A 63,124-nucleotide genomic window follows, 5' to 3' on the forward strand; every position below is an offset into this window, starting at 1 on the left:
AGTATCTATCCACCAAGCGCCAGCACGTGCCCGTTCAGATCACAAGCATGCGATCCTTGGAAGTCTGCATTTAGGAATGGGTACTTGCGCAGAGACGTGTGGTAGCGAGGCTGCGTGTGCGTGTCCTGAGTTTTTTGGCAGGCACTCCCTGAAATTTGACGCGATCGGAATGGACGCGCCTACACATGGGCATGTTCCACAAGAAAACGAAGGGGCAGTTTTTTGTTCTTGACACGTACCTTCTTCCTGCCTCTTTGCAAGTTCTTCCAAACTCATCCGCATGCCGTCCACAGTGGTCTCCAGAGCTTCGCTCCTCTTTTCCAGTCCTCGAAGCTCTTCCTGAACAAAGGATACATATATATATATATATAAATGTACACGTGTAGGTACAAGACTAGGCGTGGGCCCTCTGCATTTGCTGCTCTTGTCTCTTTGTCGCAAACCGAGGCCAGGGCCGTTTGGCAGCACCTGCGTGAGCTTGCAGATATCTTTTTGTCACATCTGTTCACTGTCCCATCCCCCTACACACGTCCATACACACCTTTCTACATTATATATATATACATACATACACGTAGATATAGATACAGCAACATGCCCATCTTTATAAACGCATATTTGTGCATACAGGTATGAAAATAAAGGGGTAGGAAAGGGTCATGACTGGCACTTATCTCACAGCTCTTGTCCACGGTTCTTTTCCTAACCTGGAGGCCATCGACGTCGGCAAGCAACTGCGGTTCGCTCTGGCTTTCCGCTCCCTGTCGGAGACTTCCTTCTTCGCGCAGCTTCAGGAGGACTTGTTCGATGTCGTGTCGCTGCTGGCTCTGGAGCTCCTGCTGGATTTGCTGCGCGAAGTGAGCAATTTGCTTCTTTAGCTGCATCTGCATGCGCTCGCGGTAGTCACTCAGAGCGTCCCGCTCTTCCTCCACCTCTCGGCGCAGTTTCTGAATTTCCTTCTCCAGCAGCCACGCCGAGGTCGAGCTCGCACGCCCGTCAGGCCCCCGCGAAGCTTCCTTCTGCGAGCAGAAACGCGCGCGCAGCGGGGAGTGTAGCCCAGATGATTCGGGTTCGACCTGCACGTCTGGGGACTTGTGGTTCACGTTCCCTGAGCATCCAAGCCACCGCTCTGCCTGGAGATTTCTCCCCAGAAAAGAAAACAGCCCAGGGAGACCCTTGGCGTTGAACGGAGAACCAGAAACGACCAGCAAAAATCTACGGAGGCTTGAGACGGCCTGGACGGTCGCCTGGCCCGCGATACACGGTCTGCTACACCCCTTGCATACACATAAATATACCCAATATATATCTATATATATTTATGAGTGAGAATTTGCCTTCCTAGGAACTGCCAAGGAATTTACAGCATCGGTCTCGTTCAGGAAGTAACCAGACTGCCAAGACGATGGCGTCTCCATCCCGGCTCTCGTCTCCAGGGCCGACGCTGTTTGGTCCTCTTCGACTTGCGAAGGTCCAGATGTGGAGCTCCGCCTGCAGACGCGCCGCCGTAGGGCGACCTTTTCCCCGGGACGACAAACCACGTCCTTCCTTTCCACGCGACTCACACTCAGGTACACGTCGGACTCTGTCAAATGCGCCGTCCAGGCGAATTGCCGATAGATGCCTAGGAAGGCGAGGAGAAAAGAGAGGAAGAGGAGAACTTGGAAGGCGCGACGCCGGAGGGGGGTCCAGAGCAGCGAGACCACGTCGGCCGCATCGACGGCGCCGACTCGACGCGCGCGAATCTTCAGAGGACCAAATGGGCTCTTCGGAGCCTCCCCGGGCGACCGGAGGCGGCAGCGGGAGTCCGCCGGCGAAGCAGGGAAACGCGAGAAGGAAGAAGACGACTTCCCTGCACCAGAAGGGAGCCAAGAGAGATGCACGCGAGGAAATGACACAAAAACAACGAGCCGGAGAAAAAGACAAATTACGAGCCTCCCCGAGAAGAGAGACAAGACTGACACCAACAGGAAAGAAAGAAACCGAACACGCTACAGTGCAAAACGGAGACACACAAGGTCTCTTCCAAACAGGATCGAAACACACTACTCGCACAACTCGAAACAAACGGACTTGGCACACAGCTGCATACTCACATGCATGCACTCATTGAAGGATTTGTCTCTTTTTGATAACTCTGACACACGTACAAATCCTGTATGTATAGATGTATATGCTTGAGGGTGTCAGGACGTCTGCACATCGTCGTGTGCATGACACTAATGTGAGTCTGAATGGCTCTTTCTGTCTGACTCTGCCTGTGTGGATTTTTTTTCCTCTCCTGGAGTCCAGATTTCTTTGGCGTCTTCTCTCTTTGTCGCCCATTTTCTCTCTTTTCCTCACCAGCGGACACCGCGAGTCCGTTGCCGCTCTCCGAGACTTCGCGTTCGGCGTCCCGAAAGAGGCGCCTGGTTCCTGTGCCGCCGCTGCCTCCGTCTTCTTGCCAGAATGCATGCAGCTGGCCCTCGAGGACGCTCTTCCCGAGCTTCTTCGTCAAGGCATGCGGCGCGGCGAGTGAAGACAGCAAGGAAGCGCCAATCTGGTGCAGGCCCTCGCTGTCGTACGCGGGCGGCTGAGGCGAGGGAGGCAGGGGCCCGTCCAGGCCGTCGCAGCCGAGGAAGGGTAGAGAGCGCCGTGCGTGCATCACTGGAAAGAAACCAAGACACGGACGCCCGCACATGAGCCCCCAAAAAGGGATGCACAGACACACGGGACGCACCTCGCTCTGCGCGTCTCTCGGTGTCGACACACACAGATCCGAGAAAGCGCCACACAGACGTTACGTCGCCGTAGACAGATGAGAAGAACAGCGACTGCGGAAGTGCTGCGGAAACGGAGAAGCGCAGCGGATAGAAGGCACGTGCGAGAACGAAAGGGAGAAAGCCGAAAGGCGCTTCCCGCGCGCAGCAGCGAGAGGCGACAGTTCGCGGCGAGAGGATTTGTGCTTGTGACTCGCGGGGGGAAGGTGAGCGGAGACAGAAAATTGTGTGCGCAAGTGTGCAGGCGACCGCCCTCTCTCACGAGAGAAGGAACCGTGAAGGCAAAGGGGACAACTCCGAAACGAAAAGAAAAGAAAGGAGATCAGGAGGGATCTCTAAAACGTAGAGAAAAGCCAAAGACAGCGTGAAAAAACAAACAGGACAAGGCGAAGAAACCTGACAGAGAGACGGCAGAACTCACCCGAGAGGAAAACGAGACCAGAGCGGACACGTAGCTAGCGAAAAGCGGAAGATTTTGAAGCCACATGCACGGCATGCAAACCCGGACTCGTGGAAAGAGCCAACGTTCGAAAAGGGCCTTACAGAGACTTCCCCACAAGGAAACACGTCGCGGCGCGGGAGGGGCGGGATTTGCAGGATCGCCTTCACTCGGCAGACGCTGTCTCTCGAATCGAAGACTCGAGGACGGTCGGGGGCTCCTCCGAGCCTGCGGGAGAGAGCGAAGTGGGGAAGGGTCGTCTTCCTCGTATTCGTCTTCGTCCTCTGCAGAAAACGGGGGTTCACACAAGAACCGTCTCGGTTGACGTCGGAAATCGGCTGCCTTCCCGGCGTTATCTTCCCCGATTGCCGTCTGTGTCTCTCGAGCAAGCAAAGAGGCTTTGAAACGCACGTGCGCCGAGCCCACACCTGCTGTACTTCTACTGCATAGACGTATTCACTGGGCAGGATGCACACTTCCAGAGAAAGCTCTCCATGAGCACACACATCTGTGACACAACAGGCAGGGGAGCTCGGGACGGGTGAAGAGGAAAGATCAAATGGATGAAGGAGGCAGCAGGGCGCTGCAAAGGCGTACTCTCGAAAGGCACTAAGCCCCGTCTTTTGGCGATAGAAGACACAGAACAGAGCGGCATGCCCACACCAGCCATCGGCAGCGTGTATCTCGGAGCGAACAAGCATGTTCATGTCCCGCGAAACTGGGATAAGCACCGCCTACAGCTCCCCCTAACAGTCGGCGCACGTATTTCGTTGTGTTTGCAAAAACTGAACCCCGTTTCCTTCGAAGAAGCCTGCTCACCTTCCTCGTCCTCATCCTCCTCGTATTCTTCCTGGCTGTCTGCCTCTTCGTCTTCCTCCCTGGTTTCAGCGTCGTCAAATGTGGAGTGAGCTGCAGAATTGGAAGACAGCGTTTGGGCACGCACCCCGTGGGCGCTCGGGCGTCCAGCATCGGTTGAGGTGTCTGTAGACCTGCCATACTGGCTAGACACTCGCCGTGAGCCGGTTCCTGTCTGTGCCTCTGTCCCTCGCTTTCGGTCGTCTTTGTTTGAACCCGTGAGATCCTGCGAAGAAAGCGGCGTCGTCCCTCTCTCTCTGTAAAGCGGGGATTCCCGCTCGAGGAGAACCGGGCGCGTGAGCCTGCGGTGTTCATACACGCGATGAACTGAGAAGGATAGGCCGGCCTGGGCAGATTCCCCCCCTGCGCGTAGTCGCGGATCTTCCCTCTCAAGGTCTTCCGTCATCGCGCTAACGTCGAACAGAAAAGCGGAGGACACAGAAGGCACGGGAAGAAGCTCCCCGCGGCCGCGCATATGAGCGGCACTGCGACGGCGGTGCCGAGGCGGCGGGAAGAAGCGCCGGGGAACGAAAAAAGAAAACGACAGGCCGAAGGAGAGACAGGGAGGCGCCGGGGAACGAAAAGAGAAAACGATAGGCCGAAGGAGAGACAGGGAGGCGCCGGGGAACGAAAAAAGAAAACGACAGGCCGAAGGAGAGACACCTTTCGATGCGACGTGCCTCTGTGAAGTCTCGCTGAGACGGAAAACGGTCCTGTGGCGACCGACTGCTGATGGGTGATTGCCTGGACGGCCTGGCAGTGTCTTCTGGCGCCGCGACCGAGTGTCTAGACAGCCGAAATCGGAGAAAAGGAGGCAGAGAGGCAAATGTCATGTGCGGGAAACGAATTCAACCAAAAGGGTGCATTTCTCCGCAACTCTACCAAGAGCGCAATTTGAAGACAGCCGCTGTCAGGCTACCCCGTCCCCCGACGGTTTGAAACCGGACAAAAAACTGCCCACCCTACATGCATGTAACCTCATACACATGCAAATGGAGTCGACGCCGCCCCCTCTACGTAGATGAGCACACACAGACACATAAATCTACATGGATACAAGTAATATGTGGATACGCATACCATCATGGGTGTAGGCATGATTGGGCACTCGTGGTGTGTGTGTCAAAACTTTTGGGGGGTGAGAGTGGCGCCCACGACACACAGACTGGGCGACATCGGTGAACTGCTTGAGCGCCTCTTGACTCCTTTCTTGATTTTCGACGGGTTGCTTTGTGCGCAAGAGTTTGCTTTCTCCTCTTGTTTCACCCCTCCTGGAAAAACCGCGAAATCTACCCAGCGCCCACCGCCCCCCTGCGCAGTGCCGCCCGACGAAAAAGCCGCATGCAGTCGCGAGCGCGGCGCGACCGCTACCGACAGTGAAGGTAGAGAGCTCAAGATTCAACAAAAACTTTCAAGTCCTCTAACGCGACAGACTGCGAAGCAAAAAAAAGGAAGAACATGGTGTTTACGCCATTTCTGGACGACGAAGAGAGAAAACAGTTCGTTTTTCACCGGACTTGTCGAGGCACTCGTTATTTCAAGGAACCTCGTAAAAGAACCGGGGGGTTTACGAAACCTACGCCCTGCTAGCGAATCCAAACAGGTGAACAAAGACACGACCATTCGATGATGCACAGCACTCTGTCTTTCGTACGTTCTCTAGCCCCACTATATATATACACATACTATAGAGGTTCATACAATAAATATGTGATATCGTCCAATAACTGCATACGATCTAGATCGTGTGTACAATGTTACGCACATATGAAAAAAAAATGTATCAATAGAGTATGAGTGTATACAAACAGTGCGTATATAAAATACGTATTTGTATCCATATATGCGTGTTTGTGGATGGAAACGTGATGCAGGACGAGAGCATCACTGGCATCGCCTCACAGGGGCGATATATGTGCGGCCAGCACTGGGGAGTTTTGAATGCCAGCAAAAAGTCTGATTCTCCCTCCTGGGATGCGCTGTGTTGAAAAGCATATTTAACTGTGCATGATACGTAATTTTGAGGAATCCTGCGAATCTGAGACAGCAGTGTATAGATGCCCAGAAGCGCTCCCTTCCGCTGGCGACTCCAGGACGACACAAAAGCTTCGGGCACCATGTGAACCGACAGCTTTTGCTAGCGATAGATTTCTCTAAAAAGCCTACCGGATCTCGGCACGCATAGCGCATATGCGAGAAAAAACCCAACGTTGACTCCTGCAGAAAAAAATCAATGAAGTGTGTGCAACGCAAACCTTCGTGGTGCGGTGGTGGAGGTCGACTTAAAGAGGCTTCTCTTCTCTTCGGTAAGGTTAGGGCCGCCACTCAGTCCAGTACCTATTGAGAATTCATTTGTGATGGCCGCGGACTGTATATCTATAGATCGCCCTTCCTGTGGAATACGTACCTATAGATCTATCTACATATATATATATATATATATATGCATGTGCGAACAATCATCGATGACCTTTTCGATTCTAGAGTTTCTTATACTCTTGGATCGGTGAGCGTTTCTTAGTTGCGTCCATATGCATGCGGCCACCGCGTTTTGCCGGCTTTCCCGACACCGCCCCATGGGCCCGCGAGCCACACCGCTTGAAAAGAAAACGAGACAGACTCGGTCGGCCTCCGATCTCCCCAAACCCCCTTCATCGCCATGTACCCATCTATATACATGTTTGTTTTGCCATAACCCTTGCACGGATTACCTCGACAATTTCGCGAACTGTCTCCATACAGATATATATATGTATTAACGCATATATGTGCATATCGTCTATGTATACACTGCGTACAGAGCAGTGTACAGACGTGGTGCATTCCCCGAGGCACCAGCACCCTTCAAAGGCTCCGACCGACTCCACACGCGCTCCTCTGAGATCGCCTCCTTTGAAGGCAAGCGGAGCTGATAAAACGTCGGTGGGAACCCCCCTCCCCCCTTTCCCGGAACAAAAAGCAGAAGAGAGAAAGGTCCCAACAATGCCATTAGAAACCCAGTCGTAGGGGCACCGGAATAGCAGACACGCGCGCATCCTCGTCTCCATATACACATACATGCCAAGACATATACATCTGTGGGTTTGTGTGCAAACGCCTTTGCGTACGTATATAGATATATATATATATATATGTATGCGTATACTCACATATGCAAACACTTGGATGTGCGTATACATGGCGGCCGCTTCTCAAAGCCTTTTTCCTTTTTTGCTCGTCAAAACAGCACGGGAATGAACCGTGAAGATATGCAAAAAAGACAACAAGCAACGGGCAGTGTTGACATAAAAAGAATTGTTACAGGAAGAGAGAGTACTCTGCGCTACGGGCAAAACCGAGGACCCGCACATCCGCCCCAGCCATGTTCTCTCCCTCGACACTTCCCCACCTGGCACCCATATGCATATCCACATATACTTACCACATATAAAAATATAAAATGATGCGTATAGAAAAATACATAAAAATAAGTATATACGCCATATGCATACAGTTGCGCCCGCATGTGAAAACCGATCCACAATACTTGCGTGACTTTGTCCTGATGCTTCCACAGGTGCCTAGCAGACATGCATTTGAGACTGAAACGGAAGTGCAGAGTTAGATCCGTTTAAACACATTTTAAACGCTTTTTCGCGATGAAACCGACAGTGTCGAGAGCCCCCTTCCCGCGCTCTCGGCTGGCGCCTCTCCTGGGCGAATCCGACCACCGTCCCTCAGCTCACACAAAAGAGGGCCTCTCACGGAAATGAACGCCCATTTACAAAAACAACTTTTTCGCATTTCCCAAGAATATAAAGAATCCACACAGGCACATATATATACACATGTGTACATATATATATATATATATATATATTCACCTACGCCCATGTGCATGTGTAGTCCTGGACTGTGTCTCGATGCGTCAATGTGCGTTTGGAACGGCTGAAAAAGCACTTTCGGGGTTTTCCGCGGTCACCGCACAGTTGTAGGAATAATGGCGGTCTCTGACCACGTCCCCCGCGTTTCTGTGGAAGCGCGTCCCGGGGCATGTGCCTTGCGCGAGGGCGCACCCCCTGCGTGTCGGCGCTCTCCTTCGGCGGTTTGCTGTGTTTCTAACGCACAAACGGCCTTCGGCACCGCTTGCTTCTTTCTTTGCACGAACGAAGAGGCGGATCTGTTGGATACGGTATGCGCAGCCGGCGCACCGGACACCGCGGCTTCCACCTCGAACTGCTGAGCGTCCTCGTTTGGCGCGCGCCTCGCAGCGAATGCCGGCCGTGGGGGGGAACCCTCACCCTCCTTTCTCGCAGACGTCTCGCATTTCCTCAAGAGAGGAAAACACCCGGAGGAAGAGGAGCCGCCCTCTCCCGCTCCGCCACTCGGTTTAAATGTACAGACACCCGGAGCGAGGGGTTCTCGCGAAGCGCCGCTCACTCCAGGGAACGAAGCCCCCGGCGCTGCCTCCTCTTCTGGCCGTGCCTGGCCTCGTTTCTTAACAAGTGACGGAGAGCCGTTGGTGAGTTGGAGCCAACGAAACGACCGCGCGAGTTCCTCCAGCTCGTCGCCTTCTGGGTCAGCGAGAGGCGCTTTCGTCCAGGCGCCATCAGAGCAAAACGGGCACGTCCGGTCCTCTCTCTGCTCGCCGCATTTACACAGAAGCTCGAACGACGAAGAGCGACTGACTTTGTCGACGAACAAATGGAACCGAGGGTCGGCGTACAGACCAGTGGGCGTGGACAGCCGCTCCTCGATCGGCATCTCTGGCTTCCCCATTTCTCCTCGGCCTGCGTAACGCGGGCGCCCGGAAACACCGTCCCAAAAGACTCGCAGCCTCCCGACACCAAAAAAATGCCGATTCCTGCGTGTTGCACGCTCTGAACAAAATCCACGCGCCGACTGCGTCAACCCGAGAACATGCACATAGAGCACATAGAACACATCGAGCACATAGAGATACGGATCTGAATCTCGAGCTGTGCAGGCGCAGATCGACTGGCCGATACGCCCCTTTTATGCAGAGGAAAGCGTGTGCGCGCAAAAAACAGAAATGCAGGGACACGCGGCAGGAACGGAAAGCCAGGCTCGATGGGTTTTCTGCTGCAGATCGGCGGAAACCAGAAGGTTTCGGGCACACCCGCCGCTTGCGCGGTCTTTGGAGTCCTTGGTAAGCCAAAGAGGCAAAGCAAAAGAAATTTCTCGCGACAAAAAGAGGAAAACAAACCCCGCTTTGCTGTTCTGCGTAGAGTCAGCTGTGTTCTACAGCTCAGCGTAAGATGCCACACTGAAGCGAGGAACCGTGTTTGAGTTTCCAACAAAGGCGAGAGAGATGCAGTCGCACACACCTAGTCGAGAAGCAATAATGTGTCCAGACACAAAACTGGGGAGCGTGAAACCTGGCGCGCACTCTCTTCCCGGCGGTCTCTCAGCCAACGAGCATTCACGACTCTCGCCGACGCAGTGCGTTGTGACGAACCCAGACACGGTCAAAACCAAAGGAGCCTTGCTCGGCCCCAAATCAACCGTCCATTACGTGCCTCAGGGTGGACCTGCATACACCCAAACACCAACTCTTTCTTCCCACGTCTCGGTGTTCGCCGAAAACGCGCTTTCCTCCCCGTTATTTCTGCACAACGCTCTTTAGCGAAAACCCGCAAGAGAAAGCCTCGACTAGCGGCCGGTGTCAGTGGAGCGCGATAGAGCAGGAGGGAGAACAGTGAAGGAAAGGACGAATTCTTTTTTCACCGGACAAGCAAAAAGACGGCGTACCACGGGGAGACACCGCGAGGAGAAAGAGCGAGACTTTGCTTTTTGGGACCGCCTCGTTCCCAAGAATCCGCCTGCTCGTTCCCGAGAGCCGGGCACGAGAGAGAACGAAGGTGCGGTAGGCGCTCCGTTTCTTCACGCGAAAGACCAGACTGGGTCCATGTCGAAGACAAAGTCGGGGAAAACCCCATTTCTGACGGTCCAGAACTTTTCTTTGATCACGACACTGGTCAATGCCGCTTCTCCCGAGAGTCACGCGCTGGCGCATGCCGACTGTACGTTGCCCCTACCTATACCCCCTTACCGCAACGCTTGGACTCTCACCCTTTTTTGTCTGTGGAAATTTTTCTCTAAAAGTGTGCTCAGGTTTGACCCTTCAGGGTCACCCATGCCGAGAGACAAAACGTGAGACTTGTCGCTTGGCGGATATTTTGCAACGAACGCGTCCTTCGGCTCCCGCCTTGTGCATACATGTACGATATCTAGCACATCTTATATATGTAGTTTAAGCATCTAGCTCTCTCATTTTTTCAGCCGCATGGAGAGTGAGAGTGCTTGCCAGTTTTCTCTCATTTCAGATTTTAGTCTGGCCGTTGCTGTCTCTCTTCCGAGTCAGACGTTCTTGCGAATTTCTGTTCGACTTCGCTTCTTCTTGACCAAACAAGCGACGCGATGCTGAGCACGCGACAATCGCCTCTGTGAATGGCGAGAGGAGGCGGCATCTGTGCGAGTGAACTGTGCACGTTCCCCCCCGACTTTACCTTCGCTTCTCCCTAGGCATTTTCCGAATTTGTTCTCCGCTTGCAGAGCCGCGTTTTCTCCCGGCTTCTCGCTAGCTGGCAGTGCCGACCACCCCGTCGGCATTCCTTGCCTTCCCTCTTTCTTCCGTTTTCCGTCCTTCTTCTTGCTCGATCCCACCTTTCTTCCGTCGCTTTCTTTCCTTTGTTTTTCTCCCTTTGCAAGAGAGATGCCCCGTCGGTTTTCCTGGAGGCTGCACACACTGGGCGTTTTGGAGCGGCGGCGGGTACAGTGGGAACAGCAGCGTATAGTCGATAGCGGAACAGAGCACCCCCTTTGTTTCGCCTTTGCCACGGACCCGTCTCTGCCTTTTGCGGCGATTTCGTAAGAGAATGGAGGAAAACGCGTCGACAGGTTCCTCTCTCAGCCGGAGGCGGGGGCGATCGGTTACGGTAGTGGGCCGGGGAAACGGGACGAAGAGCGAGGAGACGCTGACGGTCTGTGCGTCACCTTCGGACCCAGCGCGTTCAAGAGCGAGAAGAGGTGAGGGCATTTTTCGAGAGGAAGAGGGGAAATCGAATGACTCCACATGCTTCAGACCAGTGACTGGTGTCTCGGGAGGGAGTCGACAATGGGAACCGTAGCCTTCATCTTCACGGGGAAAGGCCCAGATGACGCACTTCCCTCCGAAAGAGAGGCAGTTTTCTGTGTCCTACACATCTGCTCGAACACCGTGACTGAGATGTCGGAAAATATCAAGCTCGCAATTGCCGGCGTCTCTCGGCGGACTCCCTACGTTCATCTTCCCGCAACGGTCCATCTATCCATGCCCATATCTTTCTATATCTATCTAGATGCAAACTGCTATCATGTAGATCTATGTATTTCTATGTACATCTGTCTAGCTCTGCCTATATCTATCCACAGGTGTGCATGTATCTCTGTGTGTACATGTGACGCTGTAAGCATTTGGAAATCTCCCAGTCTGTATGTAGATATCTGTAGTGGTTGCCATTTGACCAGGTGGTAGACGGCAACCGTTCCTCTGTGGCATAGACGTCTTTTGTTCGGTTTGAAGAGAGTAGCGGAAAATGCCGTCGTCACAGGCTTCGCATGAAAGAGCCGTGCCTCTCGAGAGGAGAGCACTGACGACCTGGATCTTTCGAGAAAAGGCGATTTGCTCCTGGTTTTTGTTTGCTTGCAGAAAGTTGTTCACCGGAAAGGAAGACATGCGAACGTCAACGCACCGATGACGCGCCAAGAGAAGCGCATGTCTCGGCGACTTCGCACCGCGAAGGCTCTTCGCCGTCGCATCCCCTACCGGATTTCTTCACTTTCTTTTGCTCCTGTTCCTCTTTTTCTCCGTCGACCGGTTCGCGACTCTCGCGGGGCCTGCTGGTGTCTGCCCTCGTCGTCTGTCTTCTCCTTCTTTGCTTTGCATTTCACCACGCCGCTTTGAGGAAACGTTTAGCAGCGCAGGATACGCACCTCGAGAGACTGCTGAAGGCGGCGGGCACGCCTGACGCTCTCGAGGTGGATTTGCTCCTGAGGCGGACGCGGAAACGGTGTCACCAGGACAAGCGCCTGTCGTACGACATGTCTGAGGATGAAATCGATGTGTTTGGGGGCGAAGGAGAGACGGACGAAGAGGCAGAACGCTCTCTGGCGACGGGAAAGGGATGCTATGGACGCCGAACCGCCGAGGAGGAGTTCCGCGTCCTCGTCGATTTCCGAGACAAATTCACACACACGCAACAGCGCGTTGAAGACCAGACGAAACTCCTCATCGCCTCTCTTGAGAAGACAGCGAAACGCGTCGCCAAGGTTGCTGATGACGTGCTCGCCCACCCGTTGTTCAAACGGTAAGGGAAGCACGGCGCGCCTTGCTTCCAAGGGCTCTCCCGGGTACTCGTGTAAATCTCTGATGTGCCTATCGCGATCTCTGTCGTCTTTTCTCTCTCCTTGTAGATACACCTGCATGTCCATGTAGGGGGGTCCAAATGATTCTCCTTGTGGAACACCCTTCCTGTCAATTGCTGTATTTGTATTCATGTTATAGAGGTATAGATAGGTGTATGTTGATTTGCATCTGCCTGAAGCATCTGTGGCAGCTTCCGGTGTGGCGATGCATGCGCAGCGGGGAGGGGGCGGGGTGGATCGAAACGCGAGAGCCTCTGGGGCAACGCGAAAATGGAGCGCACCGCCACGTGAGATTCCTTTTCTCTGCAGCAGGCTGTGAGACCAGTGCACCGACCTCTGTGGACTGCGGTAAAGAAATCCATGCTGCGAGGCGCTTGTGTGCATGCCGAGGCATTTCGTCTGCATGCAAGTTTGCATGTGGACTCTCGCCCCAATACCAGGGACGCGTTGGTGCCGAGGAACTCATTCTGAGGACTTTTTTGCGTCACGGTTTTATCATTCCGTGACTGGGGCAGGCGCCGCGGCCTCGGGGTCAGTGGAGGGTTGTTTGTGCTTCGCGTGAGCGTGGCATTTCGCGCTTCCGCTGTGATTAGGGGGAATCCGACGCGATTGTTAGACCATTTTGTCCCTCACGTGGCGAGAAACGTTGCTCAGCTCTTTTCCCGAAAACCCTTCAGGGGATGAACATGGCGATGGCGAACCCTCTTCACAGCAGAATGGCTTTTCGCTTTTGCATGCACTGCATGTGCAGTTGCCACGGAAAGTGCATGCAGAGACCTGTGTGCATCGGGACCTTTAGGGGTGCCCACCTCGAAAGGTTGGGATTTGTTGAAAAAGCCTCCTCTGAGACACTGCTGCTGTCAGGACAACTCGATATTTGCATATCTCTTTGTGCCGGTGCGGTATATATGCTGGACACATTTTTATATAGACCGTTCCATATATGAATGTACCTATTTATAGGCACGCGCGCATGTGGGAAAGCTTTCCTGATGTTTCGCGGGGCCCAGGTTGGCAGTTCGATCGAGACCAGTTTCTTTGGAGCCGATTGTGTGGAAGGAAAAATATGGAGAAAACGCGTAAGGCTTGGAAAGAAAAAAAGAGTCGGCCGTGCGCATCTGTCGATGGTTCCCTGTTAAGACGCAACTGCGGAGTCGCAATTCCCCTTCCCTGAGCATAACCGGACCTTGACACGGATAACTCCTAACTTTTACTTCGTCTCACAAGAAATCACAGGTATATATTCTCCCAATACCCCGAACCTCACCATCCGTATTCGAATATATACAAGTATGTAAAAACACGTTTGCATGCATGTAGGCTTTGAGATGTAAAAATATATAAACATATAGACATTTTCGTATAGAAACACACCTATCGACGAACCACACAACGATAAACAAATGTATATATATATATATATATATATATATATGTAGGAAACGCAGGGATGAATTTGAATGCTGTAGATTGAGCTGTTGTGCATACAGTTTTTGAGCACATTAGTCGAGACATGTTGAAGCGAGGAGTTGGGCCGCTTGGTTTGCTTTGGCAATGATTTCCTGTCCGACGCCTCCGCCAGAACGCGTCGGCAGCTGAGCAACCTGCCTGAGCACTTGCAGCGTATGGCGAAGAATCACTTTCCTCCATGCGCCTGCACACTCGCACGGCTCTCTCCTGGCAAACGCGTCTTCCACCGTGCGCGCTCTCGTCTCCACCCCGGAAAAACTGCCGATATGATCGGCTGCGCCCTCGTCGATTCTGGCAGCCGGACCGCAGCCCCCTCGAGAGAGCGCGGCGTCGGCGCGTCTCGCAAACACAAATCCCCCTGGTTCGATTTTGTCGCGGTTCAAGTTCGCAAATGGGGAATCGGCATGGAGAGATGAAGCGCCGTCCGAGGAGTGCGCGTTTCGGACGGGCGTTGCGTCAGCGGGGGGACACGGCGGAGACACCTCCGCCGTGTCTCTTCTTTCAGAAGACGCAAGAGGCGCCAGATCCGGATTCGCCTCACCGGCTTGCTCGACGTCGTTCTCGCTCGGCGCAAGCGTCTCTGTCTGCCGACGGCCGAGAAACGGAGACGGTCGGTCTCTCTCCAGACGGCGCTGCGACCGGCCGCGAGCTGCGAGCAGCATGCAAGTCTCCACGCTTGCGGCCACGGCGCGGCGAGTGAGAGGGACGGGGATGTCCACGCCGCATCTGAAAAGGCAGAACACAGACAGAAAGACCCGTGGCGCGGGTCAAGTCCGTCAACACTGATTGAATTCTGTTCTAAAAGCAAACACCTCGAAAAGCGGGCACGTGGGGGCTTCCGAGAAGGAAGAAGCTGTCGCGGTTGGATAGGACAGCGACCGCGACCAGCGACGGGACACTCACAAAAAAAGGAGAGGAAAATCTCGACAGAAAGACAAACGAATGCCCATCCACCAGCACACACACACACACTATATATATATATATATATATATATATATGCGTATGGCGTATACAGCGGGTTCACGCGGATATATGTGGGAGCACAAGTATGTGCAGGTAAATATATACATCTCTGTTCCTGAGCAGAAAGGATTGTGTTTCGCTCTTACGACTAGCAACAAACACACAACGTGGTCGGGTACCAGCTACAGACTCCCGCACCGGGTGAGTTGCTGGCGCTTGTGCACCCGAGAAAGCCCTGCCAAGATGGACAGAAAACACAGCTGCCTCTGTGCCCCGCAGTACTTAGTCTGGAGATAGAGCAGTTTATGTCGAGGCTTTCGTAGAGCGGCCAGGAGCTCCTGGAGGTGCGCAGAACCTCGCGCTTTAAAAGGACACACGGCGCCTCTGGCAGCCGTCTCCGCGGCGAGGGAGTCGCGCGTCGCTCGCCGCACGGCTTCCCTTTGCCGCTCTCTGCGTTTGAGTTCCTCCCGATGCCGGCGCGTTCGCCCTCGGCCCGTTCCTTGGAGCGGCGCTACACCGCCCCGCGGACCTCTCGTCTCGCTGGCGTCTTCCAGCGCCTCGGCCGCTGCATGCGCGTCCGCGACCGCGCATGCAGTTGGTCCCCGTCGAGCGAGGAAGCTGCGCAGAGCCCTGCGGAGCCCCGGCGGCTCGCTGACGGCGTACACGACGGCTGCGAAGGTCGCCAGGGAAGTGCGCGGCGAGAGGACGCTGCGGTTTTGGAGGACCAGCAGCAGCCAGAGGGAATTGACGACTTGCAGGCACATGCACTGGGCTAGCCAAGCCGCCAGAGGGGATGAACGGAGCGGCACCGGAGCCGGAAGAGAATCCGGCATCGGCGGTGAAGGCATGCAGGCCTCTGGCACTTCTGGAGAAGAAGAGGGAAGGCCTGGACCGCGCGAGATCCGAGGAAGAGAACGCGATCGAGAGGAAGAAGAGAGCAAGGGGTTTGGGGGAAGCGTCCACGCGGCGCGGCTTCTTTCGGCAGAGGGGAGCGGCGCATGTTGAACGCAGGAACGCGGGCGGACTGAAGCGTCTGAGGTAAGGCTTGTTGCGCTCTCGATCTGAGCTGTCTCAGCAGGAGCCGGAAACCGTGAGAGGGGCTCGAGAGGACGCGCGAGCGTGTGCGCATTCGGAGATGCGAAACCTCCACGAAGCGAGACGGCAGCGGACGCATCGGAAAGAGTGTCAGCGCGAGGCCCATGGACGAAACTCGGAGAGGCAGAGGCAAGGAGCATGACGCTGACACGAAACACAAAGAGAGAACGGAAGAGAAAGACGAACAGTAGCAAAACAGAAATGATGCGCTTCGCATTGGAGTTCATGCACAGATAGATATAGGTGAATGCGTTTGCGTAGGCTCGGAAATACGTTAGAGTGTTCGAACGCGTTATCTACATTTTCATCGGGAAAGATGGCTAGAGAGAGGGACCGATGGCGTGAAGTGTGAGGGGAAGTGAATGCGGTCACGGACACACGTCTGTGCAGAAACAGGTGCATGCATTCGTCCGTACAGACGGAGAGCGAATCTATGCTCACATATATAAAACTAGCCATGTGCATACAATCGTGCACAGCCAGATGGATGTGTCTAACCCGGTGCGGACGTGCATGCAACTGTGAAGTTCGGCGCGAAGCCCGGGAAGCGCGAGCGGACAGCCAAAACGGAAGAGAATCCCCGCTTACTGCGTGAGGCGCCTGAACGTGTGCAGCGGATTTTCTTTGCACGGGCCGAAACGAACAGTGAAGAGGCGCTCTTGTCGATCCACATTCTCCCTCGAGCCCTGAAAGAACAAGGTGATGCATCGCGCCGACGCCTCAGCTTTCCTGGCCTGTCTATACACCCCAACACTTGCGTCCCACCTAGCGCTTCGATTCCTACAGCGGCTTTCTCCACGCTGACAAGGAGGCGAGCGGTCGTCGGCTAACTCGCGTTCGCGCAAGGCTGTTTCCCGCGCGCAATGCGAGTAGCCAGAGCCTGTGTATTCCTCACGGCCAAACAGAAAACCGCCGCACAGATAAACATACGCCGGCCAAGTGGAGTCGTGCATGGGCACCAACAGATGTAGACTATATTACACACATAGAGATACATACACATCTACAGTCTATCGGGACACTACTGCCATGTGCATAGATATCTACATGTGCACATCTACAACGCTGGCGTGGCGGTAATGGAGAACGGATCGAGAATGTTGATCAAGAAAAGGTAAAGGGAGATCCGAAACGCGCCCTGGAAAGAGGAAACGGAATCGGCGGAAGCTCTGCATGCACAAGGGGGTGCACGCGAACAACAGAAGGCAGGACGGTAAAACATGTTCTTCTCTCTCTAACCCACCAGATTTCGCTTTGCGTAGAGACGCAGCAGACGGTCGACTGCGTCATCTTTGCTTTGGCCTGTCTCGCGGCACTCAGGCGCGTCTGGCGTGTCTCCCTTCGGCCTCTCCTCCACCTTCCAGCGTTCTCCGCAAGGGCCCCGCAAAAGCTGCTGAGCGCGCCAGAGCCGCTCGCGCTGCTTCAACACCTCGCCAGACACCTGAGGTGTATATGTCTCATGGTGGGCTCCGCATCCGCCAGCCGATTCGTCTCCGTTCTCTGCCTGCTTTGGCGCTCCGTCCGACTGAAACGAACTCGGCGTTCTCGCCTCGCAAGCCGCCAAGGTCGGGGCCCGACACGCTGTCTCTTCTGCATCGTTCGTTAGGCCTCTACATCCTTGTTTCGCCTCTCGACCCAGGCAGTCCACGTCTCCACATGTCGGCCCTCGTGCTTCCCCGTCGTTGATTCTCCCTCGGCCTTCCTTGGCTGCGCCTTCTCGCTCCTCGCGTGCTGCGTCGCCTTTGTCTTCTCGTTTTTCCTCTCGTTGTTCTTCTCCGTCCGCGGGTTCTCCCTGTCGCTCTTCGTCTCGCTCCTCTGGTTCTTCGTCTTCTTCTCTTTCGTCGAGAGTGGCGTTCGGATCCAGCTCCCTGGCCGGGAGTCGCGTGGGGCGACCGCTCGTAGAACGTTGACTCGGCGCCTGGGCAAAGACCCGCATGAAGTGCGCATGCATCGCGCGCGCTTCCGACTGGTGGAAGTGGGCTCTCAGTTCCACTGCGGCGAGCCTGCGGGTTTGCTGGAGGACGTTATCTTTCGCTTCCTTCTCCACCAGGAGACGCGCCAGAGTGCATGTGCCAGAATCCGCAGCAAATAATTCGGCTGCCTGTGCCCGCTGATTCGCCTCCGCCGCGAGGCGCCGCACCGCGGATGGTCCGGCGAGTTCCGCTGCAGCTGGTGAGAGGCTGCCGCGCTTCGTCGCGGCATCTCCGCCGAGCTCCTGGGAAAGAGTCGCCTGTCTCTCCGCGTTCGCTCCCCCTTCGAGTGAGGAGCCGGAGGAAGCGGAAAAAGAGAGAAGACATGCGCGCAAATGCGGGTTCTCAGTCGATCCCGTTGTCGAGTTACAGGGCGTGACAGAGCGCGTCAGAGCGCGCCGCAGCGCAGCTATCTGAGTCTGACGGCTGAAGCGGTCCACGGGATGAAGACAGCGGGCGTATTGGCGCGCAACCTGGGTGGAGATACATGCATGGGGACGAAGTCAACGCAAAGCAGGGAAACCCCGAAACAGAGATGCACGGAAACAACAAAAGTGCCTATTCGTTAGGTCCCGTGTTCACGCGTGACTACGCAAATACACATATACACATCAACGCATGGAGCTATCCATATGTAGATATGCAATAGTCACAGCCTTCAGCTATATACAAGCATATAGACATCCACTTACGAATGAACTTGCACATATACGGATACACCGAGATATGTACATTAAATATATATAAATATAAATATATATATATATATATATACATATTTGTATGCATACTGATATACATGCATGTGGAGGTGCGGCAGAGACTCGCCCAAGTTCGTTCCGCGCATGCTCCCGTTGTAGAGGGAGGCGAAGAAGGAAGGCCCCGTCGAGAGCGAGAGCGAAGAGAGCAAAGAAGAGAGGAGACAGATGTCGCGAGGAGGTTTGCGTTGCTGCGGAGGCTTTCGAGCGGTCTCTTTCGCTCACCCACAGACGATAGAGCGACGTTCTGGAGAGGGCGCGATCCAGCTCCTCTTGGGCACCGGCACGAAAATCGGGGTGCGAAAAAAGAACGACCAGACCGGCCGCTCGCTGGTAGGTGAGGCACGCGTCGCGAAGACCGTCCAGAGGTGGTGCAGCGTCGAAGAACATCTGTCCGTCTAACGGGATATCTCGCCCGTTCGCCGACGCGGGGATTCCGTCCAGAAGGCGCCAGGCACTCCGCGACCGCTCCGAGGACGCGCGGAACGCAGCGAACGCCTCTGGCGCGGCCTGGAGGTTCGGTGCGTTCCGTGGGGAACCGCCCAGGGGCCTCGACGCAGCGGCAGCGACAGGCGCAAAGACACGAATGGAGTCGGAATCGGTCCCCAGACAACGCGAAAGCCTGAGACAAATTGGATTTGAAAACAAGCGACACAGTCCATACAGACCTATATACGTAGCAGAGCATAGTTAAGATGATAACGGGTGTGGAAGGAACCAATTGAACACCACGAAATAATAGAACAAAGATAATGAGGGTAATCTGGGATCCTTCTTGGCATACCGTTAAACCCAGTAGATGCATAGGTATGAACATCAACATGATACTAGCCAAGACTACAGCAAACCAGATACTTACCTATACAGGCATAAATGATTGCACATATATACATATGTAGATGCAAGCTTTCATGTGTATGTGTATTTATGTGTCTTGTGCTGTGTGCATAAACGCACATAGGAGTCCGCGGTGGGTTCGCGGTAGCGGCGAAAAGCGGAGAGCTGGAGGGGAGGTCGCCGGACCCCCCGTTCAAGGCAAAGATGCGAAAGAAAACAAGGCTGCGACTCTTGGAACTCACCATGCCTGCGTCGCGCGAATTTCGTCGGCTCTCCATTCAAGCCCTTTCGCGTTTCCAAAAAGAATATCGCTGGAAGGAAGAAGCAGAAGCGCGATACTGATGCTCCACTTGCTCACCCCCTGGGTCGAGCCTCGCCTTCCCGCTTCCCGTGACTCTCCGCTTTCGCCCCCTTCCTGATTCTCTGGACCTTTGTCTCCTATTTCTCCCCCTTCCATTCCTTGTTGGTTTCCGTCTTCGACTCTCTCTCTTTGTTCTCCTTCTTGTATTCTGTCTTCTCCTTGTATTCTCTCTTTTCCTTCTGCTATTCTCTCTTCTTTTCCTTCTTTTTGCGTTCTTGTTTCGCGCCCCGCACTGGCCTCTCCGGCACCACGAGGGGCTGCGCCGTTGCCTTGTGCATCCGGCGCCTCTTCAGCCATTCGGCGTCCACCTTGTGTCCACAGGCAAAAAAGATGAAGTGTCTCTTCCAGCTCGTCGCCGAGATTGAGTGAGAGCGCGGGGCCGGGGACGAGACGCTGGTGGCGGCATTCGCGCAGTACCCGCGAAAACCCTGAACCTTCTCCTTTCCTCAAACACTTTTGAATGCCGCGCAACGGCAGCTTCCACGCACTCGGCGGAAGGCGACTTCGCCGGATAGGAACGACGAGGACAAGGCGGCGTTGGGTGTTCACAGCCACGCCTTTCCGTTCCGGGAGGCTTCCGTTTCCTGGTGACGCGCCCGAGCTTCCACAGCCCGTCAAACACCGGTCCTCTTCGTCTGAGATGTCTGTCTCTCCCGGCTGCCTCTGCAGAAGACACGGCATGTCGCCCTCTCCTCCCTGTCTTCTCTCTCGTTCGTTCAGCTTCCCACACATCAGTTTCTCTGGTTTCTCTTCGTCCTTCTCGTCTCCCTCACGCCGACCGGCAGCCTCACGAATGCCCTCGCCTGGCCTGCGCCTGCCGTCCTCCGCGCCATGCGGATCTGCGTCGTCCTCCGCCTGTTTCGCGTCGTTCTCTTTCTTCTCCGTTTCCACCTCTCCCCGCTGGGATGCGACGAGCCCCCTGCGCTGGCGCCGCTCCCCCACGGGTTGTTGCGCGTCGAAAACTGACAACAGGCGCCGCCGCAAATCGCCGGCGGAGCACACCAAGATGTCTGAGGTTTGGCAAGACATCGACGAAGCACGTGGCCCCAGCAACACGTCGACGAAGTCTCCTTGTCGAGCGCGCCGCCTCTCTGGAGGTCCCGGAAAGCCCCCACTGTCGCCACTTCCATCGTGCATGCATGCCTTCCCTGCTGCCTCCCCCGCTGCGCTCGCGGCGCAATTGTCTCTGCCTGCCTCGCCTTCCTCTCCGCGAGCGTTCGCTTCCGGCCGAGGCGCCTCTGCGCTGTCCGCGGCAGTTCCACGTTGAGCTTGCCGCCACGCCTCCGGAAGAAGAACGCAGACGCTGCACGACTCTCGACGAGAAGGAAGAGACGCAAATGCGGAGACAAACAAACGCACCGCCTTTAGGACGGGAGAGGAAGAAAGAGGCGGCGCACAAAACCCGACAGTGTGTGAGGGAGCGCGCGTCTGGTTCGGAAGCCTCCGGGCGCCCTCTCCAGGAAGCCCCGCCAGTCGCACAGAGGGGCCAGAGCCAGGGTGACTTCCCGAATTCCCGTCGTCTTGTTCTCCGCCGTCCTTCTCTCGGAGGCGGGTGTCCGAACTTTCCCCAGAGCCGGGAGACGAAGACCTCGAGCATGAGACGCAAGGCTGTGTCTGCCGCGTTTGCGGAATCTCTGGAGGCTCCTCACACCTGCCTGCCTGTCGGCGGTCGCCTTCAGCTCCGTCGAGCGCTGCCAAAACGTCAAGAGAAAGCGGAGCAATCGTGTGCCATCCCTCGCACGCAGCAGCTGCGCTTGCCCGAAAAACACTTTCGGGATCCTCAGAAACAGGCGCGCGCGAACCCTGCGCCCTCTGTCCACGCGTCGCGTCATCTCGCCACGTTTCCTCGTCCCAACACATGCAAATGTCTCCACCGTCTCCGTCCGCTGCACTGACAGGCGACCTTTCGGACTTTCCTGCTCTCTGCGTTTCGTCCGACCTCGTCGTCCCGCTGGTTGGTTCTCCCTTCCCACGCGAGTCTGCTTCCTTCCTTCTCTCCCGCTGGCTGTCGTCTCGGCTTCTCTCGCCGGCTCTGTCTGGCCTCCGTGTGCCTCCCTCTCCCTCCCCTTCTCCCTCTCCGTTTCTCTCTTCTCGGCTGTGTGGCGTGTCGGCGTTTCCCTCCTTTCTTTCTCCGCAGGTTTGAATGTGTGCTGACCGAGCTTCTTCGCCACGCGCGCGGCGTTCGCACTGGCCAGAAAACCCGACTGAATCAGGAGAAGCAACAGTCGACGCTTCAGACGCCTCTTCTTCCTCTTTTGTCTGCTCTGTCTCCTTTTCGTCTCGCCCCTTCCAGCCCCTCTCTCCTTTCGGCCAGCCAACGCATCGCTCGCAGAAGAAAGGCGAACGGCGGGACGGCCCCCGGGACCGCGTGGCCAGAGGTGAGGAGAAGGAAGAGAGTGAAGCCCGAAAGCAAGATGCACGAGGACGGACGGACGAAGAAAAGCGCCAAGAAAAAGAATTTGCCGAGGGCGAAGGGGCGCCGGAAACGAGGCGAAGAGCAGGCGGAGATGCGAGAAAGGAATCCGGGAAAAAGAAATGCGAAAGCGACAGAACAGAGCCGCGACAAGGTGCGCGAGCTCCCCGTGGAAGAGCGAGAGACACGCGCGGGGAGAGAAATGCGATTGAAAGACGCAAAGAGGAGGGAGGCACGAAGTCGCCTCGACGCCGAGCCCCCAGGCGGCCTCCAGAGACGCAGAAAGCCTCCGTAGAAAGCGGACTGACAAGCAGCGAGAAGAGAAGAAACGCGAAAGGCCAACAATCGCACAGCGCAACCGTCATCTCCGATTTCCACACACGGCAGAGGATCCACGGTAGAAGTCAGGCGCCGATACCAACGGCAGGAAAGACTCTGAAAAGGAGGCGGGATTCTTCGGTTTCATGATGAGGCTTGAGTGGAATACGACTGAAGAACCGGTTGGTTTCGCCCGGCCCGAGAGTGGATGTAACCCTCCCGTGCAAAACAGCCAGGTGCTTGCCGGCGCCTGGACGCCGGAGACGCGAGGCAGACCCACGGATCCTCCGTCACAAAAAGTACTTATTGTGTAGCAGTCGTAGTGGAGTGGACACACTGCAGCGCGTGCGGTACGCCTCTGAAAGAGCTTCAATGACTCCGATCCCCCGTGGAGAACGCAGGCGACGAACGGCGGAAGGAGCTAGCGACGGAAGCAAAAAAGGTGGAAAGACAGAGAAAAACGAGCGGAAACGAGAGAAAGTGGAGACGATAGGGAGAAAAAAGGAAGTAGCCTTTCGTTCAGCGTCATGAGTTACGCTTCACAAGGCTGCCGCGCAATCGGGAAAGAGGAGGAGTCAGCCAGAGGAAGAGAGAGAAGTCGAGGGAGTAGAGGCGATCGGCATGCGATAGCGTCTGGACGCAAGAGGCCGTAGAACAGCCAACAAGAGGTTCGGGTTCGCACTTGAGACGCTCCGCCGCCGAGGCCGCGGGCTCTGGGGCCTCAGAAGGCTTGTTGCAGGTGAGGGGGCAAGCGGAGAGTGAAGGCTCTCTCGTCGCCTGGCACAGACTCTCCAGCGGATTTCTCGGAGCCGACGCCGAGAAAACTACAAAACAGCAGAAGAGAACAAGCAAGAAGGGCAGAGAGGTTCGTGGAGACGGGGAGGCGCGAAGCAAAGAAAAATAAGGAAAAGAGGACGGAAGACTGAACGAAACGCGAACACCGGAGAGAAGCTGGACGAAGGCGAGTCACGGGTTCACCCCGTCCGAAGAAAAAAAGCGATCGAGAGGCAACAACGGGAAAAGGCGATGGAAGGTCGGAGATACAGGAAACGGGAGAAGAAAGAGGAGAGGAGAAAAGAAGACGAGAACCAGAACAGAACGAGAGCGAAGGAGAACCGAAAACAGGGGGGCGAAGAGCAGCCATGAGAGAAGAGAGAAGACGAAGGAGCAGAAGAGGAAGGAAGGAGAAGACGGAGAAGAAAAGAGAAGAAGACGGAAGGAGAAGAAGGAAAAGAAAAGAGAAGGATAACAAGAAGGAGAAGAAAAAAGAGAGACTCAGCCGATGGCTTACATGTCTGTGTTAGCCGCTGTGGAGCCTCGAGTGTGTGCCACGGAACAGAGACAAGACAGCTGAGTGTCGGCTCCGCAGCTGGGAGCTGCCGCATATGCATCGGATATAGATTTACAAACAGAATTTGCAAAAAAAAAGTAATGTTCCTCTTGACACGCCTGTCAGCAATTCGATTGGCGAGAAGGAAGCGTGCCCGCGGGGAAGGTACGCACGACAGTGTGAGTCGCTTGGCCTTGAAAACGCCGTAGGAAAGCGGAGACGCGACACAGAGGTAAGAAGGCCGACTCTTTGCGCATGCAGTTCGCCAAGAAACGCGGAAGCGCTTTCAAAGGCGATTTCACCTGACAGTTCCCTCGTTCCTGAGAACTCTCATTCGTGTTCTTCCTCACCTTCTCTCTTTGAATTCGGGTCTCCCTTCTCTGTCCCCACCTTGTTCCCTTCCGGTTTCCCATCCTTTTTTGCGGCAAGCCCCGCTGCGGCTTCTCATAGTGACACTGGCGCGTAGTCAAACGCGAAGAACTTTTTACCCCCCCTTTTTTTCGTCAACTCGCCGTTCTTCCCTCGTCTCTCCTCCACCTTTCCCTCCTTCTCTCTCGCACAGGCTTCTCGCGTCCTCCCCTCAACCGTGCGTTCGAAAAAGCAAGTTGCCGCAAACTTCCTCCTCACTGCTTCTCTCCGTCGCTCTCCTCTCTCCGTCGCTCTCCTCTCTCCGTCGCTCCCCTCTCTCCGTCGCTCCCCTCTCTCCGTCGCTCCCCTCTCTCCGTCGCTCCCCTCTCTCCGTCGCTCCCCTCTCTCCGTCGCTCTCGCCCCTCCGTCTCTCTCCCCCCTCCGTCTCTCTCCTCTTCTCTCCTCTTCTCTCCTCTTCTCTCTCCGCTCTGTTCTTTTCTCTTCTCTCTCTGTTCGCTTTCTCTTCGCTCTCTCTTCCAGCATGCCTCGCTCTCGCTCTCCTCTCTCCTCAGACGCGCTGCTCCTGGCGCAGGCTGCCTCGTCGCTGGTCGTGCCTCTGGGCTCGGACGTGGCCTTCGCGTCTCCCGCGGCCGCGTCTGGGCCGCCTGCGTGCCAGCGGCTGCTGCATCAATCGCCGCAGTCTCTCGACGACTCGGTGGAGTACTTTGCCTTACTCCACCGTTTGGGAGACGATGCCCAGACTCTCCCGGGCCCTCCAAAGTTCGTCTACCAGAGCGCGGGCTTTCGGCCGACCTGCGACGCAAGCGCAGACAAAGGCGCGACAGACCGACGTCTGGGAGGGATGGGCGGCGTCTCTTGCTCCTCGGGGATCTCCTATGACTGGTTGCTGGCATTGGGGTGCCTGAACTGCGGTCGAACCGTCACCGTCGCGGACGACCTTCTGCCGACTCTCGAAGACCTCGACGCGTCTGCCTCTCTGACGTGTCGGGGATGCGGCCACCGCATTGTTCCGCTCCATGGCGCAAACGAGTCAGACGCGCTCGTCGACTGCATGCATGCGGGTCGCCACAGGCGCAAGGCCCCAACGCAAACGGAGACGCAGAGGGATGAGACGAAGAGGGAGGAGACGAAGGAGAAAAGCTCTGGCCAGGAGGCAAGAGACCGGGAGGAGGCGCCTGCATGCACGGCTCTCGGCGAAGACGGCATTTATCTCTTCGGCCAGAGAAAACAGCATCGGCTGGGCGACTTCTCCAAGCGATGGTGGAAGCAAAGATTCCTCGGCGAACGGTTCGGCGAGCGGCTGCTGGAGCAGCAACTCCGCCTCGTCCAGGCCTTCTCTGGGGCGAAGAAGGGCGTGATTTGCAAGGAAACCTGCGAAGCCTGCGGCCACGGCGAAGCCTTCTTCTCGACCTTCCAGGCGCGAAGCGCAGATGAAGGCATGACGGTCATGTACGAGTGCGTCAAGTGCGGCCACCGCCGAGTCTTCAACAACTGAGCTCGCCAGCGAGAGAGGCGCGACGTGCACAAATCCACCCTCTTCTCTCGTGACACAGACGCGCCCCTCTGGCACGCACAGCCCAGAGCCACAGCCTACTGATGCACATCCATCCACAGATACAGATTTCAATCGAGGAACGTCACAATATATATATATATATATATGTATATGCAGGTGTACCAATGTGTACAATATATATATATATATATATATAGTATATATGTAAGCCGCTGGGAGGGACGGTTTGTTCGAATCTGGGAGAGCTTTCAAATGAAGGAGCGGCGCTTGGTGCGTAGTCGGCGGGGTGGAAGAATGCGCGCTTTTTGGGTGAACACGTTTTGAGTCTGCGCACGCGGTGCGTCGCACTCGCCCCTCTGCAATACTCCGCTTGGTGAACGCTGTTAGAGTACCGACGTGCGTCGCCACGCCCAGAAGCAACGCTTTACGTCGATATATATTTAATACGTATGCATGTAACGGTATATATGTATAGGTCTACAATTGGTTTATGGCTGTGCTTTGCGCACATGCATATATATCCTTTTTGCGCCTCTGGAGTGAACGGCGCGTTATTCTTTTGGCGATACGTGCTGTTTGAGGTACGGCGAAAGGGAGTGGAACGTGTGTATTCCGTCCGAAGAAGAAAGCAGGCACATGGGGTTGCCTGTCGCCTCTTTCGTGGCGTTTCCAGTACAGTCCCTTGCAATACGGTGGCGGCCTCTCCGTGGTCCCTCTCCCTAGGCGTGTTCATGCCTTGCCTTCCGAGGTATTCTGTCGCTTTCGTCTCTGTCTCCCCGTCTGCTCGCTTTCGTGTTGGCCGTTTCCTCTGGATAGTCTTGGGACCATCACCTTTCCGACCGCCTCGCCGTGGCGCCTCTTTCTTCTTTCCTCTCGCGTTCAGCCGTTGTTTCGTCTGCGCCTTCTGTCGAGCTTGCCGTCAAACTCCTATGTTCATCCTGTCATCTTCTAGCACGTGTCTCTCGACATTTGCCTTTTTCGTCGCGGGTTCGCTCTCTCGCCGGCCTTCTTATCTGTGGAATTCTACCAGGGTTTTCTGTTTCTTGGTGCATCCCAGGGGAACGGAACGGCGCATTCACAAAAAGCGTTTCTTGATTTGGCTGTCTCCGTCGCTCGCCGCAACTCGATGGCCACGAGCAACTGCGTAAGACGCTGCCGAAGGCTGTCTCAACGCTAGACTGGCACCGGCAGGCATTTGGACACTGCCTCGGGACTTTCGCAGTGCACGCGCTTAGCGCTTCTGTTGTGGTTTCGTCAGACGGCTGCAGCCATCCCCAGGACCCGCCGTGGGACTCAGAAATCGCATGTGACCCGCAAGCATCAGAGACGACCAATCGGCGCGTCTGAGAACTTGCACGCGGGGCTCGTGCATGCAGGGCAAAGGGAAAGGCGCTTGGCGTCGCGATTTAAAGGAAAAGATGGGGCATGCAAGCGGAGATCCGCAGACAGGCAACGCTGCAGCCGCACGAACGGATGGTCCACCGCGGTCGGACGGCACACTCCACGCACGCCTTCCACAGACAGAGAGGAGAGAGAGACAGAAGTGCGCAGAGATTGAAAGAAAACGGCGCGATCGGGAGAGAGGGAGGGGTAGAGGAGAGATAGAGGACGCAAGAGAAAAAGATAGAGACACAACGAGGAGAGATAGAGCGAAAGACGATAGTGGAGAGGCAGCGGCGAGAGATGGAGAGGAACGGTAGTGAGAGAAGTAAAGAGCGACAGATGTACACAGAAAGAGAGATGGAGGCAATGCAAAGATTGGCACAACCAGCGAGGGCTACCGAGCGACACAGGGGCATTTTTGGGTTTGATCATCGTGGTAGACAGCGTTGTCACCTTGACGGCGTCGTAGTCGCCCACGTCCACACCTGAGAGTACATGCGTCTGCCGACGCGACACCAGCCTAGTCCAGCGCACGACAACACGCTGAAAACGATGTCAGCGCGTCCCGTGAGTGGATGGAGCCAGAACCATGTTCTTCATTGAGCTCCGACCAGCTGAACTCAAACCTCCGCGGTTGGAGGTTTTTTTTCGATGCAGTGTGTAGACCGCAAGAAGCCCACGAAAAAGCGAGGAAAAACACGGAAACGAAGGCGGAAACGCGCGAAGAGCTCAGAATTGCCCGGAGGAAATCTTTGCGAATCGCTTTTTCCGAAGCTTCAGCTGTTGCCGGCGCTCAAGCATCTGCTGGCGGAGATGGCGAGCAGTTCGCCAGTTATCGACGCGCCCTGCGCAGCGGCCAAAAAAGGAACGAGACACACGCGCCATCACATCGTCATCGCGAGGTACACCTAAAGGAGTTTCAGATCTCCGTTCTCATGCTCGACCGCTTCTTCAAGGCTCTATCTGTCCTTGAATCTCGCCATCTGACGCCATCCAGCCCCCTGTCGTCCCTCCCGTCATCTTTCTCTCCTCTCCCGATCTCGCGTTCTATCTGTCGCCTCTCCCTCTACCTCCCCTTGTGGACGCATACCTCTCCCTGCATGCTTCTCTGCCTCTACGCCTCTCTGCCGCTCTCTCATTCTCGCCATATCGCTCTAACGTCGTTTAACTCTCTCCTTATCTAGCTATTTAAATATCTATTCCTATCTATCTATCTACCTACCTCTTCCTCTCTATCTATCAATCTATCTACCTATCTATACATCAATTCCTATCTATCTATCTATCCATCTATCTATCTACTCCTATCTATCTCTCTATCTACCTATCTATTCCTATCTATCTATCTAGCTATCTATCTATCTATCTATCTATTCCTATCTCTCTATCTATCCATCTATCTATTCCTATCTCTCTATCTAGCTACCTATCTATTCCTATCTATCTATCTATCTATCTATCTATATATATATATATATATAGATGTATCTATATATATATATATATACATGCCCTCCTGTGTGCCTGCATTTCTCTGTCGACAATATGAATATGGCAAGACTCAATCTACTTGTTCTCACCAGTTGCCTCAAGGGTTTTTCGGAAATTTTCAGCTGCGCGCATTGCGCGCTTGAGGCCGTAGGTTGCGCGGAACCACCGAATGCGATGCTGGCCGTCTTCTCTCCACTGGACGGCAAAAACGTTCAACCTGAAAAGGGAAAAAGAGTGGAAGACTATTCCGGGAACCGTGAAGGCCGGAAGGCGTGAAACTGCGCATGTGCGCTCACACATCTACATTCTGTGTGCCGCTGCGCACCGTGTAGTTTGGAAAGTGTTTGGCAGATTACATTTAGCATGCGGCGTGTTTTGCTTGCCTGGGGTAGTAGTCGACGCCCGTGATGGGGGAGAGTCGAATGAACCGGTCGTCCAGTTGAATGTTGTACTTTCGGCGTCGCCAAAAGCGGTATTTGTGCGTGACGTTCCACGGGAAGTCCGAGCCGAGACTCACGCCGTCTCGCAGGCTATCGACGCGCTGAGAAAAGGTTCGCCAAGCGCCACAGACAGGCGAGCAGATGCAAACGGAGAAACAAAGGAGCGAGGCGACCTTAGCAGCCAGGCACACGGTGCGGCATGACAGGAACAGAGAGGCTCCGATGCCCGATATTGGCGAGAGAGGAGACAAAAAATAACAAACACACTCCCCGAAGAACCAAAGAGCAGGCAACGGTCAAGGAAAGAGCGAGAGGCGCTCTTCTTTGTCTTCAAAAGGAGGAGCGATTCATAGGTTAAGCATTTGAGTGACGCCTCGAGAGGCGATTGTCGAGGGGATACATGCAGCCTGCTGGGGCCTTTGCGGTCTCCACAAGAAAAACATGCAGGCTGCTCCGTGGGTTTGCCGGTGGCGTGTTTTCCCACGACCGCGGGATCAGGGTGGCGCATGCACCAGCTTGGCGTTCCTTGTGGAACACGTCATCGAGGGGAACATACCATATCCCGGTAAAACTCCTTCGGAATGAACTGCTGCAGGGGCTTGAGCACGGCGATCGTGTTCGCAGGAAGGCGGCAAGTGCTCTGGAGCTGTCGGAGACAGCCGAGGACACGCAGAGAAGGCGTGAGGAAACGATGAAGACAGCGCGCGCCGCAGGCACAGGCATATGCGGCGGGAGGACTCTCGTCCTGGCGGTTTCTTTTGCCTGTGAAAGGCGCCTTTTTGCACTTGTGCGAAACGGCGTTTTGTCGTACCATTTGTCACATTTCACGCAGAATGCCCGCAAAGAATGAGCACCAAAAGTGGGGTGAGACAGGACCGGGGAACGCCAAACTTGAAAGAGACCGAACGCGCGCAAATGGACAATCCTCTTGCAAGGAAGCATGGTTTTAAACACGGTCGTGACTGGGCGCAGCCACGGGACACTAGGGAGGAGAGAAGGAAAACGCAGCGGAATCGAGAAGGGAAGACGAAAAAGAACAGCTGGGAAGAACAAACGCGTTTTACGAAAAACGAAGAAAGACACATGCTGAGAAGAGAGGGCAGGGACGAAACTATTGCCACGCCAAACAACACACACAATATGAGTACATATCACGTTCACTTCGTTTTAAACCTACATATATTTACATAGACACTTATATCTACACAGCTATGTATGTATATATATATATATATATATATATATATATATAGGAATGCCTCTATGCGCAAATGTAGATCTGCGTATATGTCGGCACCACCATATACGCGCCTATATATATCTATGTACATCACTACTGCATGGATAGATGTGCACAGAGGCATATGCGTGTGTGGACGCGTGCCTGGTACATAGGGGTGGAAGACCTCTCTGCTCTTCGGCTTGTACGGGTTTGCTGAAAAGGCACGCATTTGGAGGAGGCTCCAAGAGCGCGTGGGGGGGTCAGCGCAGCTCTGGGAGGAGGGCGGAGTCGCGACGATTCGCCCGCGACTTGTTCTCGGTTCGTGGGGCTGTGGCCGGAGGGCCTCTGGGAGGCGAGGCGCGTCGCCTCGTGCCGAGCAAGTCTCGGCCGGGTGACAGCCGCGGAGCAGAGAGGGACACGAAGAAGCGAGCGACAGGGGCGACGGAGATAGGCATCGAGAAGACATCGAGGCCGCTACGAAAGGCGAATCCAGCGACGAGAGGGGAGGAAAGGAGGGAAAAGCGGCGGAGAAAGGGAGAGACGACGGAAGCCAAGACGAGCAAGGAGGAGAACAGAAAGACAAAGACGACGAGAGAGTCGCGAAAGCTGAAGAAGTGCGGGAAGAGTGAGAGGAGGACGGAGCACGGGAAAACGTAGTGGAGAGGCGGACAACAACAGGGGAGTTCAGAGAAGGTAAGAAACATCCGCAAGTGAGCAACGAAAAGACAGAAGGGCGACGCCCTGGGGGGGGAATGCAAGATTGGTTTACCGCGCTTGAAACTGTCGAGAAGGTACACTTGGACTCAACACGTGGAGCCGTGGCCGCAGAGGCGAGGAGCCCACGAGGGCGGAGAGGCGCCGAACGGACGAAAGACGCCATGAGGAATGAAGGAAAAGCGGAAGGAAAGAAGAGAGTCAAGCAGAGTGAAGAGGAGAGAGGAAAAGGAAGCCGAGTGAAGAGAAGGAGAGAGGAAAAGGAAGCAGAGTGAAGAGAAGGAGAGAGGAAAAGGAAGCAGAGTGAAGAGAAGGAGAGAGGAAAAGGAAGCACAGTGAAGAAAAGGAGAGAGGAAAAGGAAGCACAGTGAAGAAAAGGAGAGAGGAAAAGGAAGCAGCGAGGAGAAGCCGAGAAACAGCGCCGGAGCCACGCCAGTCCTTACATACTGTACACGGTGGAAAGACAGTTCCCCTGGCGCCAAAGCGTCTGTGCAGGACCGAAGAGAGGGGGCTTCACCCCAAAAAAAGTTTTAAGAGAGAGTGAGCAATGTGGAAACTCCTCCAGAAGTACGGCGCTCGCCGGTTGCGCCGGGAGGCCAAAACGCCGGAGGTGGAGCGAAGCCAACCGGCGGCGAACTGGTCCAGAAAAAGCGATTTGCTGACGGCAACAAATACGAGAGCGCGAAGAGGGAAGGCGAGGCGTTCTCGTTCACCGCTGTTTCCTTCCAAGGAATGTGTGCGCATGCATCCGTTCTTTTCGCGGTGCTCTATCTGGACCCCCGGTGTGCATGCCGCGAAGACCCCCGCGGGGGTTTTCTGGTGTCATCTTGAGTGGCTTCGTTCCTTTCAATGTCCTCTTTGGCTCTGGACTGCAAAGGCGCGCCAGTTTTCTCGTGTTTCTGTCGCGCCCCCACTCCACAGGAGCGCGTCTGAGAGGTCTGGAATCGCGGAACCGAATGTAGACATGTGCCGAGACAAGAGAAAGCCCCGCGTTGGCTGCCAGCCGCTTGCCTCTTTTCTCGCGCGATTTGGCGCAAGCGGGGACTTTCCTCCGGCTTCTCGTCCCTGTCCGTGTCCCCTCTGGGAGTCTCGAGTTTGGTTGCGCGTCACCTGTGTCATTTGTGTCGTCAAACGACCGAGCTCGGCGTGGCAGCTCCGCGGACGAAAACGGGAGAACTCGCAACAACACCGGGGACGCACCGGAAGACGCACGCAGGTGGAGAGCGACTGTGAGGATCCCGAAAAGAGACACAGACAGACCTACAAGACACGTGAAGGCTCTGTCAGGGAAGGTCGAGTCCAGTCCGCCCGCCAGGAGCGCGCGACTCAGAAGGGAGCCAGAGAACCTGTAGCGACACAGTGAGAAGGCTGAGGAGAGGTGACAGGAGTCCTGTGCAACGGAAGAGGGAAGGGACGACGACACAGCTGATCACCTCTCTCGACTGCTCGGCTGTCGCCTGCTGCCACGATGGCGGCGCGAGGTGGTTTCTCTCCACAGACGTTCACTCTCTCTTCACTTGTCCCCGCGCAAGCGTTTGTGCGGTGCGACGGTCGTCCAGCTGTCTCCTGTTTTGTGGAGGGGTCGGGCGTTACGCGCGCGTGTCGCTGGTATCACCAGACTGCGTCTCGCGTCGCGTCCTCTCTGTCTGATAGGCAGCGCGTTTTCTCGCAATCTCGTCGTTTTTGTTCGTCGGCCTCACGCGCTTCCCTGCGGTGCTCTTCCTCCGCTTTGCGCACGCGCACACTCAGCCGGTCTCAACCTTCTCGAGAAGCGTTTCTTGCATGCGGCTCCAGCCTCGCCTCCGCACCGCCGACTGCCAGACGCAATCTTCCGTCTTTGCGGGCTCATTCCTGTTCTCCTGAGACGCAGCCGCAGCCGTCCTCGGCGTGCTCCTCTCCCTCGTCTCCGTCCTCGGCGCGCTCCTCTCCCTCGTCTCCGTCCTCGGCGCGCTCCTCTCCCTCGTCTCCGTCCTCGGTGCGCTCCTCTCCCTCGTCTCCGTCCTCGGTGCGCTCCTCTCCCTCGTCTCCGTCCTCGGCGCGCTCCTCTCCCTCGTCTCCGTCCTCGGCGCGCTCCTCTCCCTCGTCTCCGACCTCGGCGCGCTCCTCTCCCTCGTCTCCGTCCTCGGCGCGCTCCTCTCCCTCGTCTCCGTCCTCGGCGCGTTCTCCTCCGGAGGCTGGATGTCGCTCGCTGCCTCCTGCCGCCTTGCGACCTTATCACACGTTTGCTTCTCTTCCCTTGTTGCATGCGCCGAGTTCGGCCCCGCCTCTTTGGCGATCGCCTTGGCATTTCGTCTCAGAGACCAGCAGCAAACAGGCCTCTCGCAGACCGCTCGTGCCGTCGCGCTGTGCTGTTGCCTGCGCTGGCCCTCGCAGCGTCCCCGTTGGCGAGGCATGGTGTCCATACAGCGCGGCAGCCACCCTCTTGCTGCCTTTCGCTGCACAGACGCACCTCCGCCCACATCGGACGAACGCCCGGAGCTTTGCCTCAGCTTCGCGCGCAAGAAACGCTTGGGGGGAAGAAAGTGTCAGAGATGAAGGGCGGGATGAGAGCGAATCGACACCGGACCGCGTTCGTCCGACACCCAGGCCCCGCATCCCCACGCTCTGCCTCGGGGTGTCAGTACACCGTGACGTCGTTGGCTATGCACTTATTCAAGTGAGAAGGAAAGCGAATCCCCGAGAGACACACCGTTCACGCCTCCGCTCGTGTTTGTGCACGCGCCAACGATTCTTACGTCTTCTCGTTTCCTCCACCGGACCGGATTTCCGGTAATGCCAAACATGCTGAAATGCATAGAGAACAGGCCTTCTTCGTCCTTCGCTGCTTCGGAGGATCCAGTATATATATATATATATATATATCCAGAGGGCGCCGGCATGTGTCGCGAGTGGGCGTCCATTTGATATTCGTTTTCTCCTGTCGGCTGGATAAATGTACATTTGTGTATATAAATGTATACACATGTTTGGTGTTTCGCAGTTTCGAACTCTCTATACAATTGTATAAATATGTATACAGGCGAAAGCAGCCTTCTCTTTTGTGAGCCGTGGGGCTCGGCCGTTACGTTGTCACGATTTGTCCCTCTCGATTCCGTTTGTCTCGCAGCCAAAGGCCTCCTGGTTTCCTCTCAAGGTTGGCTTCATCGACCTTGCAGGTGGAGCGCATACTCTGCCGGATCAGGCGGCGGAAGTCGCGGGAGTTCTTTTGGCGCTTCGCGATCAGCAGCACCGCCTCCTTTCACAGCGAGAGGAGCCGGAAGAGACACCGGGTTGGCAGACTTCTCGGCGAGACAGTTGCCGCGCGCCGGAGGAAGAAGGTGTGCCGTCTGTACAGTTGCAGGGGCGCTCTGTCGGCAAGCTCGAAGAGCGACAGAAGCGATGCTTTTGGATTGTCGGCCTCGAGGCGGCGCTGCGGGTGCCCCAGAGCTTCCGGGAGGCGACTCGAGCGGCATCGCTGCAACAGCTGAAAGGAGCAGTTTCCGCCGAGCTGCTCAAGATCTTCTCTGTGTCCAATGTCATCCACGTGGAGCCCAAACAGGCCCGGACAACTCTCGGTACGTCGGGGCGTGCCCCGCCGGCGTGGCTGCTTGTGAACTGTCTCTTCGTAGACCCAGAACGAGCGGAGGCAAGTACTTCCCCCCCCGTACCCACAGTGTTTTTTGTCGCGGTGAAACGCTCTCCGCCGTCCAACAGGGCGCCTCCACGTGAAATAGGAAATTCGTGTTTACGTCATCCCTGTCACCTACTCCGATTGCGCTATTTCCATATACATGTATATATCAGCGGTTTCAACAGGTGCGCGTGGCCGTTGAAGCGTGAGAGCGAATCGCCGAGCTCGACCGTGGGATTCATTTACATGTGCACGAATTTGAAAAGGCGTCAAGAGATTGTTCAGCAATGAACAAGCTCTTGACGTGCGCTCGCAATGTGAACACGTGTACGTGTACGAGACGGCCAAGGGGCCTGTAGCTTTTTCTTTCGCTGAACATGCACTTTTTCGCTGTGTGGATGTCGCGGCGTGCAGCCCGGGTCGCGGGCGTTCCTCTCGGATCGAGGCAGGAAACGCTTCAGTGGCTGTCAGAGCAGGTAACGATTTGTGTCGGAGGCGCCGGGTAGCAGCCTCGGTTTGTGCCGCTGCGTTGGCGGCACCGGGTGCACTGTCTCTCGAGGCTTCCCGAATTCGTTCCCCGGGGACCAGTGGGGGCATCAGTCTGTTCTGGCGGTCTGTTTCCGCCGGGGCGGCCCCGCCGACGTGCCGCAGAGCGCGTCACGTGGATTCCGCGACTGCGCACACACCACTCGGTACAGAATATCAAACCTAACACGAATTAACTGAGTTACGATACTGAAGCCGATCTGCTGCCTAAAAAAGCCGTGTGCTGCGTGCGCATGCCCCGTGTCGGGGTGGGCACGCAGGAGCCTGTCGATTCGGAGGCAGACTGTTTTGCCTTCCGTCCGTGTGACTGTTCCTTTCTCGCCGCCTTCGGCTGCAGGTGCCCTCGTTTCCAAGCCGCCTTCGCCGTGAAGAGGCTGCGCTGACGATGGCCGACGCGTGGCTCGTCGCCGTGCATGCTCAGGTAATTTGTTCGACGAGTTCGGCACTGTGCGGGAGGCGAGGGAAGCGGTGCGTCTGAGTCGCGCAGCAAGTGACGGCGGTACACGTCGGGTTTTCCTCTCACCGCCTCGTTTTTCGGAAGGGGACGCGAACGTCGCTAGCACTCCTCAATACAAGTTGCACTTACGAGTCTGGATTCGCTTGTCTGGTTTCTCTGTTGGTGTCTCAGCGAACGGTGGAGGCGATGCGCCTGCGAGAACGGCTCCGCGGTTTCCTTGCAGCTGAGTCAGGCAGGCACTTGTTCAAAGCCTGTGGAGCCGCGCACGCGCCGAGCCTGCCTGCTCCTCTTCCTCCCCACCTTGTGAAGCTCGTGGACACGCTTCGCGTGCCGTCAGGCCGCGTGGAGGCCCTCCGACAGGCTGTTGCTGAGGCAGCCGACGTGCGCACGCGTGAGGAAATGAATGAGATGGAAACGCCTCTCAGTCAGTGAAGCAGCGCAGCGGAACTGCGGACGGGCGGACCGCCGCTCGGTGCGAGGGCGTTGTGTAAGGAGAGCTGCTCTTTGCGAGGCACAGAGACACTGGACCTCAACACACAGACCGAAAACAATTTTCGTTTGCCGGTGGCTTCCGCTTCGCGGGTCCTTCCGACACACAGGCGCAACGAAGGCAACTGTGTTCTGCGAAGGGGGAGCGCCAAGGCGGCGCCTCGCGCCTGTTGATAGGGTGATGCGCGCGTGTCGTTCCTGTCTCGCTGCCGGAGCCGTGTCTGCCGGATCCGTTGCGGTCGCGCTTCCTCCCGCCTGTCACACACCTCTCTAGCGCCGCCACTGACGGCGGTGAACCGGAATGTACAGCGTGCATGAGGCGCGTCGCTGCCTTTTCGCAGTGGGGTGTAAAGCGACGAAGCCGAGCAGCCTCCACCGTTTGCCGCATCCACAAGTTCCCTTGTGGAGTCCGAGCGTGCGACAACCCTAGGTGCCCTAGGTGAGGAGTGTTCACGTTTTGCGTGCGTTCGATGCAACTGTTTTCGGGTCCTTTAGGTCGCGAGCTGCTTCAGGTGCTTAAAAGCCGACAAGAGAGCGAACTCACGCAAGCGATCGCGCGCCATCTAGATGTTGTGTACCAATCCGCCCGCGGACTGTTTGTTGCGCCTGGCCAGTCAGCGTTTCCTCATAACGGAAAGGAAGGATGTGCTGTCGCACAGAGTTTCTGGGAGGCGAGAGGCTCGAGAACGGCGGATGCAGAGACCGCCGCCGCGTCTGCTCACCCACACCGCGACGGCGGGGAAGCTACCGGCGGACAGGCGTCACTTTCTGCAGATCCCGTCGCCGTCCAGAAGGTTCGCCAGAGGGCTCGACGGGAACCTAGGGACGTTCGAGGCGTGGAGAGGGCAGGCGGGGCCTTGCCACACGCGCGGAGAAACGGGAGCACAGTGTCGCAGGAGGAGGCTGGAGACAACGAGCGGGTAGGATGGAACGTGGCGGAGCCGGATCTTCGGCGAGAGGAACCTGGCAGCCCGGCGAGCCTTGGCAGAGGAAGAAGCGAGAGAGAAGCCACTGTCGCAATGGTAGCTTCCCGAGTTGCTGCTGCGAATGCAGAGCTGCAGGCATCCCGAAGAAACGAACGAATCCACGACGCGGGAGGCAAGAGCCTGTGTCCGAGTCACCATAGACAAGGACCTCCTACTGGGTAGTCCCAGACCGCAGGAGGGGTTGTGAAAGGCGGAAGGGCGTGAGGCGCAAGTCGTGAGAAGAATTCATGGATCCAGTCCGACCCATCTGGGTTTGCCGCCGCGCGCCAGGCAGCACCGAAACTAAAAGGGTGAATCGCTCGTGTTGGGGGCCCCAGAAAATTCAGAGGCGCTGACTGAGTGGGACACAGTGTCAAACTCATTCCAACGCGAAACGAGTCAGATGTACAGGATCCCCACTCCTGCGAACAAAAGGAGATCGTGCCACTCACATTACAGATTTACAGATACGGCCGTCTCCTGGATGTGTGGTACTGTTGGCTCCGAGCCACGGACATTATTCGGACCTTAGTAACGCCAAGCATTCCGGCTGAAGGTGTGGCACGGGTACAGCTCTGTATGCAGTCCATTTCTCGCGTGAACTGTGTTTTTTGAGGAAGCTTCGCTGCTGAAACGGCACGTCGCATGTGAGCAAGATCGCCGGGCAGGGTACAGACACCACACTGCGCCATATGTCCATTGTGAAGAAAAGAATATGCATTGGTCAACGAGCGCGTCGACACGCGCTTTCATCCATGCCACACCGAGTTGGAGCTGCAGCTGTTGAAAGGCCTCCGCAGTCTCCTTTCATTTTCTCTAATGGCGTGGATCTTGCGGAAAGGGTCCCCTGTGGATGGACACTGTCAGTGACTACGCAGGTATCCTGCCTTTCGGGCACTATTACGCACTCTCCAGCTTCTATGTCCGTCCCGGCAATGCGAGGCCACTCGATTTTACTCCTAAAGCAACTATGATTCTCTTGGTACTGCTCTGGTTGCTGAGTCATCGATTGATCACGGAGGTCCCGGACCCCAAAAACGAGTTCCAGTAGTGATGACAGACCGATAACTGTTTGTACAAAATCTAAGTTCGTTTACGAGTTCTTCGCAGTGGATACCCCGGGTAGTTTTGGACGACTGACAGGCGCATTCTAGCCATGGCCGGCTCCGTCCTGACAGAGGATAAGCCCTGGATAGTTCCGCGTACAATGTCGATTCTCAATTTCGGCACGGGCCTCTTGTTTCTATTAGGCCACGATCTGCCGGTACCACCTGCTGCGGCACACAACTACCACTGCAGGATATGTACGGTGACTCACACGAAAGATGTCAGAAGGGGGTAGAGCGGCCGCATCAGCAACCTCAAAACTGCTGTCCACAGTGATTTGTGGATGGCTGCCGAATAGCAAGTCCGTGGAAAGCCTGTTACGGAAGAGAAGTCCCGCTGCCCTGCGCCCTCCTTTCCACGTCCGCTGTAGCGATATCTCGTCTAAGGCAGGCGCAGATTGTCCCTGAGAGGCACCGTCCTCTAGCCCGACGACTACACCGGACATGGCGATATCACCCCCGTATTTGAATTGCTGGTGATCGCAGTCGTGGACAAAACGCGTCTTACACTGTTCGCTGAAGTCTGGATCAGCCGCGCTGAAGATGCGGCTTCATCGACGGTTCAGGTGAGATTTCTGACGCGCCTGCTGAACCGAACTGTACCCGCCCGCATTCCTGGTTGCTGAATGACATAACGCCCTGTCATTGTTGTGCGCATATTTTGATAAGCGACACTGTTTCTCAGACGCCTGGTTTCTCTCTGTGTCGTGTGATCTCCTTCGAGTCGATATACGCATCCATCTATCAATCGATGAATATGCACCGTCCTACCATCATGAGACATGTAGCCACAAAGAATGTTTCATAGGACGATCGTAGCACATTGCTTTCACGAGCGCCGTCGTCGCACTCCACAAATAATATCGCCGAAATGCGGGGGTGGCTGCGTGTAAAAACACAGGTCACACGTGGTTCATAGCAGACAGTACAACACATTATTTGCCTCGATTGGATGCGGCCAGAATGCCGTCATTGTGCCAGGCCACCGTGCGATTCTTTGGAAGACTAGATCTGCACGTTCACGTTTCGTGTGAATCTCCAAAGGAGGAACGCACAAAAAAACTGAAAGAGACATGTTCCGGGCAGTGGACAGTTATGCTAGTAGCTCTTTGCTAGCCTTCTGTTCGGCATACTCAAAGAAGATGCCGTGTCCCCTCGCGTCGCCGACCACATCCATGTATATACCCTCCTCCATAGCACCAGGAAATGCTCAGCGCACGTCTTACAAGCGCGCGCATCGTATGATTCACCGTTACGGTTGAGAACTGACCTGATCCTCCTTTTGTAAGTCAACTACGCCGAAGGCAGCGGTATTACAAAAATGCTGTTATCTTTATCGAGCCTTCGTCAAACACGATTTCAGTGTTTATCGAAATGTTCTAAAAGAGAAAGCAATCAGCATCAGTGCCTGTAGGTGCTGCTGTGATGGCTAGAGGGAGGGAGGGGAAGGTAGATCGCCGCTAACGCACTGCTGATCCAAGAATGGCCACAGACGTCGCTTTGGAAGTCATATTTTTAGTCAGTCGCTTCGGCGTTGGTCTGATTACCCTCCGGGCCTCGGATCGCTTCATGTATAGGAAACGTGGGAATATGAGCATCGTGTTAAGCATCAGTTTGTTTACCCGTCCGTCACCGTGTGCTGTCAAGGAGCGTATTTTCATAAGTGCACCCACGCCTTGGCTTCGCCTCGAATTCACTAATAGCACCAGTAATCATCAGCGCAACGTCCAGTTTGAAATACGTTGTGGTCCGAAATCGTCGACTTTTCACTAGCCCCACGCTGTGTCTGTTAAAGGCCGACGGCCGGGGATGTGCTCGTCGTGGATTGTCGCCCCGACAGCCCGTGGGGGAACCGACAGCGAGAGATAGATACCACCTTGGTGTCCTTGGATGCTTCCTCGTTCAGTTTGCATCCTTGGCTGCGAGCTCATTTCTCATACTTTCTTTGTTCGCTGCTGTTTTTAACACAGCTGTCGCTCGGCAGTCGCCTACCGCATTCCTGGTCAAGATGAACAAGTTTATGGAATCAGGTAACTTCACTCAGGTGACTGCTTCTACCCGTCTTCACGCCACTGTCGAAGGGAATGGGCGAATCAAACCCTCTCTCGGTGTGCTTCGAGCGGTATCACACCCCTACGCGTTCTCTCTCAGCAGTGCCCGCGGGTCTGGGGGAGACGCGTCGCTTTGAGCGCTAAAAACCACAGTGGAGGGGATATGCTGCTCCCCTGATATCTGACCATCACAGTTCACCCTACGGCTTCCTGAGAACGCGGGGTCTGATATTCTCCCGGTCTTTGTAGGAATGGTAGCGGGTTGTGAAACGCAACTGGATTGACCTGCATGCAGGAATGCCGACAGGACGGCAGAGGCAACTGCGTCAGGAATACTCATGCGTCATTGCGCGTTGGTGTCACTGCATTGTGTGACTAAAAGTGGGGTGGCAGCGGCCGCTTTTTGTCGGCTATGGTGCTGGCAAATGCCACTCATTCTGTGACGTCCCATAACTCTGTGCATACAGATTTCGATGTACCATATATCTGCATTGAAGCACTAAAAATACATTGCGGCTTAAAACAATCATGCATTCGGCGCCAGCGCGTCGTGGAGGAGTGCTGTGCCGAGAGCAAACCGCCAAGCTTGAAGCCCGAGACGGCGACCGCGATCTGGACGATAACTTAGCTTCCTAAGCTAGAGCGAAAAGACCACGGGGGTGAATTACAGACTTATAGTACTACCGAGAAGCCCCGCTCCTGTCAACTGAGACGCCGGGCAACAAGCGTTGGTACCCTCATCAAGGTAGAATGCCGTTGTGGAGGAAGCGAGTGCTTTTCATTTCACTGGTCGTTTTATCCGCCGTGGCCGAACGGCTGGGGGGCTTTCATGGTTGTCCGGTGTTTCTGAAAGGAACGCTGTTACGATGGTCATGCATACCGGAGCTCCACTCGGTCACCGCCAGCCAGACGCCTCACACCTCATCGACAGAGGTGGGCGATTTTCCGAAGTACTCGAGTGGCGAAGACGTCCTTGCCCTCGCTTTGGAAGCACAACTGGGTGTGCTGGGGGCCAAAAGGAGGGCGACTGAAGCGCGGATAGAGGTCCTTGAAGCACGGTGGTCGACGGAGGCACGTTATGTGAATTATAGGAGTAGCCTTCAAGGGTCGTCGTCGGCTGCGGTATCGGTAAGCTGGTTGTCTGGCACTTGAAGTCCAATGCATTGCTCCTGACGATTTATATAAATGTAGTGTTGGTGATGGGACGATCTTTGCTTAAGATTCGGTTGAAATCGATGCTCAACAGCACCAACGTCAAAATTACGTCGAAGCCAAGCCGGCGCCGTATTATATCATCACACCGGAGCGAAGAAATATTGTAGATGCGGGCGTTCTGTTCGACGTCTGTCGACATGGTGTCTACACCAAAAGAATGCCAAATGATGCATCTCCTCTGTGGCGTAGTGCGAGTGACAAGGAATCTGGCAGGCGCTGTATATAGTGAGGCGGTTCAGAGCTGTGAGTAGTCGTATTCGGCACCACCTTCTGCGCGGGGCTACTGTAAAGTGGTTCGCGGTTGCGATGTATCTGGTCATTTGTCCATTGGAAGAATATTGTGGTTCCTCAACCCATGGCATCGCACATGCATCAATGGCAGGTGATTTGTTTTCAAGAAATGTTTCTGTGGTTTCTCTCTTCCATATGTGCGCTGTACGGGGGATCCGCGGACGACTCGCTCCAGTGGTACAGATGTTGCTACCAAAAATTTTCCCACTTTAAACGAAGGCGTATACAAAATCTGCGGGTGGAATTAGCTTCAATCGCAAAGCTGGAAGCTGAGGTTTCCAAGCGGTTGAGGTGCCTACGGAGCGGATCACCTCGTGAGCACACAACAGCAAGTCACCTCTTCCCTTCAACGTCAACCGCTGCTACACATGGTGAGCCGCCCAAGGCAGTGCCGCCCTGCACAAACGTCCATGTCACACCCGCAGTCCCACTCGACAGAATATCACCTCTTCATGGCAGAGTATCAGGTCACACGCATCCGGCGACTGCGAACGGCGCTAATCTTGTGACAGAACACAGTAACTCTCTCCTCGGTATGGAGCTCAAGGCTGAGATTATCGAACAGAAGCGACACACGCTGGAGCGCCTGGAGGTCCTGAATTGAGTTGTGACAGAGCCAACCAACTCTGCTGACAAAACAATCAAAGGTTCTGCGTTCACGTGATAGTAGGGCGATTGCGTCGCCACGACGATACTTACCAGAAGTGAATGCATTCAGGTGTGACCTGTCCCGAGTCTCTCAGGCCGTACGAGGGAATGGCTGTATATCGCATACTGACGTAGATGATGGCTTTAAGGAAAACCCGGACGTACGCCAGCTCTGTTCCACCCGGTCTACGCGAAGGCGCACCGGTTCCACGCTGGTCCGCGGTCGTGTGTGTCACTGCAGGCTCAGCATCGCAGGCAGTGGGTGAGTTCCCCGGCACATCCGAGGACAGCGACACGTCTCTCCCGACCTCAGATGACGGAGCCATCCCGGGATGTTCCTGGTGGCCGGCATGTTCGACGGAACCAGGAGAGGTGTCGAACCAACCCGCGGCCATACCCTTGTGTCATCCTGGGTCTGGTATTCTGAAGTTAGAGGACCAACTGAAGGACCTTAGAGAAAAGAAGCAAGGACTCCTTCGGAGACGGCACGATATAAGAAAAAAATGGGGAACACAAGAGGGATATACACGAATCAGAATGAGAAATTTAAATTCGCGACGGAAGAAGAAAGGCGTAAGCCCCGTTTCACAACGCTGTGTGTTTCGCTGTGGACGCATCTGATCTGGGACTGAGGTGCCGTTGACTCATGCCAACGAACGGTCATTGTGTCGTCGTGGTGTGCAATTTTCTAGCTCTGTAAACGATTAAATAGACATAAGTACGCTACGGCTATAGTCTGTATGTGTTGTCCATATCTTCCATTTGCCGCCTTACTTTCTGCTGTCGAAAGTGCCATGATTGTGAATTAGATATTTTCCCGAAAAGGCAGGAGATGTATCGCAGGCGATACATGTGAGCGACAAGGGGCTCTGGTATGGACTACGTGAACTGCATTGAATTATACAACTGTCGACGCATGAGCTGGTTGCCGGACCCACCTGCGTGGGCCAATATATATGGAATTAGTTGTGGCCCTTCGTTAGGCATTCAGTGATCCTCGCTGCAGTTAGCCGGTTTGCCGTACGCTTGTTGTGAGGGCACAGTGTCCCACTTCCTTACGTCGGCCTTCACGGTGGGTCGATAAGTTGCGTCCTCACATGGACTCGTCTGTCAGGATGATATCCGGCCTGCAGACCAAACAGCTTGAATTAACACAAGAGGTCCTCGAGCGCTATTCCGAGGCGTACAAACAGCAATCATTCAATCACTTTAAATTACTAGAAGATCTTGAAGCACAAATAAAGGGTATTTCCAAGGAGGAACGACTAATTGTGGCTGAAATACGCTCTTTGGGATCCAGCACTGATGGGGCTGAGGGACAGGAATCTCGGGCACCTCCATGGGTCAGTTCAGGGGGAACAGAAGCGGCTCCCATGGTGACTGACCCACCGGCGCTGGTTACCCGGAAGCAGGGGCGAATGCCGCAGTCATCCTTTCAGACAGAACCTGGCTTCGGTATGATGTCGCCAGAGTATGATGTGCCGCGTAGCGCTGCTCCGTCCTCTATGCTACAAGTGATGCCAACCACGACGACCGGATGCGCTTCAGCGTGGACGTCCCTTCCACTCCGTAACTGGGAGACAGTGGCAACAGGGGGCGGCACAACACCGGCCCGATCGACGCCGAGAACATCTGAACTGCTCTACCATGGGAAATCACACAGGGGGCAGCACGTCGAGGCGGCTGCGTCCCCGTCAATCCTTGTGCAACCTCAAACCCGAGCGCCACGGCTGTCTGAGCAGTGGCGGACGGTTGAGCCGCTGGCGGCCGCATCAGCCGTCCCGTGCAGCAGCGGGGCAGGAGGCGGACCTGAATACTCTCACCGTCAATTCCTCGAACACCAAGAAGCTGACCATTCTGCTGCAACAGCGCACTCTGAGAATGACATTCCTGAAGACGTTCTGGAGTTCATTTTGTCACACACCACGTCAGGAAAGGCTGGCGCTGCGGCCACCCATGATCCGACCGCGGAAATTGGGCCCTCACAAACTCAGCGATGGTTTCCTCCGAATTCGTCGCCGCCGATCGGCGTCCAACCTGAGCCGCATCCAATCCTCTCTCATTGGTGGCCCCGGCCGTCATCGACTTCGTCCGTCGGAAGCACTTCAGGTTCGGGACTGTTTGATCCTGGCCGCCCGTCCCCGTCGACGTGGTTGACGGTGCCACAACCAACGCCACCCTTCCGTACGTTGCTCATGAATCCGGATACAGTGGCTGAACACAGAAGTAATTTTCTCTACTCTACTAGCAGATGCTGTCCACCTGCATCTACCCTGGTGCGGGCATAAACGTTGTTCCGCGGTTCCACTCACCCGCCGGTCACCGCTGGGTGAGACGGGCTTTGGCGTACCACAGCTGTCGTTTCCTCGATGTGCCAAGCATGGACGGAGAGTTGATGACGAGTTTACAGCAAACGTAGACGCGTGTTAGTTTGTGCAGTCGCAATGAAAAAGATCTCGAACAAGGCCATGGCCCGCTGGCGGAGGTTGTCTTTACTTTGTGTCGGCGCGCCGTGGCCTATTTTCCGTAGAAAGCAAACTGCGGAACGTCCATCACCTCTGTAGCCTTTGTCTAGTGAGGCAACGCGGGCTCGCGGCTCGAGCTGAATACTACCTGGCCTGGCGCAGGCAGGTGACGACCTACCTATGGATGTGTTATTAAGAGCAGAGGCGTCAGGAGAAGCATCTCTCCATACACACCTCGGTCGTTCACGCCATCCCCAACAAATTGTGGCAGCACGGGTCTATGTGCCTCGGTCGGTGAGGAGTGCGGGTAGCCGTCCCAGCGTGCCTCAGCGCAATTTCCTATCATGGGATGGTCGCGACTGTCATGCCGTTTTCTCAGGCTCGCCGACGGCCCTCGTGCACGGTGCGCACATGGCTGGGGAGCCAGTACCGCCTGTACATTCCGATCCAGTGCCACAATACTCTGCCTGGTTCGCGCCGTCCGTTGTCATCCAGCCTCCTGACCCTCAACCGTCCGCTTCAGGGCATCACATGTTTTTCGCAAGGGCTCCGATAGACCCACACAGTCAGCCACCACTGAGCCATGAGACGTCGATGATCGTGCAGGCTCCGGGATCAGCGTATGGTCCACGTGCTCCATCAGATTCCGCTACCCGAAGAGGCACAGGTGAGCGCGCGAAGCCCTGTTTTCGACTTGAGGATCCGTGGTCCTTGCCATAGGGGAGATATGTGTCTAGTCATCAGCCAGTTTTTTTGTAGCCAGATTGCATTTCATGGTGCCCTCCAGCAGTCGTTCCCTGACCTCTCAGATGGTCGACGATAATGCACAATTTTTAGCAGAGTCACTGAAGCAGCAGTATATCGGTGCGGGAGGGGCAGCACGTTCTAGTGAGGCGTACACTACTTGTGGCTGAGTGTCTTGCGGTATCTCGCTCCACCTGCCTATCACTGCGGATGTCTGGGCGGGTGTATCAAGACGCATACCGCTTCCACCTGCGGATGCCCGCAGGCACACGAGGTTCACGTACACCCGGAAATTCATCTCCGGAGAGCAGGCGTTGAAACACATCTCCTAGCGCGAGCGACACATTTTCAAGGCAACAGTGAAGGTTCGCTCAGGTACAATTTGCTTCTGTGTATGCTGACCCTTCTTCTGGTCGTCGCTGGCCTGCTTTCTCGCGTTGCCGCCCGGAATCTGTGAACAGTGCGAAGAGAGGGATTCCCGCAGCTTCTTTCGATGGCGCGGAACGATTTTCTTCCAAACTTAGAATCAAGCATTGACAGTAGCATCCACTGTGTTACTCTCCAAGCAGTATCAGGACTAGACTTGGACAGGACGGGACGTGTCGGGGGCACGCGCTGTCGGCGGGGCTGGTGCGCGAGCCGGTTGGACGAATGGTGAGCACAGAGGCGGAAAAGCAAGAGCACCAGAAGAGGCACGTTCGCGCGACTCAGTGCACCACAGGAATGTGGAGGTTCAAGAACATCGTCGGGAGATCCGGCCGCCAGTTTCGAGCCTGACAACTGATACGAAAGCCCAGAGAGGTGCCCGCCCCCGCATCACCCTCCCCGTAATCGGTGAGGGTGAACTGTTCTCTTCCGCTTAATTCTGATGGAACAAGTAAACGTGGTAACACTGGTCTAGACGGGCGAGTTCCTTGAATGATGCATGTCGTCGTTCAGCCTCAGCTTCTTCAGGAGAGAGCGTCGAGGTGATAGTGCTTGTGAGTGACGCCCGCATTCCCTTGAGAAGATACGTGAGGCCGTAGGACGAGATGTTCAATATATTCTTCTAGAAAGCTCAGTTCATACTGTTTCGCATTTCGGCTGGTGCCAGCTGCAAACGCTGGAAGTGGTCCAGAATTCCATCCGAAGATCTGACGGGATGCTGGCATTCCGATCACAATATCATTGTTTTGCCAGTGTCGCCCATGTTTCAGTGTCAAGCCTATGGTTGATGCAGTTCCCGGGGACCGCTCACATTTGAACAGCTTCGCAGGTGGATTAGCGCGTCCTCGTGTTTGTCCGTCCGACGCCCCCGCCCCCCAGATCCACATTGTTCTAGAGATGACGGCAGTCTTCTCGGGGGCTGTTGCTGATTCAGACGCACGCCGAAAATCGGCTGTCAACTGAAACCGTGGTGAGGAATTGGCGGCATTAGCCCTCGGCGCCTGGTTGGTCGGACAGCGCAAGGAAATATAATCGAAGTCCAGAGAGGTGGTAACACAGTCCTTCTATTGAAGGTCTTCGCGTGTCACCTTGCAGAGTAAATGCAAACCTCGGCGGAGGGGACAGACGACGTGCGCATGGTTGCCGGCCCTTATGGTCTCACATGCCGTAGACTCCTGGAACAACATGCACACGCGTAGCCTTCGTGATGAAGATCATCCAGTTCGCTGCTTGCCACTCCTTGTCGGTGCTTCCGATGTCATATTTCGATCGCTTTCGCGGTGGAAGGGGCACAAACATTCGGCGACCACTATGACGTTGCTGGGACTACAGACACCACGACAACGGGGAAGGGAGGCGACACCGGGAAGAGGGGCGGCAGCGGCAAGGGAGCTGAGAACGTGGAAGAGAGGCGAACACGGAAATGACAGACAACACCGAGGAAATGCTTAGGCATCCGTCTCTGCCGACGTTCCGAGGCCCAACAAGGTGCCCCCCCCCCCGTCGTTACGTGGGCGTCAAGACAAACACGGGCTGCTGAATTTAACGTCACCCCGCCCCGTTTTACGATTCATTCGGGGATGTTCCGGTCCCCCGCAAAAGGACAGACCACGTGTGCCGTTCAATTCCGAATCTGATCACCTCTGTGGTGACCGGTTGTTTCCATCCGTGTTCTGTGGCCAGACATCTGTTATCACGTCGAACCCCTTTCAGCGCTCCAACTGGGACCAAACGCTCCACAGGAGAGCGGGGCACGAACGAAAAGGCTTTAGGGTGTTAGCGGCAATCCGAGGAAGCTGCCATACCCTGCCTGGCCACCCGCAGGTGACAGGCCCGCAATCAAGCCTATTGTTACGTATCTGCCGTGTCCAATTCTCGCCAGTATCTAGCAACTGCCACAAGCGATGTGACCGCCGGCCATCTGCGGGCTCGCTCGCGACTAACAGCAATGATTATTCCGAACTATTTGTTCTACCTGCCGATGACCTATTATGAGGGTTTTACATTTGTTGGCTGGCACGCTGGCGCAGGGTCAATGCAGTAATGAATCTTAACAGCCGACCCGCTGCATCAGCTTCACTATAACAGTGCACGACCGCTGTCACCTCGGGGCAAGAAAACGGGGTATGATTCGAGCCTGAGAGGCAGGTATCACAGGTTGGTTCATCCTCGTCAACGATGGATGGCACTCTTAAAGGTAGTCTTGAAAAATAAATTCTGAATACACGCCGCTGCAACTGCTGGTTGCCATGATCGCCCTAACTCCCGTGGTCGCATTTGCTGTAGTCTAGTAATAGTTATGTGACTGTTTATCCGTAAGCGAGAGAACACTATGAAATTGTCGTTCCATTCCTTTGTCTTCGGCGTCCGCCATGCTGTTTCCACTCGAGAACATCTCAATACACTGATAGCATATTTCTTCCCCAGCCGGATGTCGTGCGTCCATGGGCGCTTAAGAACGGGTCATTTTCATTTCGACATAACCTACGAAGGGTGCGCGTCTCATCGTAAAACAACATGTAACGCCACATCCACTGTCTTGTGTCGCTTTGTTCGCCTTGGGCTTTAGCATGCCAAGTCCACGAGCTTGTTCTAGGCACAAGTCGTCGGTCCTATACAGTCGACCCGCAGTTTTGTGGCCAGCGCCCTTCAACCTGGTTGCACTCTGGCGCAGTGGCGGGGCATAAGTTTCCGACCGGATCATGAATGTCTTCTCTTTGGTCTATTGGGGAAGTGCGAACGCAACGCAGCTTAATATTTTCTTTTGTTCAGTGAACCAACTATGTTTTGGGTGGTACTACGTTTAACACTGCGGGGCTGCCGCTTAGCAGCGCATACGGTGTGACGGTTGTTGGTTGAGTATTGCCTTCATTTTGATTTTAGCGTTCGAGACGGGAATCAAGTGTAGGCTGTATTCCAAACAACATGCTTTGGGGTTTCTGAAGAATTGCGAGTACGACCGCCAAACCCGGTGTCACTATTCATCGGACATGCGGGTGTGAATGGCAATATCTGTACGCATCATACCAGTGAGCCGCCTACAACATGAGCGAAGCCTCCTTCCGTGTTCAAATGCAGAAGTAGCGTGTATGTGCTCTGGCAGTACCTAACGATATTTCACGGTTCGGCTTCTGCCGAACTTCCGGCAACGCTTCCCACAAGCTGACATCCGGCAGCCTGACATATCAGGCTCCCCCCAGAATGCCCAGAATGCGAACGACGGCTTTCTCTGTATGAGATGACTCGAGACTCCGTATGGATGACATGACCATTCTTTCTTCTCGGAAGCGACAATCAATCGCTATCACAAGATGCGTCATTCAGATACCGGTGTCTGGAGTCGTCGCGTGACTTTCCTCAGAGGTACCGGAGGCGGCCAGAGAAACAGCGACTCCAAGGATACCAAAGCAACTCTCGACAGGTTTTTCTGGAGTACTGCCAAATACCTGGGACCTGAAAATCCGGTGTGCGAAGAAGGGACCCGCTGCAGACCACCGCAGTCACGGATAATGAAAGTGTCCGTGTCTGTCATAGCCAGTCGCAGATTTACCGTCGCCGGCACCACAGCCTGGCACGGCGAGTGCAGCGGAACTGATTGTTATCACACGCGAATATGAAGTTGCTAAGAAAGGAACACAGCATTCACGGCGTCCGAGTAGATGGCCACCTAGCGTTACATACTGCCGACTGCAGAATGGATCAACTACATTCGAGAAGCGGCTGCAGATACAGCCCTCTGAGTGACCTCTGGGATACCTTACGATACGACGAGCACCCGGACGCCTGATCGGTGGGTCGAAGAAGAAATTATCCTTGTTGTGGTCACACTTCATTATGTGCACGCTCCCAGATGTCTGTTTCACTTCTGGGGTGGAGCGAGCTCCGCTGATTCGTTCCATGCCATCAACTAGCAATCGGCGCGCGTACACCGTCTACACGTCGTGGGCCATCCAGGTGGGAAGGTAGTCATACAAGACGATCGTAGCATATATCTTTCGCGCGTCCCCTTAAGCGGTTTCCAAAACACCCAAGGCGGCCAATGGTGCACATGAGTCACAGTAAGGTGGAGCAGAATCGATTCTTGTCGATAGGCTGCTACCGGAGTGTCGCTGTTGTACGAACCACCCGGAGATTGGTAAGGGCACACAGAGTAGCGCGGCATGAGTGCGATTTCTGCGTACTAAAGAAGGAAGAACGGACAGCACACCTGAAGGCGGACGTTCCCTCGCAGCGGACAGTTGGCCGAGTGGTAGTTTTTGAATCTTGTTTTGTTCGTCGAGACTCAGGAGGTGCTCGTTTCCCCGGTCGCGCTCAACACGGCCAAATTTACCATCGACTGCATGCAGCTCTTGGACATGCTCAGACCACGTCTTGGCGCCGCGCGTGTGGTATATGTACCATTAACGTGGTGACGAAACCTGATCCTACCCCTTTTGAAGCACAAAATGCAGAGGAAGCAGTATGGAAAAAGGCATGTTCTTTCTATCGATTTTGGTACAAATACCATTTGAGTGTTTCTCCACATGTTCTCAATCAAACCTACAGCCATTAGTACCGGCGGGTGTCGCCTTGATCGCGAGACGAGTCGTCACATGTTTCAGCTAGCACCAAGCCGTTCCACAACCTGCCACCAATTCCGATTGACGAGAAGTATTACTAAAGGGTTTTGGTCTAGTTCTGCCGACACACTGAGGTGAGGTTCCGTGAACGCACAGGAACTGTGGTATGCGGCGCATTCCATCACACAGGTTCTTAGTCGTTTGTCACTGCGCTCTCGCATGGTATGCACCTTCGCGGTCCGCCTCCCCTTGCCTTCGGAAATTACGGGTGTCATCATCGACAACGGCACTGTCGTTTGGATGCAGCGCCGAGTCTGAAAGGCTTCTCGCCTGCGGTACTTCGTGTTCTCACGAACATCGAAATGATGCCCATCACGGACCTCCGGAGATGGATTTGTGCGTCGGCGAGAAACGCCCCGGGCGCGGATGCTGGATCCAACGGTGTGGGGGGGTGAAAGCGGTAGTGACCTTCCTTGCCTCGTCGTTGAATGTGCCTCGTCCGCAGCGGCGCTGATATCACCAACTTCCTTTTTTCGTTGTTGTGACATAGACAGCACAGGTACGCGTTTCGATCGCCGCATTGTTGGTCAGGCCATGCGGCATTCAGCATCCACTTGGTCCTACATACGCACCTCCTTTTACCACCGCCGCCTGGGGGGGGGCCTTTCAGCCCCCCATAATTTACGTCTGACATGGTCCTCTCGCCCGGTCCGCTTTCGCTCTCTAGTCGGGGCACGGTGCGTCGCAATGACCGTCAAGCATCACACACGGCGGCGGCTTAAAGCTTCTGCCTGTTACCGGCCACTCCTACTTTTACAAATCGTTCATTCCCGCTTTTTGTGTAGGGAAGCTGTTACACTGTCGCTTAAAGAGGAGGAACGAAGTAGGGCTGTCAAAGACAGGTCGTCACTGGATAACGACATAGTAAACAGAAGGGAGAGGAATCGACGTTCAGGAAACTCGGATCGTGCGGTATTGAGAGGTACGGTTCGGCCTACGCTGTGCGCGTCAATTTTGGATGGCTGCCGTAGCTTTGTGTGCCGCCCTTGGAGGTGATGGATGAAACTCTTTCTCAGATCTATTCCATCTGTGAACTCAGTTGTTGCGATTTATCAGGGATCTGCACGGAAGCGCTGAAACGCACTCGCCGGCCTCGTGGACAGGTCGCATGCTGCACCCCGCATTGTTGCATACGGGCACACCGAGGGCACTCATCCAAGCTGGCCTTGAACCCCGATACAACGACAGCCAACGAGATGACTGCATAGCATTCCATGCAAGGACGTGTATCCCAACGAGGTTAGTAGCCAACATAGTGTAGCGGCGCACACACTTCACCGGCGGTTGCCCTGTTGTAGGAATAGCGCAGGCATCGCAGGAGGTGGCAACAAATGTCGGTCTGAACGACGAGCGAGAATGGCGTTCTGGCAGGTGCGGGCATTGTTCCGTTCACTTATCGCTCTACATGCCGTGGTCGAATGGCTGGGAGGCTTACATGATCAATCACGTTTTCAGGATGGAATGCTGTTTCTCTGGTGGCGATTCCCGCCAGAGCTCCCGGCGGTGACTGCCAGCCATGCACCACACGCACCAGCGGTAGATTCCGCCGAATCGTCAGACAGTGGGGATGAAGGTTCGGCGGGAAGAAGAAATCCCCAAGCCGACTCCACGAAGAGCAGCGAACTGGTGTCATCTTGTGGGAGACCAACTGGTTCAGCGGGCTCGGGAGCGTCGTGTTCCGGTCCTGATCTAAGTATAGGGGCCACGCTGGCGATATTACGTGACAAAATGAAAAAGCTCAAATATAGGCTAAACAATCTTCGTGCTCGGTGGTCGACTGAAGAAAAATATGTTAGACACAGGTTACGACACCAGAAGACGTCTACGTCGACGGATGATGTAAGCTTTGTTCTGAGGCACACGGTGTGAGCCGACGGCAATAGCCTTGTGGTGTGTCAAACGGCGTCCCTATCGCGCGGATGGTGTGAAAGCTGTAGCACCCGAGTAAACGTATTGGTGAACTGTGAGCATTCTCAAGTCATCGGCAAGCCGATAGAGAAGAGTCGTGTCAGCATCCGCCGGAGCCGAACAATAGACGAGATTCACGTATTATCTACAGTATCGGTTGACAGACATCTAACGCGGAATCAAAATACGGAACAATGTCTCATACTGTGTGGCATTCCATGAGGGACAAACCCGTGAGGAAATGATGAGTAGAAACCCGGGAGGGGAAAGAAAAGAGGCAGAAATGTTAATCCTAAAAACAATAAGGCACCCGATGCATGACATCGATTGTGAGGTGTATCACAACATTTATCATCTTCCATATCGTCCTGTTCCCTACAACGTCTCCTGAGACTGCCAGTAGGGCCTGTCGTCACAGCTGTCGTTTGTCCACTGTTTTTGCGCATCCATGAAATTGTGTTTCTACCGAATTAGTAGGTGGGAGCATTAGTCGTTAGCGATCCTCATGTTATTTCAGGACATGTGATTCATTCGTGCAGACGCAGGGGGACCCATCGCCCGTAACTTCAGCTATGCTAGAGAGGTACAGAGCAACCTACAGGTCAGTTGCGCATGATAGGACAGCTGAATTAGAGCGGCTGGAGCAGGACCTCAGTTTGATGAAACGTGAAGAAGCACTGCTTGTCGCAACTCAAGCACGCCTCGGCACCGACGGTGGGGGGGCACCTGCCCAGCATACCACAACTCATCAATCAGCCACTTCAACCTCATCTACAGACGAACCCGGTGAGGCACCCGACCGCGAGAGAGAGGGTCATGTCCTGAGAGACGCCACCATGTCGCGAGCCCAGTCCAGCGAATTAGGGCAGTCAGCTCGCCATGATCGAGTCACAAACGAAACTCGATTCGGTTCTTGTGAGGTTGCTGAAGGCCGAGGTTGGGACGTACCCACTGGTCACTCACCACAATGGCATCTGGTCTAAGTCTGCAATCGCCGCAGCAGGAGGAAGACACCGAGTTCAATGGCGGATTGTGCTAGACTCTGGCATACGCACCGTAGTATGCTGACAGCGCTTATATTCGTTCTACGGTCTCATGGCTGCATGGCCAGCGAGTTCGCATGACCTAGTTGAAGGCTATCATTGCCTCGAGGGTGCCAGGGTCACAACGTTTCCGGACAGCGAGCGAACGTGAAATCATCTATAATGTCTGATTGACAACTAGAGGATGGTGCCAAAGGCCAGCCGAGCTGGTCCCAGCTCAATTCGACCCGGCGTAGACAGCGACGCCAAAAAGCATATGCTTGCCTGCGTCCACTGGGAATGTTGCCCCTGCAGCTCAAGCACCCCAGGGACTGCCGCAGGGTCCCCGAGGATTAACGGCCACCAAGTCACCCGACACGGCATCAGAGGACGATGCGGCGCCTAGCGGCTCGTCAGCGGGGAAGCAGACTCCGGAGGGTCGACTACGGGAGAAGTATAGCGGTTCAGGCGCCGGAATTTTGGACAGGCTCCTCCTATTGGGCGCCAGGAAACGGATTGTCGAACAAAACATACAAGACCTCGATGATCGGTGGAGCTCTGTGGATGCGTATCTGCGATTCCGAACCGGGACTCGTAGCTCTCCGTCTCAAAGTGCAGACGTACGCCGCTCTGTAGTGGCACACTATGCGTCTCGGCGGCACTGCTCTGTCGCCGGCTGGACCTGTCACATGGCCATGGTGGTGTGTCTGTCGGGATTGCTTTGAAAGAGTTCAACAACTTTAGCAACTACCGGCAACAACAACGGCAAAACCGCCCTACCACCATATCCTGCTGGCGCCTGCGGAAGCTCAGGGATGGACGAGATTGCCGGTTATGTAGTACCTCTAGCGGTGTTTTGCATACACGGAAGAAATACGAAATGGTGATAACTTCCCTGGGTCTTACTATGAGAGCCGTACTATCGTGTGAAAGGGAACACTGTGAGTATGTTATAACTGTTTTAATCCGAGATCCAGGGAACCCTATTCCTGACGATGTCGCAAGAGGTCTCCTACGGGAACAGGCGCCGTGGCCCGAGCGTGTGCTGGAGCATGTTCAGTGCTTGCGGTTGTGGGTGTCGTCGCCTCATGATTACGAACGGAATCTTTGGCAGCGTGGATGTCAAGCATTGCCTGTGTGCTGGATTGTCTACGCCGCAGACGCCGGCAGGGCCGCCATCTCCTTCCAGGATCCAGCAATATAAATCGGCGTACAGGAAAGGGAAGGCTCGCAGACGGCGTCGCTTGGAAATACTTCGATGCACCCTGCAGTTACTTCGGCAGGAGGAGTGCGCCCTTGAAGCAGCACTGAATGCGGACGGCAGCGGCGCACCACCCGAGCTAACGACAACTGATCAATCAGGCCCTTCGACCTCAGCTACAGGAACACGTGGTGAGACACCTGATCGCCAGAGAGAGGGTCATGTCCTGAGAGACGCCACTATGTCGCGAGCCCAGTCCAGTGAATTAGGGCAGTCAGCTCGCCGTGATCGAGTTACAGACGAACCTCGATTCGGGCCTTGTGAGTTTGCTGCAAAGGCGAGGTAGGGATGGACCCATTGGTCACTCACGTCAGTGGCATCTGGTCTAAGTCTGCAATCGCCGCAACGGGAGAGAGACACCGAGTTCAATGGCGGTTTGTGTTGGACTGCGGCATAGCCACAGTAGTATGGGCATAGCGCAGATACCCGTTCTGCCGCCGCGTCGGCGTATGGTTAGCGAGTCGACAAAACGGTAGCTAACAGACTGCCATGACATGAGTGTCGGGACCATTACGTCTGTCGGCGCAGTAAACGCATGAAAACGACTTTACTGTCTTATCGTCAAGTAGACGATGGTGGCCAAGACGAGCCGAACTCACACTATCTCAGTTCGACCTAGCAGACGCATCGACGTAAATAGACACATGTGGGCCGCTAGCCGCTTGTCGTGTATGTCGTTGCAGATCCGGCAGCCCAGGGATTGACGCAGCAGCCCCGGATAACGACGACTACTGAGCGCACAGTCTCGGGGCAGGAGGAAGCCATCCCAGGCTGCTCATGGTGGACAGGGAGTTCGGCTGGAGCAAGGGACGGGCTGACCCAAGCGGCTGTCGTGCACTGTCAACAGCCTGTGCAACCGTTGGTGCCAGACGTGGATGAAGCTGACCGACTCATGTGTAATATCAGCCGCCTCCGTCGCAAGCGAGAGAGTATTCTTAAACTCTGGAGGAGCCCCAGAGTATATACGGCGAACACAATGTGGAACCGCAACCACCGGCGCCACAAGAAAAACGTAAGCCGTGCGTCATCAAGTTTAGAGTTTCGGAGAGAAGGCCGGTGTCCTTGCCCCGGGCTTTACTGCTTTATGATATCGCAACCGCCGTTAAGCGGTTCCGGTTTTGCTACCTTTATCACATCGCGACGAACGAGGAACTGACAGCACGCAGCCGGATGAGGCCTCTCTCCTATCCATTCGCTCATAACTGCCACCCGTAGTCTGGTTTCGATGACGCCCTGCCACACAAATAGGCATTCAGGAAATGTGATTGCTCCAGAGTCGAAATGTTTGCAGGTTACAAAGCGTACGTGGCCTGGCTACGTGCATGGCTTCGCAGCACGCCCCACTACATGCCCAGAATTGGTTGTGGGGCCACTCCGTGATGACGAATATTCACGGGAAAAGCCACGATCGGCTCATCATTGGGCACTCAGTGTCGCTACTGTGATGTACCATATTTCGCAGCTTTTGGTGGCGAATAAACATGGGATACCTTTCTCACACAAAACGTGAAGGGACTTCCACAAGTCACTGTCGTGACACGGAGTCTGTTATGGACTTGATGTGCTTCCCGCAGTTGAAACCTCTTGCACTAACACCTGCGCTGCAGCAGCATTATGCGAAACAATATCGGGAACGAGCGGCGAAGCGCCTACAAAAAGCCGAGGATATCGAAACGGAAATAAAACGACTTGAAAAACGCCATTACCAGATTCGCCTGGCTAGCCACAGAGGACACCCCAGCAGTCACCATCCTGCGGCGGCCGACCCCCAGCGTCAGGGCGTCGTCAGTATAGCAACAACGGGGGAAGAGCGCATGGGCGATGATTCACACGTGATCCCCCCTACTGAACAGGAGCAAAGACCTTCGCCGAGATTCCAGACGGAACACGCCTCCCAGATGACACCGGCAGAAAGCGGAGTGCCTCCTTTAGGTGCCCCGGCTTCTCCGCCACCTTTCCCACATTCCTTCCACCCGGGAGAGATTTCAGGGTGGTCACCAACTTTACAGCTGGACGAAACCTCGTCTGCTCCAGCTGTTGTGCAACCCCACCCTGGAGGTGCGAGATCGCCGGCCCACGTGTCAACAGTTGATACCCCGGCGGCCGCGTCAGCCGTCCCGTGCAGCAGCGGGGAAGGAGGCGGACCTGAATACTCTCACCGTCAATTCCTCGAACATCAAGAAGCTGATCATTCTGCTGCAACAGCGCACTCTGAGAATGACATTCCTGAAGAAGTTCTGGAGTTCATTTTGTCATACACCACGTCAGGAATGGCTGGCTCTGGGGCCACCCACGATCCGACCACGGTAACTGGGCCCCCACAAACTCAGCCATGGTTCCCTCCGAATTCGACACCACTGATCGGCGTCCACCCTGAGCCGCATCCAATCCACTCCCATTGGTGGCCCCGACCGTCATCGACTTCGTCCGTCGGAAGCACTTCAGGTTCGGGACTGTTTGATCCTGGCCGCCCGTCCCCGTCGACGTGGTTGACGGTGCCACAACCACCGTCGCCCTTCCGTACGTTGCTCATGAACCCGGATACAGTGGCTGAACACAGAAGAAGGTTTCTCTACTACACTAGCAGATGCTGTCCACCTGCATCCACCCTGATGGGGGCACAAACGTTGTTCCGCGGATCCACGCACCAGCCGGTCGCAGCTAGGTGAGACGGGCTTTGGCGTAACACAGTTGTCGTTTCCTCGATGTGCCAAGCATGGACGGAGAGTTGATGACGAGTTTACAGCAAACGTAGACGCGTGTTAGTTTGTGCAGTCGCAATGAAAAAGATCTCGAACAAGGCCATGGCCCGCTGGCGGAGGTTGTCTTTACTTTGTGTCGGCGCGCCGTGGCCTGTTGTCCGTAGAAAGCAAACTGCGGAACGTCCATCACCTCTGTAGCCTTTGTCTAGTGAGGCAACGCGGGCTCGCGGCTCGAGCTGAATACTACCTGGCCTGGCGCAGGCAGGTGACGACCTACCTATGGAGGCCTTAATAAGAGCAGAGGCATCCGCAAAAACATCTCTCCATACACACCTCGGTCGTTCACGCCATCCCCAACAAATTGTGGCAGCACGGGTCTATGTGCCTCGGTCGGTGAGGAGTGCGGGTAGCCGTCCCAGCGTGCCTCAGCGCAATTTCCTATCATGGGATGGTCGCGACTGTCATGCCGTTTTCTCAGGCACGCCGACGGCCCTCGTGCACGGTGCGCACATGGCTGGCGAGCCAGTACCGCCTGTACATTCCGATCCAGTGCCACAATATTCTGCCTGGTTCGCGCCGTCCGTTGTCGTCCAGCCTCCTGACCCTCAACCGTCCGCTTCAGGGCATCACAGCCATTTCGAAAGGGCTCTGATAGACCCACACAGTCAGTCACCACTGGGCCATGAGACCTCGATGATCGTGCAGGCCCCGGGATCAGCGTATGGTCCACGTGCCCCATCAGATTTCGCTACCCGAAGAGGCACAGGTGAGCGCGCGAAGCCCCGTTTTCGGCTTGAGTATCCGTGGTCCTTGCCATAGGGGAGATATGTGTCTAGTCATCAGCCAGTTTTTTTGTAGCCAGAATGCATTGCATGGTGCCCTCCAGCAGTCGTTCCCAGACCTTTCAGATGGGCGACGATAATGCACAATTTTTAGCAGAGTCACTGAAGCAGCAGTACATCGCCGTGCGTTGGGCAGCACGTTCTAGTGAGGTGTACACTACTTGTGGCTGAGTGTCTTGCGATATCTCCTTTCCACCTGCCTATCATTGCGGTTTTCTGGGCGGGTGCATCAAGACGCATACCGCTTCCACCTGCGGATGCTCGCAGGCACACAAGGCTCACGTCCACCCGGAACTTCATCTCCGGACAGCAGGCGTTGAAACACATCCCCTAGCGCGTGCGACACAATTGCAAGGCAACAGCGAAGGTTAGCTCAGGTACACTTTGCTCCTGTGTGTACTGACCCCTCTTCTGGACGCCGCTTGCCCCCTTTCTCGTGTTCTCGCCCGGAATCTGTGAACCGCGGAAAGAGAGGGATTCCGGCAGCTTCCTTCGATGGCGCGGAACGTTTTGCGTCCAAACTGAGAACCAGGTAGCGACAGTAGCATCCACTGTGTTACCCTCCAAACGCTATCAGGGCTTGAGATGGACAGGACGGTGTCAGTCGGCGGCAGGCGCTGTCGACAGGACTGGTGCGCGAGCCGGTTGATGGAATGTGTGCGCAAAAGCGGAAAAGCAAGAGCACCAAAAGAGGCACGTTCGCGCGACTCAGTGCACCACAGGAATGTGGAAGTTCAAGAACATCGTCGGGCCATCCGGCCACCAGGTCGAGTCTGACATCTGATACGAAGGCCCAAAGAGGTGCCCGCATACATTACCCACACCGTAATCGGTGGGGGTGAACCCTTCCCTTCCCGTTTGCTTCAATCTGAAGGACCGAGTGAAAATGTAGACACGGCCCTAGACGGACGAGTTCCTTTAATTATCCACATCGTCGTTCAGCCTCAGCTTCATCAGGAGAGAGCATCAAGGTGACAGTGCTTGTGACTGACAACCGCATCCCCAAGAGAAGATACGTGAACCCGTAGGTACGAGGTGTTGAATATATTTTTCCAGAAAGCTCATTCCATACTGTTTCGCATTCCGGCTGCTGCCAGCTGCAAACCCTGGAAGTGGTCCAGAATTCCATCCAAGGGTCTGACGGGATGCTGGCTTTCCGGTCATACTATCATTGTCCTGAAAGTGTCACCCATGTTTCAGCTGGCAAGGCCAGGGTGGACTCAGTTCCATGGGCCTACTCATTTGGGAACGGCTTCGCATCTGGCTTTTCCCTTCCTCGTGTTTGTGCCTGTCCGACGCCCCCGCCCCCAGACCCACATTGTTCTAGAGATGACGGCAGTCTTCTCGGGGGCCGTTGCTGATTGGAAACACGCCGAAAGTCGTCTGTCAACTGAACCATGGTGAGGAATCGGCGTAATGAGCCCTCGTCACCTGGTTGGTCGTACGCCGCAAGGAAGTATAATAGAAGTCCACAGTGGTGGTAACACAGTCCTTCTATTGAAGACGTTCGCTTGTCAACTTGCAGAGTAAATGCAACCCTCGGTGGCGGGGACAGACGACGTGCGCGTTGTTGCCAGTCCTTGTTGGCTCAGATGCCGTAGACTCCTCCAACAATGTTGAAGCGCCTAGCATTCGTAGTGAAGATCCCCAGGTTCCCTCCTTGCCAATAAGGTGGGTGTCGATGCTTCCCATCTCGTATTTCTCGGATGCGTTCGCGGAGGAAGAGGCCAAGGCATTCGGCGACCACTATGATGTTGCGGTGACTACAGATACCACGACAACGGGGAAGGGAGGCGGCATCGGCAAGGGAGCTGAGAATGAGGAGGAGAGGCGAACACGGAAACGACAGACAGTACTGAGGAAATGCTTAGGCATCCGTCTCTGCCGGCGTTCCGAAGACGAACAGGGTGCCACCCCGTCGCTTCGTGGCCTTCACGACAAACAGGGTCTGCTGATGTCTACGTTACCCCGCGCTGTTTTACGATTCATGCGGTGACGATCCAGACCCCGCAAATGGGCAGACCACGTATGCCGTTCAATTCAGAATCTGATCAATTCTGCGATGATCGGTAGTCTTCATCCGAGTTCTCTGTCCAGACATCTGTTGTCACGTCGAACACCTTTCAGCGCTCCAGCAGGTACCAAGCGCTCCACACGAGAGCGGGGCACGAACGAAAAGGCTGTAGGGTGTTAGCGGCAATCCGAGGAAGCTGCCATATCCTGCCGGGCCGCCCGCATGTGACGGGCCCGCAATCAAGCCTATTGTTACGCATCTACTGTGTCCAATCCTCGTCAGTATCTAGCAACTGCCACAAGCGATGTGACCGCCGGCCATCTGCGGGCTCGCTCGCGACTAACAGCAATGATTATTCCGAAGTATTTGTTCTACCTGCCGATGACCTATTATGAGGGTTTTACATTTGTTGGCTGGCACGCTGGCGCAGGGTCAATGCAGTAATGAATCTTAACAGCCGACCCGCTGCATCAGCTTCACTATAACAGTGCACGACCGCTGTCACCTCGGGGCAAGAAAACGGGGAACGGGGTATGATTCGAGTCTGAGAGGCAGGTATCACAGGTTCGTTCACCCTCGTCAACGATGGATGGCACTCTTAAAGGTAGTCTTGAAAAATAAATTCTGAATACACGCCGCTGCAACTGCTGGTTGCCATGGTCGTCCTAACTCCCGTGGTCGCATTTGCTGTAGTCTAGTAATAGTTATGTGACTGTTTATCCGTAAGCGAGAGAACACTATGAAATTGTCGTTCCATTCCTTTGTCTTCGGCGTCCGCCATGCTGTTTCCACTCGCGAACTTCTCAATACACTGATAGCATATTTCTTCCCCAGCCGGATGTCGTGCGTCCATGGGCGCTTAAGAACGGGTCATTTTCATTTCGACATAACCTACGAAGGGTGCACGTCTCATCGTAAAACAACATGTAACGCCACATCCACTTTCGTGTGTCGCTTTGTTCGCCTTGGGCTTTAGCATGCCAAGTCCACGAGCTTGTTCTAGGCACAAGTCGTCGGTCCTATACAGTCGACCCGCAGTTTTGTGGCCAGCGCCCTTCAACCTGGTTGCACTCTGGCGCAGTGGCGGGGCATAAGTTTCCGACCGGATCATGAATGTCTTCTCTTTGGTCTATTGGGGAAGTGCGAACGCAACGCAGCTTAATATTTTCTTTTGTTCAGTGAACCAATTATGTTTTGGGTGGTACTACGTTTAACACTGCGGGGATGCCGCTTCGCAGCGCATACGGTGTTACGGTTGTTGGTAGAGTACTGCCTTCATTTTGGTTTTGGCGTTCGAGACGGGAATCAAGTGTAGGCTGTATTCCAAACAACATGCTTTGGGGTTTCTGAAGAATTGCGAGTACGACCGCCAAACCCGGTGTCACTATTCATCGGACATGCGGGTGTGAATGGCAATATCTGTACGCATCATGCCAGTGAGCCGCCTACAACATGAGCGAAGCCTCCTTCCGTGTTCAAATGCAGAAGTAGCGTGTATGTGCACTGGCAGTACCTAACGATATTTCACGGTTCGGCTTCTGCCGAACTTCCGGCAACGCTTCCCACAAGCTGACATCCGGCAGCCTGATATATCAGGCTCCCCCCAGAATGCCCAGAATGCGAACGACGGCTTGCTCTGTATGAGATGACTCGAGACTCCGTATGGCTGACATGGTCATTCTTTCTTCTCGGAAGCGACAATCAATCTCTATCACAAGATGTGTCATTCAGATACCGGTGTCTGGAGTCGTAGCGTGACTTTCCTCAGAGGTGCCGGAGGTGGCCAGAGAAACAGCGACTCCAACGATACCAAAGCAACTCTCGAGATGCTTTTTCTGGAGGACTGCCAAAGAACTGGAACCTGGAAACCCAGTGTGCGAAGAGAGGACCCGCTGCAGACCACGGCAGTCACGGCTAAGGAAAAGGTGCGTGTTTGTCGGTCACAGTTACACCGTCACCAGCGCCACGGCCTGTCAGACGGCGAGTGCAGCGGAACTGATTGTTATCACACGCGACTGTGAATTAGCTAATGAAGGTGCCCAGCATTCACGGTGATCGAGTAGATGACCACCTAGCGTACCATACTGCCGACTGCAGATTGGATCAACCGCAGTCGAGAAGCGGCTGCAGATACACCCCTCCGAAAGACCTCTGGGACACCTGGTGATACGACGAGTACCTCGACGCCTGATCGGTGGGTCGAAGAAGAAATTATCCTTGTTGTGGTCACACTTCAATATGTGCACGCTCCCAGGTGTGTGCTTCACTTCTGGGCGGGAGCGTGGTCCGCTCATTCGTTCCATGTCATCAACGAGCCATCGGTGCGCGTACACCGTCTACAAGTCACGCGTTATCCAGCTGGGAAGATAGTCGTACAAGACGATCGTAGCATATATCTTTCGCACGTCCCCTTAAGCGGTTTCCAAAACACCCAAGGCGGCCAATGGTGCACATGATTCACGGTGAGGTAGAGCAGAATCGATTCTTGTCGATAGGCTGCTACGTGAGTGTCGCCGTTGTACGAACCACCCGGAGATTGGTAAGGGCACACAGAGTAGCGCGGCATGAGTGCGATTTCTGCGTACTAAAGAAGGAAGAACGGACAGCACACCTGAAGGCGGACGTTCCCTC

At 55.2% G+C, this 63,124-nt stretch overlaps 7 protein-coding genes and 1 pseudogene across 7 annotated transcripts in view, besides 1 other annotated feature; 4 read left to right on the plus strand and 4 right to left on the minus strand.

Moving 5' to 3' along the window:
• Positions 1 to 4,528, minus strand: part of NCLIV_066110 (conserved hypothetical protein) — a gene marked incomplete at both ends in the record, with an annotated part of 7,452 nt that extends 2,924 nt beyond the window's left edge. Inside the window, 5 exons of the mRNA XM_003886162.1 lie at positions 680 to 1,019; positions 1,566 to 1,852; positions 2,344 to 2,646; positions 3,303 to 3,482; positions 4,018 to 4,528. Coding sequence (XP_003886211.1) covers positions 680 to 1,019; positions 1,566 to 1,852; positions 2,344 to 2,646; positions 3,303 to 3,482; positions 4,018 to 4,528 — 1,621 coding nt within the window. The remainder of the gene's footprint in view (positions 1 to 679; positions 1,020 to 1,565; positions 1,853 to 2,343; positions 2,647 to 3,302; positions 3,483 to 4,017) is intronic.
• Positions 4,529 to 8,010: 3,482 nt separating this feature from the next.
• Positions 8,011 to 8,811, minus strand: NCLIV_066120 (conserved hypothetical protein; the record flags this gene model as incomplete). Its single annotated transcript, XM_003886163.1, has 1 exon — positions 8,011 to 8,811. One exon carries the CDS (start codon positions 8,809 to 8,811, stop codon positions 8,011 to 8,013), a length of 801 nt encoding a protein of 266 aa, XP_003886212.1.
• Positions 8,812 to 13,961: 5,150 nt separating this feature from the next.
• Positions 13,962 to 21,776, minus strand: NCLIV_066130 (conserved hypothetical protein; the record flags this gene model as incomplete). The annotated part of the gene is made up of 6 exons (XM_003886164.1): positions 13,962 to 14,655; positions 15,178 to 16,134; positions 16,579 to 16,676; positions 17,234 to 18,433; positions 18,944 to 19,340; positions 19,798 to 21,776. The coding sequence occupies 6 exons, from the start codon at positions 21,774 to 21,776 to the stop codon at positions 13,962 to 13,964; spliced, it is 5,325 nt and encodes a 1,774-aa protein (XP_003886213.1).
• Positions 21,777 to 24,866: 3,090 nt separating this feature from the next.
• Positions 24,867 to 25,841, plus strand: NCLIV_066140 (putative RNA polymerase; the record flags this gene model as incomplete). Its single annotated transcript, XM_003886165.1, has 1 exon — positions 24,867 to 25,841. One exon carries the CDS (start codon positions 24,867 to 24,869, stop codon positions 25,839 to 25,841), a length of 975 nt encoding a protein of 324 aa, XP_003886214.1.
• Positions 25,842 to 27,974: 2,133 nt separating this feature from the next.
• On the minus strand, positions 27,975 to 30,627 carry NCLIV_066150 (annotated as a pseudogene).
• Positions 27,975 to 30,627: a sequence feature.
• Positions 30,628 to 33,355: 2,728 nt separating this feature from the next.
• NCLIV_066160 (hypothetical protein) lies at positions 33,356 to 37,362 on the plus strand (the record flags this gene model as incomplete). Its single annotated transcript, XM_003886166.1, has 6 exons — positions 33,356 to 33,739; positions 34,219 to 34,666; positions 35,137 to 35,198; positions 35,606 to 35,689; positions 35,897 to 36,116; positions 36,710 to 37,362. The coding sequence occupies 6 exons, from the start codon at positions 33,356 to 33,358 to the stop codon at positions 37,360 to 37,362; spliced, it is 1,851 nt and encodes a 616-aa protein (XP_003886215.1).
• A 4,589-nt stretch (positions 37,363 to 41,951) lies between these two features.
• On the plus strand, positions 41,952 to 46,017 carry NCLIV_066165 (uncharacterized protein; the record flags this gene model as incomplete). Its single annotated transcript, XM_003886167.1, has 5 exons — positions 41,952 to 42,213; positions 42,732 to 43,063; positions 43,624 to 44,674; positions 45,407 to 45,622; positions 45,965 to 46,017. The coding sequence occupies 5 exons, from the start codon at positions 41,952 to 41,954 to the stop codon at positions 46,015 to 46,017; spliced, it is 1,914 nt and encodes a 637-aa protein (XP_003886216.1).
• A 6,083-nt stretch (positions 46,018 to 52,100) lies between these two features.
• NCLIV_066170 (hypothetical protein) lies at positions 52,101 to 59,128 on the plus strand (the record flags this gene model as incomplete). The annotated part of the gene is made up of 7 exons (XM_003886168.1): positions 52,101 to 52,583; positions 53,192 to 53,438; positions 53,990 to 54,294; positions 54,835 to 55,063; positions 55,619 to 55,947; positions 56,543 to 56,854; positions 59,006 to 59,128. The coding sequence occupies 7 exons, from the start codon at positions 52,101 to 52,103 to the stop codon at positions 59,126 to 59,128; spliced, it is 2,028 nt and encodes a 675-aa protein (XP_003886217.1).
• Between the last annotated feature and the right edge of the window lie 3,996 nt (positions 59,129 to 63,124).

The sequence above is a fragment of the Neospora caninum genome, chromosome XII (assembly GCF_000208865.1).
Source record: "Neospora caninum Liverpool complete genome, chromosome XII".
Taxonomy (NCBI): Eukaryota; Apicomplexa; class Conoidasida; order Eucoccidiorida; family Sarcocystidae; genus Neospora; species Neospora caninum.